This window comes from Salvelinus alpinus, chromosome 17, assembly GCF_045679555.1.
Source record: "Salvelinus alpinus chromosome 17, SLU_Salpinus.1, whole genome shotgun sequence".
NCBI classification, from domain to species: domain Eukaryota; kingdom Metazoa; phylum Chordata; class Actinopteri; order Salmoniformes; family Salmonidae; genus Salvelinus; species Salvelinus alpinus.
Window position 1 is genome coordinate 42240909 of NC_092102.1, and position 64568 is coordinate 42305476.

The 64568-nt window shown below is 44.3% G+C and overlaps 3 protein-coding genes across 4 annotated transcripts in view; all 3 read right to left on the minus strand.

The window, feature by feature from the left end:
• LOC139542959 (V-type proton ATPase subunit S1-like protein) overlaps positions 1–1250 on the minus strand; it is a 26660-nt gene extending 25410 nt beyond the window's left edge. For both annotated transcript variants that reach the window (XR_011668572.1, XM_071348982.1), the window contains exon 1: positions 1065–1250. Coding sequence is in view for 1 of the 2 variants with exons in the window: in XM_071348982.1 (XP_071205083.1) it covers positions 1065–1165 (101 nt within the window). In the remaining variant the exon portion in view is untranslated. The remainder of the gene's footprint in view (positions 1–1064) is intronic.
• A 3164-nt stretch (positions 1251–4414) lies between these two features.
• Positions 4415–12160, minus strand: b4galt3 (UDP-Gal:betaGlcNAc beta 1,4- galactosyltransferase, polypeptide 3). Its single transcript, XM_071348983.1, has 8 exons — positions 11692–12160; positions 10953–11050; positions 10110–10664; positions 9744–9979; positions 9470–9660; positions 9260–9382; positions 8660–8764; positions 4415–8541 (listed from the first exon to the last, which is right to left on the minus strand). The coding sequence occupies exons 3-8, from the start codon at positions 10384–10386 to the stop codon at positions 8142–8144; spliced, it is 1332 nt and encodes a 443-aa protein (XP_071205084.1). The 5' UTR covers positions 10387–10664; positions 10953–11050; positions 11692–12160; the 3' UTR covers positions 4415–8141.
• Positions 12161–30625: 18465 nt separating this feature from the next.
• bgnb (biglycan b) lies at positions 30626–58489 on the minus strand. The gene is made up of 8 exons (XM_071348985.1): positions 58256–58489; positions 40766–41037; positions 35512–35624; positions 34521–34734; positions 34283–34393; positions 33321–33414; positions 32842–32980; positions 30626–32482 (listed from the first exon to the last, which is right to left on the minus strand). The coding sequence occupies exons 2-8, from the start codon at positions 41010–41012 to the stop codon at positions 32285–32287; spliced, it is 1116 nt and encodes a 371-aa protein (XP_071205086.1). The 5' UTR covers positions 41013–41037; positions 58256–58489; the 3' UTR covers positions 30626–32284.
• Between the last annotated feature and the right edge of the window lie 6079 nt (positions 58490–64568).

The window sequence follows — 64568 nt, forward strand, 5'->3', positions numbered from 1 at the left end:
CCTCACAACAAGCAGTAGTTCTGACTGTAGTATTGATTGTAATAGTTATATAGTGAATACAACTGTAATGTTATCAAGTATATCTCCAAGAGAGTAAGCATAAAGCCTCAACATTGCCCCCCTTTGTGGTGCTGAGAAAGAAAAATCATTCTATGCCATCAATGATAAAAATTCCATGCAGAGGTAAACATTGATTCCTGCACCTTTCCCAACGTCAATGCCCCTAGCAGCAGTGTTGACAAAGGCCCTCTCTCCCTCTCTCGCTCTCTCACTTTCTCTCTTGCTCTCTCTCCCAGAGACAGGTCTGTACTGCCTGGGTTTGGCCTCTGAATATTTAATCTTGCTACATCTGACCTGCAGGACCGTGTGTACGCAGACAAGACCGAGTAGCATCCACCTTCTCACCCTTCTTTTTCTCTCTCTCTCTTTCTCCCCCTCTCTCTCCCTCTTTCTCTTCATCTGTAAACAGAGCCCAACAGACCAGCCCTTCTTCTCCTCTGTCCCATCCCTTTGTTTTGTTCCTATTCTCCCCTCCTTTCCATTGTCCTGGCCTTATTTACCTGGCCTTCCATTGTCCTGGCCTTATTTACCTGCTCCCTGCCAGACAGACACCAGCCGTGTGATCAATGACAAATGCCTGATGCATGCTAAAATATACACAACCATACAGTATCCGACCACAGATTCAACAACGCTTTTACAGCAACAGCATCGTTTTCAGATCTGATGCCTTGTGTATTTAAGTAGAGATAGGGAGATAGACAGAGAGACAGGAAGGGAGATAGACAGAGAGACAGGAAGGGAGAGAGACGGAGAGACAGGAAGGGAGATAGACAGAGAGACAGGAAGGGAGAGAGACGGAGAGACAGGAAGGGAGAGAGTGAGGGAGAGAGACAGAGAGACAGGAAGGGAGAGAGAAAGAAAGACAGAGAGACAGGAAGGGAGACAGAGGGAGGAAGAAAGAAAGAAAGGGAGAGAGGGAGGAAGAAAGACCCTTGTTGCACATCAGCCTCCCAGCATCCTTTGACCCCCCCCCCCCCCTCCCAATCACAGAGGGTATTTACCTTCTCTCTAGGAGTGCAGGCACTTGATCAAAGGACAGGGTGGGCTGGCTGAAGGCAGACAGCAAGGCAGAGGAGAGCAGGAGGAACGCGTGTGCAGCCATTGAGACAATGAGAGGAGACTGCCGCTGGTGAGCTCCGCTTCATTATCTGCTCCTTCCCTGTATCGCCAGCCACTTAGCTCACTGACAGACAGCCATAGCAGCCAGTCACAGCGCAGGAGAAGAGATCAATGTGCGTCATACTCACACAGTCACACAGCCCCTCCCTTCCACCTCTCCCTCCCTTCTCCCTTCTCTGTCATCCTCCCTATTTTTCTCTCTCTCGTTCTCCCTCTCTCATGCAAGCATAGCTGCAGGCAAACCCTAAGTATAGACAGGCTTATTATTCCCCCCCCCCCCCCTCATCTCCTTATACCTTCTCCAGACCAATAATGTACATGAAACATACACAAACACACAAACACACGCACACACACAGAATGAGAAGAAAAAAAACAATCACCTGGGAATGTCAAGGTCAGATTGTGTAGGAGGACAGGATGTTAACATTATTTTACTGGGAGGCAAAAAAAAGCCATGAGTGCATGATCTAGATCCCCAGTGGGTGTACTGCCACAATAGCTGAAATAATTCACTTGATCTCTGCGTTGTTGTGAGCACAGGAGGCCTGGGGCAGAGGAAATGGTCCACTGAGGCTGAATATGTGTATGATAGAAACAGCTGAACAACTAAGGGACTAAATGTGGATCACACAACCCGGGTGGCCTGATAACTCAATGTCCTAATTTTTGATGTTTCTATGTTATTCTATTTCCTGTCAATAAGATATGGTTGGATGATTTGTCTGACACATTTTTGTTATTTGTATTTCTCTGCTGCTTTCTCACATTTATGTTATGTTACGTGTTATTCACGTATATGTACGGGTAGGTGCTATTCACATAGCTATTTGGAAATTAAATAGGAATTCCAGGAACATTCTATAGAAATTAGATAACAGAATGTAACAGTTAGATAAGGGATGTTTTGTTCAAGGTTTTTGTAGATTGTCTTTGCCATTGAAGAATACATTAATTAATTATATGTTTACTTACTCATAACCTTCCTAAATCTAGGTTGCCCCTCTGAGATTAAAAAGAGAAATCTCTTTAATGAATAGAGCAGAGTCCTTGGCAGAAAGAGGGTCGAGACTCTTGATCTTCTTGAGAGTGACGTGCCTGGGTTTCTCTGAGCGGGCCATGCCAGACCGGGGAAGTAAGAGAGAGAGAGAGAGAGAGAGAGAGAGAGAGAGAGAGAGTGTGTGTGTGTGTGTGTGTGTGTGTGTGTGTGTGTGTGTGTGTGTGTGTGTGTGTGTGTGTGTGTGTGTGTGTGTGTGTGTGTGTGTGTGTGTGTGTGTGTGTGTGTGTGTGTGTGTGTGCGTGCGTGCGTGCGTGCGTGCGTGCGTGCGTGCGTGCGTGCGTGCGTGCGTGCGTGCGTGCGTGCGTGCGTGCGTGCGTGCGTGCGTGCGTGCGTGCGTGCGTGGGTGCGTGCGTGCGCGCGTGCGCGCGCGTAAAGGCTGGGACAGGTCAGTCAGTCTCATAGGCACTAACAGGAGTTGACTAAAGCCTGTCTCAGCCTTCTCTCTGTTCTTACTTATCTATCACACCAACATACCTTATTGTCTCTCTAATGCCAAAGATGAGGTACAGTAGACTTTTAGTCCAACCAAAGTGAAACTCCAGCCACAAAGCAAAGTGGATCCACTGGATCTATATAATATGTTTGATGACAAAGAGACACCTTTTTTATTCCTCATGTGAAATAGAGGATCATTTGAAATGTTGCCATTGAAATGGGTTTTATTCCTCATGTGAAACAGAGGATCACTACAAAATGTAGTCACAGGATCACATTGTAAATGTTGCTTGTTTTCCTGAGAGGAATCTCTCCTACTATTTCCTGAGTACTTTATTATTTTGCACTTTGGGTTTCATCCCACTTTTATTCATATAGTGCTTTTATAAACTCAGTAGTTCTAAACCTGCGACTGCCTACTCCTCTCTACACTTGTGACAATCATTTGAAATGTAGCCATTGAAATGGTTTTTATTCCTGGTGAAATAGAGAATCATTTGACATGTTGTTATTGAAATGGTTTTTATTCCTGGTGAAATAGAGGATCATTTGACATGTTGTCATTGAAATGGTTTTTATTCCTGGTGAAATAGAGAATCATTTGACATGTTGTCATTGAAATGTTTTTTATTCCTGATGAAATAGAGGATCATTTGACATGTTGTCATTGAAATGGTTTTTATTCCTGGTGAAATAGAGGATCATTTGACATGTTGTCATTGAAATGGTTTTTATCTGTTGTCTCCTTCCTGGTGGCCTCTGGGACATCACCTCAGTGTAATCTTGATCTAAATCCCAGGCTCCACTGTTCCTAGAGGATATTTATTTGGAAGGAGTTTTTTATGAATGCTACAGAAATGGGCAAACATTGGTAAGAAGAAGGTTAGTCTCTTCCAACTGCCACCGTGTACAGCCTACGGCACACAAGAGGAGAGTTCTTGCCTTTCAGAAATGTTCTGTGAACCAACTATATTTAGCTGGGAAAACACTGCCAGTAAATGGTCCCTGCCCATTTTTTTTTCATGGTTTCCACCAAGATTTTGTATTGACTCTACGCCAGATTGTGAGACTAAGTTGTTCAATGGGAGTTACATCAATGCAATGGCTGGTCCCAATAAATTCAGTGTGTATGGAACCTTCTGCATACCGTGTGACGTCTGTGTACAGACCTTGTACATTATGGATTTATAGCCTACCACAGAACATTACTATGACTGTCTGAAATCACACTCTATTCCCCATCCAGTACACTGCTTCTGACCAAAGGCATGTGTTTCCTCTGAGATACTGTATGTATTTATTTCATGGCTGTTCAGTTCTACTACAGCCCCCCCCGTATTTATTTCATGGCTGTTCAGTTCTACTACAGCCCCCCCCGTATTTATTTCATGGCTGTTCAGTTCTACTACAGCCCCCCCCAACACCCACTCCGATGCCTCTGAATCAGAGATTAGAAAACAGATCGAACATTAACAGGAGTCATGATCTATTTATAATTATGATCTCATAGCTCACTCTATAATCCCCCACTTATGTTGTGTGATAGAACATGCAGGATTGCCATAGCATTAAGAGTGATGTAATGGTTTGATGTGTATATGATATGCATCTACTGTATGTTTCTCTGATGGGGTGACAAAACATTCCCTATGTCCTAAGTGTCCATTAGCCATTACTCTAACAACCTATTCAAATCCTCCTCCATTAAATACATACAGAAAAGACAGCAGGCAAGTCTGCTTTTGAATGTGTTTTATTGGTATGTTTTCTCTGTGTAGTCATGAAACACAACACTCCACAACATGGCCCAAAGAATAACAAAGAATAACCCCCAATCTCTCTAGGGTGCCATCTCTGCTGGCCTCTCCTTATCTCCCCCCCTCTCACTCCCAAACACAACCCAGCAGACACGGCAACCCCAGAGGACTAGAGCTGTCCAGTGTCCATTTCCTCTAAATATGATAGTTCATTTTAATCTGAAGGTGGAAATCAGGTTAGAAACTCAATACAGTGACGAAAGCACATGTTATAACCTTCCATTCAACTCCCAGTCCAAGTGATATAATTCATATCCCCTTAAAACTACAATAATATTCTAACACTTTTCAATACAGTATGTTACCACACAGCTATCAGTATGGAAATCAACACACCGAACTGATCATGATTGAAAAAGTAAAAAGCATGTTTTAGAAATAAAAGTCAAAACCATGTGACTAAATTAAAGTTACAATAGATTGCCTATAGTAGTCTATACTATTTCCCCTGCATTTACACCAAACATCTGATAGAAAACTAGCTATTTTATTAAATATAGAATGATTTCCAGGTACACACTGTCTCCTATGATACGCACTAGTCGGTTATGTCCCTATGAAGAGCTGTGTTAATATGACTGCAGATATATCCTATGGATGATCACTTACAATTGATTAATAGTGGATGGCATCATCACCACCACCATCAAGTAGTGTATGGTTATAGTGGGTATACAGTAGTTTCACTGGTATGCCACCTGTGTAGTGAATCTAAAGTCAAAATACTATTCTCTTTCTCTAATTCTCTAAAATATCTCACACACGTGAGTTGAAAAGGTGACCTCAAAGATGGGGGTGGCATTTCATCATCCTCATTGTAACGATTTAATTGGGTACAAGGTGCAGATATAGATTGACAGTATTGAATTAATATTCCTATTGTACAGTCAGAGGCCTTGATTCCCATACCCTCCCTCCCTCCTCTATTAGAAAGCACCCAGGTAATTATTATTTATATATATATATATATTCTTTCAATTTAACTAGGCAAGTCAGTTAAGAACAAATTCGTATTTACAATGACGGCCTACCCCGGCCAAACCCTAATCCGGACGACGCTGGGCCAATTGTGCGCCGCCCTATGGGACTCCCAATCACGGCCGTAAAAAAGTAAAGCTCTCTCCCAGACAGCAAGAGGGCATATATGTATGATATGCTGTACACTGAATCAGAGACATACAGTACATAGCCTACAGCAGGGGTCCTGGAGTGCTGCATGGCTCAGTTGGTCATGTGTGGTGACTAGTTGGAACAAAACCCTGCAGGACCTGCGACACTCCAGGAACAGGGTTGCCTACAGCATTCCATTCTTTAAAACATGGTGCTTATTGAGGCATAATGTTTAGAATGTAGAAGACAGAAATATAAATATAGAATATATCAAATTAGCTGTTCTACCTGATAAAGAATTCAATTGTTTCCATTCTAAATCTAATTTCTACAGTATCTGCAAGGTTTGGAACTTTAAGTCTGTCATATAAGTTCAGCACAGTGCTAGTAACCATGACAACTACATGGATAATATGAACCACCCTTTCTTTCACGTTAAAAGGCTGGTCTACATTCTGATATGAGGCATTGTTGATGCTATGGAATGCTTCTCTTGAGTAAATACTCACTGCTGTAAGTAAGCTTAACGGGTAAAACCCAAATCCTAACAGTAGTTTAATAAATAAAATACATTCAAATTAGCATCAGTAACACAGTAGTTAAGTGAAATAAATCATGAAAAAAAACCATTCAAAACACACATTATTCTTGAATGTTTAAGATTAATATTATTAATTTATCTTTCTTCTTTTTAAAATACTCGTATTGTTTGTGTTGCTGTTCTTGTCCATTAGTAACCTGTATTTTGTCATGTTCTATGTTTTGTGTGGACCCCAAGAAGAATAGTTGCTGATTCTTCAACAGCTAAATGTGGATCTGAATATTATTTTATTTTTTATATCAACTCATGAACAGCATATAAGCTTGAAATGAGCATCTCTCTAATGAAACCCTATGTCCTACACACTCCTTTATCCAATCACATCGCAGCAGGAAATACAGTACAGGTAGTTAGTTACCTTATAGCTCCTCCTACAAACTGGCTCCAGAACCTCCCCTCACTAAAACATATCTTATCGTTTTTGGAATATAGTAAACTAGTATGATAAAGTATGTACAGTACATTCCAGATGGCTGATATGAAATCAACATGGATGGCTATGAGGGATTCTGTACTGGATGGACATAAGTTCACTCACTTAAAGACAGTATATTCAAACTAGATAACAAACTATAGAACCAAGTCTATGGTATTTGAGGCATAGAATACTTAACTTCCCTTTACGTAGAGATTTCTTTCTCTATGTGAAGCGATTAGTAACACAGTTTACATTTTTACCCTTAGATTAGATTGTCTCTAAACCCAAATACACAATCAAGAGGCACCCGACTCAAAGTAAACAAACATCTCTATATAAATATAAATCCTACAGTCATCTGATACGTCTGGAGGGTGAAAGCACTGATCGGGCAAACGGATATAAAATGGTGCTCGGAGAAGAAGTTGCCTGTAGATACAGACTTAGCATCAGTTTACCCTGACCGAATATATATACGTAACCATAAAAGGGACAACAGAAAACGGACCCCAGATCAGCGTCTAGGGACAACTTTGTCCCACTCCATAAAAGAGCAATAGAAGAGAGAAGGCACAGAAACACTGACCCACACAATAGGGCGGACCAACAGCAGCAGTTTCTGGGAGCGGATAGGCTGAAGCCAGAAGTCAACTAGGAGATGATTGGCTGAGAGCAGCAGTGGGTTGGCAGCGGATTGGTTGCTCGCAAGATCTGGCATCCCATTGGCTGAAAAAAGGAACTCCGGAGTTTTAATTGGGTTTGATTAAATGCTGATGTCACAATCTCTCTCTTCAGAATTAATGTTCACCACACATGACGTTACCTGTCCATCAGACCAGTGGTTCTAAAACCTCTCCACCCGTCCTCTCTCAGAAGACTACAACACCCTTCACATACCAGTTGTCTGGTTCAGTGGTTCTCAAACCTCTCCTCAGGGACCCCATGTATTTGAACTATTCCAGAGCTAGCACACCTGATTCAGTAGCTCATCAAGCCGTTGACTACTGGAATCAGGTGAGTTAACTCAGGGCTACAACAAAACTGTGAAACGTCTGGGGATCCCCAAAGAGAGGTTTGAGAACCAATGAAACCAACTGGTAATAACGGTGGTGTAGTCTTCTGAGAGAGGAAGGGTGGAGAGTTTGTTTGAATACCGTGACTGTCGCTGGAGGTGAGTCACATTCAGAAGGGTTTTGAGTTGGCTGTAGCCTAAGCCCTATCCTTCACAATATCTAGTTTCACGGACATAGCTAGCTTTACTGGTCCCCTCATAAGGGACCCTATGATAATCAAGGAACAGAAGGTGTGTCATTTTAGTGTGCATCTCAATAGTCTAAAATGGCTTCATCTCATCATGTCCTTTCCTTCATCTGCACTGATGTGGTAGAACTGGACAGGACAGTAACATCCTCCACATTGCTAACACCCATCCTGTGTTTTCAGATGCAGGAGAGAAGAAGAGAGGGGGCAGCTTTAGACCAATGAGATGCACCCCATATCTCCAGCCCAGCCTTCTTCCTACTTTACCACACCCGCCCTCTCATCTACAGTCTGATGCACTGTCTTTGACTGGGCGTGGTCTACCTTGTCAGGTTTAGCCGTAGTCACAGCTGTAACCACACCCACTTTAACGGCTTGCCCCTCCCCCTTTACGTCATGTTTGGCTGCAAGGGGTGTGTCTCCCCTCCTCTTTGATCCATGTTTGCTCCATGGCACAAGGGGAGGTAATTCATCCCCCTTCACCTCACGTTTGGGCATAGGAGGCGTGGCTTTCCTCTGGGGCAGACGAGGGTCATCCCCGATGTCGACCGTCAGGTTGGTGTAGAGAGGCTGCAGCTCTTTGGATAACAGCTCGTAGGTCAGAGAGTTCAGACCATCAGAATGCCAGTTGAGCCTGGTCCGTTTCAGAAGGTCAAACCTGTGGAGGGACAGGGGGAGGAGAGAGATGAGTCAATAAGGTGTGTGTGTGTGTGTGTGTGTGTGTGTGTGTGTGTGTGTGTGTGTGTGTGTGTGTGTGTGTGTGTGTGTGTGTGTACCTGCGTGGATTCTGCTCGTTGCCCCTGTCTCCTTTATGCTTGATCATCTTGTAATGTCCGATGGCCACTGGAGGGCGCACTATCTTCATCCCAGACAGACGCACTCTGAGACAGACAGCAACACAGGAAGAATTAATATGTTGATTTGAGTGAAATAACTGAAAGACAGCACAGGACTAGATAAGGTAGCGTCTCAAGATTTTCCTGACCAATTGACCTCACTAGGAAAAACTCTGGGGCCTACTAATGAGGTGTGTAATCCACTATCATACTGGTCCATTGGCCCTCTATGGGACAGAGTATGGGTTTTCACACATCCACCTGAACTAAACAAACCAACTAATGGGGAGGAAATCTACCAAGCAAACTGCCCAACAAGCTGACATGGATACTTACTGAGCTCCAAACATGAACTGTAGGGAGAGACACAGCAAAGCAATGGCGGTGAGAATGGAGATGAACAGGATATTATGACAGAGGTAGAAATTAAATACGTGAAGACAAATAGCTAATGAAGAGAGATACAGACAAGACATCTTTCAAGGAATTCACTGGTATAGTCACATGTGGTTGTCCCTCCCAGCCCTTCGCCCTACTCACCTGGCAGCGATGTCATCGTCCTCCCCACCCCAGCCCCAATAGGTGTTGGGGAATCCGTTCATTTTCATGTACTGCTCAGGTGTGACCGCAGATACCCCTCCGAAATACTGGGGGTACGGCAACCTGGGTGGGACAAATACCAGAAGATGCCAGAACCTCAGATGACACTTGACATACAGACGCTGATACTCTTCATAAACACACACATACCTGTATCTGAACTTGTCCATGGCAACGGAGAGGTGTGTGGGGAACTGATTGTGACAGGTGTAGGTGTTATGGTCATTTTCAGGCAGCAGATCTACATCGTGTAGGAAGATACACCCCCAGTCCTCATCTCTTAGCGCCTCGCGGACCCCAACATTCAACAGCTTAGCCCGGTTAAATGTAGAGTTACCCCACTGCAAAGGAAAATACAGCGATCAGAGAGAGAAAGAAAGTAAGCGAGAGAGAAAGAGAGTGCGCGAGAGAGAGAGAAAGAGACCTGCTGGACTATGTAGATACTGTAGTGAATCTGTTGTCTCTGTAGGAAGGGGTGGAGGTGGTAGAGTAGGGCTCGGAGGTGAGTCTGGCGGTTACGGTACGGCACCACGATGGCCGTGTGGTGGCGCGGCTGGCAGTCTGGGGGGCTGTACCGGCCTCCCGGTAACACCAACGGGTTCCTCTCCCTGATCTCCTCCAGAGAGAGAGGCGAGGACAGACGCACAGACACAGGACCGACTAGCGAAGACAGAGAGAGGTAGAGGAGGGGAGATGTATCGTATTATGTAGGAAACCTTGATTATTCATACAGTACATAATGCCTTACAGCATGGTGGAGTAGTTCTCCCCCTCACACACGTATATTTACCCAGTAGTGGTGAGGGCACCTTGCAGTCCTTCAGCTGAGCCCCTGTCCCTGGTGGTCCGGTGCCTATGTGGGGGGCTGGTGGCGCCCCCAGGTGGCTGAGGTTGGTGTACACGTCGTGGGGGCGGGAGTAGTCAAACTCAGGCTGCTCAGAGTGAACCAGTACGGACACCAGCCCCCTGAAGCCCCCCAGGGAGAAGTAGACCACAAAGGCAAACTGGAAGCCCACCAATAGGGCCAGGGTACAGGGGGAGTCAAGAGAGCGACCACAACACGCCATGATGGAGGGCGGGAGAGAGAGAGAGGGGGTGATGGAGAGAAAAAGAGAGATGCAGAGAAAAGGAGAGAGAAGAAGACAGTGAGAGAATTAGATCAGAAAGAGGCTGGGATCAGAGGGGGTAGAGGGATGACAGAGGAAGGAGAGATGGAGGAGAGACAGCGGGAGGGTGGGGAGGCTATAGGGGGCTCAGGGGGTTAGGAGGGGGGCATCTATGTGTATGAATGTTGCAGCGCTATAGCTCAGTCCACACGGCCATCGCTTCAACATCTGACGAGTCACTGTAAAAGACAGGGAACAACACTCAACATTGTATACTGTTACGCAAAAACAATGACATAGCTACTACAGTGTGTGTGTGTGTGTGTGTGTGTGTGTGTGTGTGTGTGTGTGTGTGTGTGTGTGTGTGTGTGTGTGTGTGTGTGTGTGTGTGTGTATGATAATAATAATTTTGTGGGTGCTTACATTTGTCCAATTTCCCACGTGTACTAATGTGTGAATTAGAAATGTGTTTTTTGTATATCCCATCTCTCCCTGAGAAACCGTCAGCGAGTGGTGTGTGAGTGTACCTGTGTTCTGCTGTAGTCCCAACTGGATGATATCAGAATCTGGCCTCCAGCAGAGAGTCTGTTCTCCCTCTCTCCTTCTCCTCCTCCCCTCATAGTTCCTTATGAAGAAGAGAAAGCACCAGGTAGTAGCCTACCATGACTGCAGGACTGACTTACTGATTTCATATCTGAATAGGAAGCCTGTAGACTCAAATGTTCTTCTTAAATTAGGCTACAGTATGACTCCAACGGTTCAGTTGCTACATGAAAAATGTATGAACTATAACAGCATTCCTAGCAACAGTAGGCTACAACAAGTCGCAACGAGTTTTTAGGCTATTACGTTCTGGTCCTCTGCCTATTTCAGTTAGATTTTCTATATGAGACAAATGTAAGATCCAATGATACCATAAACAATTACTTTCAAAACAGACTGAAATGTGTAAATTGATGCGTCCATATTAGGTGAAACATAATGTCCGTATCAAATCCATGTCAATTCTATCTCCAGAATAGGGTGTACAAGCTGTCAACATGACTAATAATAATTGTTGTATTAATAATAATAATAATAATAATAATAATTCATGTAGTCTAGGCCTAATATTTTTCGTGATAATCTGTTCACCTAGCTAAACATCATTCTATATCTCTAGATCATTGCATTCATTCTTAATTATAGGCCATTCTCGCGTTAGATCGGTATGTCTGCAACATTAATTTCTAGGGCAAAACTCCCTTGTCACACCCGTCGTCTCACCTCCATGTTCCTGCGACGTTCCAAATCTAGCCCCCGGCTTCGAATTAGGACAACTGGGCCGCACTGTGATCAACACATTCGATGGTATGGGTGGATGGAGCTGTTTCTGGGTGAGTCCGCTTCCTAATCTATTTTATCCAGGTCGAAATCCTCTACTAGCCGTTTAGAAAGCACTCTTCCGCATGGACTAAACACGGAAGGCCGTCGCTGCAGCAGCATCCAACATATATCAACATATAAACTGCGGTTCATCTCTCATCCCCGTTCTCAGTAGGCTACAGCGCTGCCGCTACGACAGGCAGGCATGTAGAGGGGCAAAGCGAACATGACGTATTTTGCCGGGCAAATTGAACATGTTCAGTGCAGAAACCCTCTCGGTGTTCTCTCTCTCTCTCTCTCTCTCCCACACACACACACACACACACACACACACACACACACACACACACACACACACACACACACACACACACTAGTTGAGATTGTATTGTGAAACACACACACACACTAGTTGAGATTGTATTGTGAAACACACATAAGTGATTATATAGCAGTGGAGGAAGGGAAGGACCAAATTAAAATAGTGAAACATGATAGAAGTTATATATTTTTGATAACTATATTAAATATATTCACGTCACTAAATAACTGAAACACTGTTTTGCAATGTTCTTCAGTAGCTTCAACAGCACCCTCTAGGGTATCATTATGGTGTAGCCAGAGCACAGCTATTTTCAGTCCTTTAATACAATAAAAAACTGTCATAGGCTGACCACACGCTCGTGTCGCGTGCGCGAGCGCGAGCGTTGCAAAATAAATTTAGAAATCTATGTTATTCAATTATTGCGCCAACGAGCGTCTGCGTTGCCAAGGGCTAAAATAGAAATCAGTTCTATTTCTGACACAGATCGCGCTGCAAGTCCTGCCTCACTCATCTCCTCATTGGTTTATAGAAGCAGGTACCCATGTGCCATCTTTGAATGAGGTCAGTGGCCGTAATGCACCTAATTTATGAAAGTTGCCAATCGCAATATAAAGTCAAGAGAAGAAAAGCCGGGAAGGAAGACAGATGACTAGAAACGATTCGGTTGACCGTTTTATGTGTGGATTCATTGGCGGAGTAGAGGACCTTGTGCATTTCAGGGAAAATAACAACTCAATGTTTATATCCCAGGACAAATTAGCTAGCAACAGTAAGCTAGCTAAATAGGACAAATTAGCTAGCAAGTGCAAGCTAACTAGCTAAATTGCCATAAAGGCTTAATGCTTTTCGACCTGTCCCAAAATTAATATAATTGGTTCAGAGTATAAAAAAATATTTTAACCTGCGTGTCGTGATCGTGTTTAGTGTGGGGGGACAAAATACATGTATGCACGATGGCACACGCGTGCAGCCGGATTGGGTTCCGTGTTAGGCTCATCCCACTGGGCAAAAACTGGTTGAATTAATGTTGTTTCACGTCATTTCAACAACAAAATTCTATGTGATGACGTCGAATCAACATGTAAAGCTGATTGGATTTGCAAAAGCCATCAAAATAAGGGAATTTCATCTATTATCCACCCATCTTTTCACGTTAGTTGACAACGCAACCAAATGTAAATCAAATTAGACGTTGAACTGACGTATATTCCCATTGGGATGGTTCTCACCCCATTCCATAGAATAACACAGTAATTATGACGACTTCTGGAGGACGTCCTCCAACCTATCAGAGCTCTTGCAGCATAAACTGACATGTTGTCCACCCAAAGGATCACATAATGAATCTAATACTGAAAGCATAGCTACAGCTAGCTCGCAGTGCAGGGCATAAAGTGTGTTGAGTAGTTGACTCAAAGAGAGAGAAAGACAATAGTTGAACAGTTTTGAACAAATACATTTCTTAAAAAATAAAGGAGAAGCAGCAGAGAGAGAGAGAAAGAGACATATTTCGTTGTATTTTTAGTTTACCTTTCACATACTTAGATAATGCAGCTATAATTTAGCCTACTCAACAAATCTGACTCAAACAGAGATGAATGCTATTTATGTTAGCTAGATGGCTAAGGCTATCCATCACTGCAACTCTTCCAAGTCAGTTCTAGTTTGTTGACTATGATGTTAAAATCAAATCAAATTTTATTGGTCATGTACACATGGTTAGCAGATGTTAATTTGAGTGTAGCGAAATGCTTGTGCTTCTAGTTCCGACAGTGCAGTAATATCTAACAAGTAATCTAACAATTTCCCAACAACTACCTAATACACACAAATCTAAAGGGGTGAATGAGAATATGTACATATAAATATATGGATGAGTGATGGCCAAGCGGCATAGGCAAGGTACAATAGATGGTATAAAATACAGTATATACATATTATATGAGCAATGTAAGATATGTAAACATTATTAAAGTGCCATTATTTAAAGTGGCATTGTTTAAAGTGACTAGTGATCCATTTATTAAAGTGGCCAGTGATTGGGTCTCAATGTAGGCAGCCGCCTCTCTGAGTTAGTGATTGCTGTTTAGCGTTCTGATGACCTTGAGATAGAAGCTGTTTTTCAGTCTCTCGGTCCCAGCTTTGATGCACCTGTACTGACCTCACCTGGATGGTAGCAGTGTGAACATGCAGTGGCTCGGGTGGTTGTTGTCCTTGATTATCTTTTTGGCCTTCCTGTGACATCGGGTGCTGTAGGTGTCATGGAGGGCAGGTAGTTTGTCGCCGGTGATGCGTTGTGCAGATCGCACCACCCCCTGGAGAGCCTTGGGATTGAGGGCGGTGCAGTTGCCATACCAGGCTGTGATACAGCCCGACAGGATGCTCTCAATTGTGCATCTGTAAAAGTTTGTCAGGGTTTTGGGAGACAAGCCAAATTTCTTCAGCCTCCTGAGGTTGAAGAGGCGCTGTTGCGCCTTCTTCACTGTCTGTGTGGGTGGACCATTTCAGTTTGTCTGTGATGTGTACGCCGAGGAACTTAAAACTTTCCACCTTCTCCACTGCTGTCCCTTCGATGTGGATAGGGGGCTGCTCCCTCTGCTGTTTCCTGAAGTTCACGATCATCTCCTTTGTTTTGTTGACGTTGAGTGAGAGGTTGTTTTCCTGACATCACACTCCGAGTGCCCTCACCTCCTCCCTGTAGGCTGTCTTGTCATTGTTGGTAATCAAGCCCACTACTGTTGTGTCGTCTAAAAACCTGATGATTGAGCTAGAGACGTGCATGGCCACTCATTCATGGGTGAACAGGGAGTACAGGAGGGGGCTGAGCACGCACCCTTGTGGGGCCCAAGTATTGAGGATCAGCGAAGTGGAGATGTTGTTACCTACCTTCACCACCTGGGGGCGGCCTGTCAGGAAGTCCAGGACCCAATTGCACAGGGCAGCGTTGAGACCCATGACCTCCAGCTTGATGATGAGCTTGGAGGGTACTATGGTGTTGAATGCTGAGCTGTAGCCAATGAACAGCATTCTTACATAGGTATTCCTCTTGTCCAGATGGGATAGGGCAGTGTGCAGTGTGATGGCGATTGCATCGTCTGTGGACCTGTTGGGGCGGTATGCAAACTGAAGTGAGTCTAGGGTGGCCGGTAAGGTGGAGGTGATATGATCCTTGACTAGTCTCTCAAAGCACTTCATGATGATAGAAGTGAGTGCTACGGGACGGTAGTCATTTAGTTCAGTTATCTTTGCCTTCTTGGGTACAGGAACAATGGTGGCCATCTTAAAGCATGTGGGGACAGCAGACTGGGATAGGGAGCAATTGAATATGTCTGTAAACACACCAGCCAGCTGGTCTGCGCATGCTCTGAGGACACGGTTAGGGATGCCGTCTGGGCCAGCAGCCTTGCGAGGGTTAACACGTTTAAATGTTTTACTCACGTCGGCCATGGAGAAGGAGAGGGGGGGGGCACAGACCTTGTTAGCTGGCAGCGACGGTGGCACTGTATTATCCTCAAAGCGGGCAAAGAAGGTGTTTAGTTTGTCCGGAAGCGTGACGTTGGTGTCCGTGACGTGGCTGGTTTTATTTTTGTAGTCCGTGATTTCCTGTAGACTCTGCCACATACATCTCGTGTCTGAGCCGTTGAATTGCGACTCCACTTTGTCCCTTGCATTCCGCTTTGCTCCACAGGTAGTATTACAGGTAGTATTACATTTCATTTCATTACAGTACAACAGTTTGATTTGTTTGATCTTAGCTGGCTACATAGCCGTCTTTGTATCCAAGATAATTGTGTAGTCTAGAGTAATTGTCGAGGTTACCTAGCCAGTTAGAGGTTACCTAGCCAGCTACACTTTCAAACAAAGTCAACAACGCAGCCACTGCTAGCTAGCCTATTTCACCAGCCAGCAGTACTATATCATTTTAGTCAATAAGATTTTTTGCAACGTAAGCTTAACTTTCTGAACATTCGAGACGTGTAGTCCACTTGTCATTCCAATCTCCTTTGCATTAGCGTAGCCTCTTCTGTAGCCTGTCAACTATGTGTCTGTCTATCCCTGTTCTCTCCTCTCTGCACAGACCATACAAACGCTTCACACCGCGTGGCCGCTGCTACTCTAACCTGGTGGTCCCAGCGCGCACGACCCACGTGGAGTTCCAGGTCTCAGGCAGCCTCTGGAACTGCCGATCTGCGGCCAACAAGGCAGAGTTCATCTCAGCCTATGCTTCCCTCCAGTCCCTCGACTTCTTGGCACTGACGGAAACATGGATTACCACTGATAACACTGCTACTCCTACTGCTCTCTCCTCGTCTGCCCACGTGTTCTCGCACACCCCGAGAGCTTCTGGTCAGCGGGGTGGTGGCACTGGGATCCTCATCTCTCCCAAGTGGACATTCTCTCTTTCTCCCCTGACCCATCTGTCTATCGCCTCCTTTGAATTCCATGCTGTCACAGTTACCAGCCCTTTCAAGCTTAACATCCTTATCATTTATCGCCCTCCAGGTTCCCTTGGAGAGTTCATCAATGAGCTTGACGCCCTGATAAGTTCCTTTCCTGAGGATGGCTCACCTCTCACAGTTCTGGGTGACTTTAACCTCCCCACGTCTACCTTTGACTCATTCCTCTCTGCCTCCTTCTTTCCACTCCTCTCCTCTTTTGACCTCACCCTCTCACCTTCCCCCCCTACTCACAAGGCAGGCAATACGCTTGACCTCATCTTTACTAGATGCTGTTCTTCCACTAATCTCATTGCAACTCCCCTCCAAGTCTCCGACCACTACCTTGTATCCTTTTCCCTCTCGCTCTCATCCAACACTTCCCACACTGCCCCTACTCGGATGGTATCGCGCCGTCCCAACCTTCGCTCTCTCTCCCCCGCTACTCTCTCCTCTTCCATCCTATCATCTCTTCCCTCTGCTCAAACCTTCTCCAACCTATCTCCTGATTCTGCCTCCTCAACCCTCCTCTCCTCCCTTTCTGCATCCTTTGACTCTCTATGTCCCCTATCCTCCAGGCCGGCTCGGTCCTCCCCTCCTGCTCCGTGGCTCGACGACTCATTGCGAGCTCACAGAACAGGGCTCCGGGCAGCCGAGCGGAAATGGAGGAAAACTCGCCTCCCTGCGGACCTGGCATCCTTTCACTCCCTCCTCTCTACATTCTCCTCTTCTGTCTCTGCTGCTAAAGCCAATTTCTACCACTCTAAATTCCAAGCATCTGCCTCTAACCCTAGGAAGCTCTTTGCCACCTTCTCCTCCCTCCTGAATCCTCCTCCCCCTCCTCCCCCCTCCTCCCTCTCTGCTGATGACTTCGTCAACCATTTTGAAAAGAAGGTCGACGACATCCGATCCTCGTTTGCTAAGTCAAACGACACCGCTGGTTCTGCTCACACTGCCCTACCCTGTGCTTTGACCTCTTTCTCCCCTCTCTCTCCAGATGAAATCTCGCGTCTTGTGACGGCCGGCCGCCCAACAACCTGCCCGCTTGACCCTATCCCCTCCTCTCTTCTCCAGACCATTTCCGGAGACCTTCTCCCTTACCTCACCTCGCTCATCAACTCATCCTTGACCGCTGGCTACGTCCCTTCCGTCTTCAAGAGAGCGAGAGTTGCACCCCTTCTGAAAAAACCTACACTCGATCCCTCCGATGTCAACAACTACAGACCAGTATCCCTTCTTTCTTTTCTCTCCAAAACTCTTGAACGTGCCGTCCTTGGCCAGCTCTCCTGCTATCTCTCTCAGAATGACCTTCTTGATCCAAATCAGTCAGGTTTCAAGACTAGTCATTCAACTGAGACTGCTCTTCTCTGTGTCACGGAGGCGCTCCGCACTGCTAAAGCTAACTCTCTCTCCTCTGCTCTCATCCTTCTAGACCTATCGGCTGCCTTTGATACTGTGAACCATCATATCCTCCTCTCCACCCTCTCCGAGCTGGGCATCTCCGGCGCGGCCCACGCTTGGATTGCGTCCTACCTGACAGGTCGCTCCTACCAGGTGGCGTGGCGAGAATCTGTCTCCGCACCACGTGCTCTCACCACTGGTGTCCCCCAGGGCTCTGTTCTAGGCCCTCTCCTATTCTCGCTATACACCAAGTCACTTGGCTCTGTCATATCCTCACATGGTCTCTCCTATCATTGCTATGCAGACGACACACAATTAATCTTCTCCTTTCCCCCCTCTGATAACCAGGTGGTGAATCGCATCTCTGCATGTCTGGCAGACATATCAGTGTGGATGACGGATCACCACCTCAAGCTGAACCTCGGCAAGACGGAGCTGCTCTTCCTCCCGGGGAAGGACTGCCCGTTCCATGATCTCGCCATCACGGTTGACAACTCCATTGTGTCCTCCTCCCAGAGTGCTAAGAACCTTGGCGTGATCCTGGACAACACCCTGTCGTTCTCAACTAACATCAAGGCGGTGACCCGTTCCTGTAGGTTCATGCTCTACAACATTCGCAGAGTACGACCCTGCCTCACGCAGGAAGCGGCGCAGGTCCTAATCCAGGCACTTGTCATCTCCCGTCTGGATTACTGCAACTCGCTGTTGGCTGGGCTCCCTGCCTGTGCCATTAAACCCCTACAACTCATCCAGAACGCCGCAGCCCGTCTGGTGTTCAACTTTCCCAAGTTCTCTCACGTCACCCCGCTCCTCCGCTCTCTCCACTGGCTTCCAGTTGAAGCTCGCATCCGCTACAAGACCATGGTGCTTGCCTACGGAGCTGTGAGGGGAACGGCACCTCCGTACCTTCAGGCTCTGATCAGGCCCTACACCCAAACAAGGGCACTGCGTTCATCCACCTCTGGCCTGCTCGCCTCCCTACCTCTGAGGAAGTACAGTTCCCGCTCAGCCCAGTCAAAACTGTTCGCTGCTCTGGCACCCCAATGGTGGAACAAACTCCCTCACGACGCCAGGTCAGCGGAGTCAATCACCACCTTCCGGAGACACCTGAAACCCCACCTCTTTAAGGAATACCTAGGATAGGATAAAGTAATCCTTCTAACCCCCCCCCCCCTTAAAAGAGTTAGATGCACTATTGTAAAGTGGTTGTTCCACTGGATATCATAAGGTGAATGCACCAATTTGTAAGTCGCTCTGGATAAGAGCGTCTGCTAAATGACTTAAATGTAAATGTAAATGTAAATGTCCCTGTACCGGCATTTCGCATGTTTGATTGCCTTGCGGAGGGAATAACAACATTGTTTATATTCAGCCATATTCCCAGACCTCTTTCCATGGTTAAATGCGGTGGATCGCGCTTTCAATTTGCGCAGATGCTGCCATCCATCCAGGGTTTTTGGTTAGGGTAGGTTTTAATAGTCACAGTGGGTACAACATCTCCAATGCACTTCTTAATAAACTCACTCACCGAGTCAGCGTATAGATCGATATTGTTATCTGAGGCTGACCGGAACACATCCCAGTCCGCGTGATCAAAACAATCTTGAAGCGTGGATTCCGATTGGTCAGACCAGTGTTGAATGGTTCTAGTCACTGGTACATCCTGTTTGAGTTTCTGCCTATAAGACGGTAGGAGCAAGATGGTGTCATGGTCGGATTTGCCGAAGGGAGGGCGGGGGAGGTCTTTGTATACATCGCAGAAGTTAAGTTGAGTAGCAGTGATCGAGTGTATTAGCCCTACGTGTCATGCAATCAATATGCTGATAAAATTTACGTAGCATTGTTCTCAAATTTGCTTTGTTAAAATCCCCAGCTACAATAAATGCAGCTTATGGATATATGGTTTCCAGTTTACATAGAGTCCATTGAAGTTCATTGAGGGCCGTCGTGGTGTCTGCTTGTAAACAGCTGTGACGATAACTGACGAGAATTCTCGTGGGAAGTAATATGGCCGGTATTTGATTGTAAGGAATTCTAGGTCGGGTGAGCAGGAGGACTTGAGTTCCTGTATGTTGTTATGATTACACCATGAGTCGTTAATCATGAAGCATACACCCTGCCCTTCCTCTTCCCAGAGAGGTGTTTATCTCTGTCAGCGCAATGCATGGAGAAGCCCGGTGGCTGAACCGATTCTGACAACATATCCCGAGAGAGCCATGTTTCTGTGAAACAGAGAATGTTACAATCTCTGATGTCTCCCTGGAAGGCAACCCTTGCTCGAATTTAATCATCCCGTTAACTGGATTGCAGCCATAAGAAGTTTTAATATACTTAACTATTATTATTAAACACCACTTCTTTCCCTCACTTTTGGAATAGTTCAATGAAGTCCATTTCCATTTCTACCTTGATGTCAAGAGACTGGACATTGACAAGTAGTATACTCTGGAGCGGTGGGCGATGTGCCCGTCTATGGAGCCTGACCAGGAGGCCGCTCTGTCTGCCCCTTCTGTGGCGCCGTTGTTTTGGGTCCGCTTCTGAGATTACATCCATTGTCCTGGGTGGTGGTCCAAACAGAGGATCCACTTCTGGAAAGTCGTATTCCTGGTCATAATGTTGGTAAGTTAACGTCGCTCTTATATCCAATAGTTCTTCCTGGCTGTATGTAATAAGACTTAAGATTTCCTGGGGTAACAATGTAAGAAATAATACATTAAAAAACGAAATACTGTATAGTTTCCTAAGGACTCGAAGCGAGGTGACCATCTCTGTCGGCTCCATCTTAAATAGCAATTATGGTGACAACAGTGTAGGCTACGTAGCGACACGGTTGGCTAGGTTACTTTCTAAATGTAATCCGTTACAGTTAAATTACCTGTCCAAAATTGTAATCAGTTACGTATTTTTTGGGATTACCCAAACTCTGTAACGTAATCTGATTACATTCAGTTACTTTTAGATTACTTTCCCCTTAAGAGGCATTAGAAGAAGACAAAAATGTATGTTACTAATTGAACAACATCTATTGCAGGATAAATCAATGTTAAAGCTGGCCATATATGGATGTTACATTTTACTTTATGGGCTGGTTATGTAGGCTTCTAACCCATTGCTTTCTACTACATATAATAATACGATTAAATTAGATCTTTACATTAAAAACCATCTATCAGTCTATCAGAATTCCAGTCATTCCAAATAATGTTATACCCCTTGATCTTCAAGAATAGGACTTGGAAATATGGAAGTATAGATTAGCAATATTGTTTTACCTGAGTATAACCCCCAAACTAAGGGCTTATTAGCCAGCCCTACTCTGTTTATGATTTTGTGTCATGGAGGACTGGTTGGGCTCATTGATTCGAGTTGAAAAATAAATGCTACACTCATGGAATGGCGTGCTTTGAGCACTACTGAAAAGTCCTATATACATGTGAAAAATGAATGCCACATGCTGCATTTGCTATAGGTCTATTGTTGACCTTTTAGTTGGTGACACTTTGATATCTTGATAATATGCATCTGTTTAAAGAGCAAATCCACAGATGAAACAATAACAAAATGGACACCCCGTCTCTGTTTTGGGAAATAGCTGAGGGATAGGCCTGGAGAAATGTAAGCACTCTCAGATTTAATAGACAGAGCTATGGATGCAAGGACTGACCATCCATGATATCAAAATTGTTTTAACCATGTTATGAAACTATAAAGTGTTTGTTTACATTTACAATGTTAACAAACATTGGAGAAAAACAAGCTTATATTTTGGGTTATTATATTTTGGGCTGAGGAGATCGCCAGGGCGTCGGAGCCCAGAGGCCACTTGAGGGAGGACGTTAGAGTGATGGCGGCTGAGGCGGGCATGAGTAATTCGTCTACTGTGCTTCGCGCGGATTCTGGTGGGCGGACCGAAGGGGTGACGTCGACGCGGCGGTACGAGGAATCTGGGGCTCAGGATGTAAAGAAACATGGCGGCACCCGATTACCGGTTGCGTCCGTATCAGTTAAGACCCCGAAGTATTCCGGTAAGGCGGATTGGGATGTTTTTCATGCTCAGTTTGAACTGTTAGCTCATTTTAGGGGGTGGTCGAATGAAGATAGGGCACTGCAGTTGGCTTTATGCCTCACGGATGAAGCTCTGGCCTGTTTGATATTGATTAGCCCCGAGGACAGACGTGATTATGGTGCTTTAGTGGGAGCACTGAGGAGGCGCTATGGACAGTGTGTACAGCCCGGGCTGCTGCGTTCCGAACTGAGTAATAGACGCAGGCAGCCTGGAGAGCCTCTACGGGTGCTAGCTAATGACATTGAGAGCCTCTCTCGGCGGGCATATGCTCACATGCCCCCCTCCGTGCAGAGCGAGCTAGCACGGGACCAGTTCATACAGGCGCTCTCTCCTACGGAGCTGTGCATACAGACCCAGCTGGCTCACCCTGAGCCATTGCAGACAGCCTTGGAGATGGCTTTGGAGAAGGAGCTGGTGTGGGCTGGGGCTTCAGCTGGGGCTTTGGTGGGGGTGCAGGGAGACAGAACCTCTGTGCGGGCTGGGGGGCAGAGCAGCCCAGAGCCGGAAAAGCCTGCATGGGATGCTGAAATGACAGAACTCATTTGTGCTGTGTCGCTACAGGCGGCACGAAACACACGCCCTGGTCCCAGGGTCTGCTGGGGTTGTGGCCAGCCAGGCCATCTGCGCCGGGATTGCCCCATGTCCCCCAGAGTTAAGGGAAACGGCTCGGGGTCCGCATAGACCGGGTAGTGCGGACCCCTGGCTTTCTTTCCCAACCACCATCATCTTCAGGAGGAGCCCACCGGCACAGATGGGGAAGCAAGGCTCCACTTCCCCAGAAGCAGACGAGGGCAAGCTGATGGAGCCTGTTGTTGTGGTGGGCCGAACCTGTGTTGGGGACTTTTGTCATGTCCCTGTCACTGTGGAGGGTGTGCCCTGCTCTGCCCTGGTGGACACTGGGTTCACAGTAACCCTGGTGAGGCCGGATATTGTGCCAGGTTGGACTCAGTGTGAACCCACAACTGTGCAGCTCCGCACAGTCACAGGTGAGCTGGCACCCATGAAAGGGAAGGGAATAATGACTCTGACAGTAGGGGGCAGGTCTGTGCGTTATCCTGTGTGGGTGGCGGCTGTGCAGGACCCTTGTATACTGGGGTTGGACTTTCTTAGGAGCACAGGCTGCCAGTTAGACCTAAATGGGGGCACACTGAGCTTCCAGGGAGGGCCGGCAGTCACCATGGCCCCCCCTAATGTCACATTCACTCAACCCAACAAACCCTTTACTCCAACAGTTAAAGCAGCAGAGACTCATGGCTGCCTCCCCTCCCCCACATCTGTGTGTGACTTTTCCCAAGCCCCTCTGTCACCTACAGCTGTGTGTTACATTCCCCCAGCTACCTCCATGACACATCCCTCCATGAGCCCGGGCCGCGCCTCCCCAGCCCAGCTACCCCAGATGGGAGAGGAGAGGACACTGTCTGCAGTGAGGGAGATAAGGGGGAGGAACTGTGTTGGTCTTGACCCCGAGCAGCAGGAACGGTTGTGGCAGTTGCTGTTTGAATTCAGAGACAGCTTTGCGCTGAGTGAGGAAGAGGTGGGTCAGACTCATCTGGTGCAGCATGAGATCGACACAGGTGATGCTCGACCCATCAAGATGCGTCCACGCCGTATCCCGCTGGCACGCCAGGAGGCGGCAGACAAGGCTGTGTTGGAGATGCAGCGGGCAGACTTCATCAAGCTCTCAGACAGCCCCTGGGCGGCGCCAGTCGTCATGGTTCCTAAGAAGGGGGGCAAGCTGAGGTTCTGTGTGGACTACAGGCGGCTGAATGAGGTAACCAGGAAGAACTCGTACCCCATACCACGTATCGATGAGTCACTAGACCTGGTTAGGGGGTCCTCCTGGTTCTCCTCACTAGACCTCTGCAGTGGCTACTGGCAGGTGCCTCTCCCCAGAGGCCAGAGCCAAAATTACGTTCTCCACTAACAGAGGACACTGGCAGTTCAAGGTCCTGTGCTTCAGCCTGTGCAACGCTCCAGCTACTTTTGAGTTTGAGTTTATTTTATTTTTTACAGGTGTAACAGTTTAACTTTACGTCCGTCCCCTCGGGCGCGAACCAGGGACCCTCTGCACACATGAACAACAGTCACCCACGAAGCATCGTTACCCATCGCTCCACAAAGGCCGCGGCCCTTGCAGAGCAAGGGGAACCACTACTTCAAGGTCTCAAAGCGAGTGACGTCACCGATTGAAACGCTATTAGCGCGCACCACCGCTAACTAGCTCGCCATTTCACATCGGTTACACAGGGACAGTGCACATTAATCAACGTTTCAGTAAAAGTGCCGGTTTTAGCCAGCCGGCTAATTTTCAACCGCAGTCCCTGGGCAGGTTATTAATAACAATTACAATATAGACAATCATTGAGCAGTGAGCACACGCAGAGCAACATAGGACAAGCAAGACATAGCATACAGACAGAGCAACATAGGACAAGCAAGACGTAGCATACAGACAGAGCAACATAGAACAAAAAGCAGCAAGACAAAATTCATAAAAGCAACAAAATCTTTCCACACCTCACAAGCTACAGACAACAGACAACATGGAAAGCGGCAATACACAGCTAGGGATTATGTTCACAGATCTGATTGACCTTTAGCCATGTCTTCATGCATTTTGTGAAAGTGTGATATGTGGTGCAGTTATGTGTGTCTGATGGCAGTGTATTCCAGACATCATGGGAAGCTCTCACAGAGAAAGTGGATTTACTAAAGGTGCTTTCATGGCAGACCTTGTCTCATGGCAGACCTTGTGGATCTGCTGCCATATGTTTGGGTTTTCTGTTTAACAAAAATACTGAGTGGAGGGGGAGCCAGGCCATTTAGGATCTTGAATACAAGACATGCGTCGGTGTATTGCACAAGATTTTCCCAACTCAGGAGTTCATGCTTTCTGAGGATGTGACAGTGATGATGGCTATTGGGCTTCCTATCAAGCACTTTGAGAGCCTGTTTGTAGACAGACTGAATAGGTTTTAATGTTGTACAGCAAGCTTGGGCCCAACTAGTCAAGCAGTATGTTAAGTGGGGGAATATCATAGATTTGAAGTACAGTTTTCCTACCTCTGTAGTCAAACAATTTCGTATAAATCGGAAATTAGCTAAGTTGAATTTGGTTATTACTTTTTCACATGCTTTTTAAAAGAGAGGTTGGAATCAAGTATGATGCCAAGGTACTTAAAATCAGATACCACCTGGAGCTTCTCCCCTGACACATAGACATCTGGCTCAGTAGCATCTGTTGCCCTCTTTGTGAAGAACATGCAAACAGTTCTTTTCACATTGAGATGCAAACACGAGTCACTGAGCCACTTTGTAACCTGGACCATTACAGTAGTGAGTTCTTGTGCAGCTTGTTGTTTGCTCTTTGCATGCACATATATCACTGTATCATCTGCATACATTTCAACGTCAGACCCAGTACAGACAGAAGGCAGATCATTAATGTACAGGCTGAACAGGAGGGGCCCCAGTATTGACCCTTGGGGCATACCCACATCATAGCTGAGAGTGGGCGACAGCTCATTGCGCACTCTGACACACTGAGTTCTGCCTTCAAGGTATGATTTCATACATCTCAAGGCATCGGGGGAAAAGTTGAACTTGGACAATTTTGTGATGAGAATCTCATGGTTAACAGTATCAAAAGCCTTCCTTAGGTCCAGAAACATAGCCCCAACAACGCACCATTTGTCCATCTTGGACTTCACATTTTCCAGAAGAAAGCAGTTGGCCGTTTCTGTGGAGTGTTTCGCTCTGAAGCCAAACTGCATGGAGTGTAATGTGAAGGGTCTGTTGTTGAGGTGGGCAATCAGTTGTTCTGCTACACACTTTTCAACAACCTTTGACACCACAGGTAGTATACTAATGGGCCTGTAGTTACTCACGTCAGCAGGGTCGCCTGATTTAAAGATGGCCATTATTATGGCCGACTTCCATACCCTTGGAAACACCCCGAGACCAATAGATGTGTTGGTGACCTTAGTAATGGGGCCAATGAGTGACTCTTTGTAGTTTTTAAGAAAGGTAGAGTCCAGCCCAAACACATCTTTGGCTTTATAGTTCTTTAGGGAGCTAATCACCTTGTTCACCTTTGACTCAGAAACCTCCCTTATGATGAAGACAGGTTGAGCATCATTCACTAGCACTGAGCCCAAGAAACCAGTGGAGGGGTTCTGTGTCAGTACCCTGACAGGGTCAATAAAGTAGGAATTGAAGGCTATTGCTATTTCGACTGCATCCCGTGTTAGATTGTTATTCACCATGATTTCTAGTCTTTTTGCAGTGTTACTATGGTCTTTCCCTGTTAACTTTTTTAGATTCTCCCAGATCAATTTAGAATTTCCCTTTGCTTCACCAATTAGGTTAATAAAAAAGTTTGCCTTGGCCTGTCTGATTTCTTTCATCACCTTATTTCTCAACATGGTAAACCTATGTCTGTCATGCTCTAATTTGGATCTTAGAGCTATTTTTAGAGCATAATCTTGTTTTTTCATCAATTTCCAGATTTCTCCATTTAGCCAAGGAAGAGTGCTCTTTTGGACAGGTTTGGATTTGATTTTCTTTAGGAAACCATTTATTGTAGTCTGGATTGTGGATAGAAAAACCTGACTATCAGCTTCCACGTCTGTATAGGACAAGAGATCATTCCAGTTAATTCCCTTAATTGCGTTTTCAAAATAGTTTAATTCACTCTTAGGTATTCTTAGTTGATCCGGCTTTCTAACAGTAGAGAGGTTAAACCTGCTCTTAGACAGCTTTCTGGCTATAAGTGTCAGATTATGATCAGATAGCCCAGTAACCATATTGAATGATTTAGTCACTCTGGTTTATTACTGAACACCAAATCAATCTGTGTTTTAGAGCAACAAGTCACCCTGGTTGGCCCTTTAACTAGCTGTGTAAGATCAAAGGTATTAGTGATCCGTTTGAGGGTTTTCCTACAAGACTTCATAATTAATGTTAAAATCTCCCACTAAAATGACCTCTTTCCCAAAATCACATTCCCTAAGCATCTTATTAAACTGATCAAAAAACACACTTTTTGAGCATTTGATGGACAGGGTGCTGGATGGCATCCCCCGACAGCAGTGTCTGGTATACCTCGATGACATCCTGGCCCATGGCAGCTCCTTCCAGTCAGCCCTGGTGGCGCTACGGCGTGTGCTGGAGAGGGTGGCTGCCGCAGGTCTGAAGCTCCACCCCGAGAAGTGCCACTTCATGAGGAGAGAGGTGTCCTTCTTGGGCCACCAAGTGGGGAAAGAGGGGATCAGCACCATGGAGGACAAGGTGGGGGCTGTCCGAGATTGGCCCACCCCCACCGACCAGCGTCAGCTGAAGAGCTTCCTGGGCCTGGCCTCGTACTACAGGTTTGTACGGGGCTTCTCAAGCGTCGCTGCTCCCCTGAACCGCCTGCTGCCGAAGGACAAGGCCTTCACGTGGACAGTGGAGTGTGAGGAGGCCTTCAACACCCTCAAACGTGCACTGATCGAGGCCTCCGTGCTCGCCCCCCCTGACCTCACCTTGCCCTTTATCCTGGACACAGACGCGAGCAATGTGGGCATGGGTGAGGTGCTGGCACAGGTGGGGCCAGAGGGGGAGAGAGTGGTGGCGTACTTCAGCAAAACTTTTGACAAACATGAGCGCCGCTACTGTGTCACCCGGCGGGAGCTCCTGGCTGTGGTGGCTTCCGTCAAACACTTCATGTACTACCTGGGTGGCCTGCCCTTTACTGTAAATCAAATCAAATCAAATTTTATTTGTCACATACACATGGTTAGCAGATGTTAATGCGAGTGTAGCGAAATGCTTGTGTAAGGACTGACCACTCTGCTCTCCAGTAGCTCATGTCTTTCAGAGAGCCAGAGCAGGTGGCTCGCTGGTTGGAGGAGCTTCAGCCGTATGACTTCACAGTGGTGCACAGGTCAGGGGCACGCCACTCCAACACTGACGCCATGTCCTGTCGGCCCTGTACTGCAGACGGCTGCCGCCATTGCGAGCGGAGAGAGGGACGGGAGAGAGCGCTGTGTGCCTCCTGCACGCCTGCCCTCCTCATGCTGGGGAGAGAGATCCGCACCCCCTGCGGAGATGGCGTTTGGTTGGCCCCTGGATAGCCCTCATGTTCCCCCGGGGCCGGAGTATGCCCGGAGACTCCAGGATCGCCTGGAGACAGCCCACACCTTCGCCAGAGAGCAGCTGGTGAATGCAGGTGTGAGGCAGAAGAGGAACTATGACGTGCACACCCGGAGAAGGCACTTTGTGGCTGGGGAGCTGGTCTGGGTCTACAGCCCACTAAGGAAAAAAGGCAGATGCCCCATGTTGGACAGTCACTGGGTGGGACCCTGCAGTGTCCTGGAGAGGGTAAGGGAGGATGTTTACCGGGTGCAGCTTCCTCCCAGGGGGAGAAAGGTGGCACTGCACCGGGACAGGTTAGCCCCATACAGAGGGGCCTCTTCTCCCCAAACCCCAGGGACCCCCACAATTCCCCTCTCTGACAATGACATTCTCCAGGTGCCGCAGACAAGGCTCCAGACAGCCCACTCCCCCCTGTCTCCCTCCCTGTGTCACTGCGTGGTTCCCCGGAGCCACGGACTGTATTCCCCGTTCCCGCATCCTTGTCCCCCATATCCCTGGAGGGGGTTTGGGCAGGGGGATGGAGCATTGGAAGTTAAAACCAGGTTTAGCCATTGTTCTTCCTCTTATGTCTGGGCTTCACAAGAGAAGGTCACGGTTGGTTTGTAGGGTATCTTTCATTTATTTGGCGTGGGCTACGGCCAAACAGTAGCCTGTGTAAAGTTGGGTTAATAAACCATCAATTCGTTAACTCAATCCTCTGTCTGGACAATTGTTCCTTTATGATCTAGTCCGGTCATTACAGTATGTTATTGACAGTGATGCAAATGAATACAAATAGTAGAATTATGCCATACTTTTATTTTGAAGGCTTAACGCAAAGTCCACTGTTGTGACTAATCCTTATTGTGGCTAGCTTCACATAGATGGGTCCGACCACCATTAATCAAATAAGAACTGTCTTATGAGTTCTTATTAAAATAGTCTTATGAGGGTTATTTTAGAAGATGACACCTGGCTATATAGTTAGCGAGGTAACTATAACTATTGAAACAGATTATGTCGTTTTCCTATGTTTTTGGGGAAGAACATTGTTTGCATCCATGAGCTAGCTAGCTTTTTTTATGACCAGCACTGTAGGTGCGCGAGACAACTTTACCAGCATCATAGCATACGTATCGATGAATCGTTGTGACATATGAAATACGAGTGATACTGTAATCAATGTGTAATAACTACGTAAAAAATGTATGAACGCGTAAAATTATTATGTGACGTGCAGTCATATTCAGGTCCTGATTGGTCAACAAGCTTAATTGACACATCAAAGTGTTAAATAGTGTATTTTTTTGACACGCAAAGACCCAAACGGCGTTCCATAGAAATCCTAGTTGAGAATGAAACGACTGAACAAATGAACAACGAAACAGCACAGCACAGCAAGTGAAAGAAATAGGTTTTGATTATGTTTTTACTGGGAATGGGGACATACGTAAATGCCAACAAAATAACTTTTTGGTCAGTGTGATGTGTGTGTGTAACCTTTATTTAACTAAGCAAGTAAGTTAAGAATACATTATTTTTTACTATGACGGCCTACCCCGGCCAAACCCGTACGACGCTGGGCCAATTGTGCGCCGCCCTATGGGACTCCCAATCACGGCCGGATATGATACAGCCTGGATTCGAACCAGGGACTATAGTGACGCCTCTTGCACTGAGATGCAGTACCTTAGACCGCTGTGTCCATGTGTGTATGTGTGTTAACTATTTAACTGTACTAGAATGTTTAAGGCCTACAAAAGCCTATTCCTGCTCTTTTCCTGCAATCCATCAAACACATTTTGTGTGTCATCATAGTGGTCTCTGACCTGTGGTCAGACTCGCTCAGGAGGAACAAACTTAAACTTGCACTTTTTTTCAATGCTGATTTGAATGTCATTGGGAAAACAGAGAAGTGTCAATGCTTTTTTTCCTCACAAACATCCTTTCTGAATTTAAAAGTAATCCTCGAAGTAATCATCTAGTTTTTCAGAAGTATGTGTAATCTGATTACAATATTTTTGCTGGTAAACGTACCAGATTACAGTTACAATTTTTTGTAATCCCTTACATGTAATCTGTCACTCCCCAACCCTGTCTAGCGGGTGAAGTCCACAACCGAAGAGAAAAGGTGAGAGGAGAGTGCATAGAGACAAGAATGAATGTGTTCATGGGGTGTATTCATTCCGCCGATTCTGTTGCAAAACTTTTCTTAAAATGGAAGCAAACGGAATGAAACGGGGATGGACCTACTTGAATTTGTCTAAAAGTTTTAGTTGCAAAAATGTTTTAGTTTATGTTTATGTTCTTGTTTTAGTTGCAAAAATGGGAACGTTAGGCTCATAAAAAAATCGTCCTCTCTAATCTTAAATGGCACTGACTTCCACTGGTGTATCTGTGCCATCATGTGAACCATGGTTTCTTGCTTAGTGAATCATTTAAAGAGAAACTGTGTGATTTTACTTCCCTTCATGTCCACTCATCAAATCTGGCCAATGTTGTAGTTGTCCTTTATTTCTCACACAGCTTCTTTCCACCACCATACCATCACACGTTCTCTCTGCTATAGTCAGACTGAAAAAATCTTTATTCTTACATGCAGCAGTAGCTTGGCAGAGTATAGAAAAGGCATTAAGAACTAAGGCAACTACATCTATCATTTACACAGACTAAATACCCAGAGGAAACCCAGCAGAGAAAGCATTACAGAGACACTGTGCAAAACAATCCATCAAACACTGCTGTTGTAACCTCCCTGGCTGCAGCCTCTGCCAACGGTTCTGGACCTGCAGGGTTGCTGGTTCAAGTCCCACTCTGGCGGTTCACCCCTTATTGTACTGTCACTGTATACACTCAGGAGACTGGATGCTGAAGTGGGGATGGACACAAAATGGCGCCCAGGAAGAATCGGACTCAGGGCAGTTTCCCCTGGGGAGTAGCCTACCTAATTGACACTGACATCTCCAGGTTGAGGTCAGTTCCACTTGTGATGGTAATTCAGCCGTATCAAATCAAAAGAATAAGAAATATATGTTTTTGTTTGGATTTGTGATGTATTGGAACTGACAACTTCCATTTTGGAATCTGATTTGAAATAGTGGAATTGACTCCAACCTTAATCTTTTTCTTTCCATAGGTTGGGTTTGCTTATGACATACAGGACGAATTGATTATGGCATCCAAGTTAGCACCTGATAAGTCTGATGTTAGCAATAGAAGGAAGGTTCAAATGTGACTCCCAAATAGACACACAACAAACATATGTAAAAAGAGCACCTCTTATATGATAATCTATATACAGGCATTGCTTTTCTATGTTTTACCTGTAATGTATCTTCACCAAAATTATAATAACACAAAAATTGTAATAATAACAAATAAAGCTCTTGTAATAAAAACAATATTGAAGGAAATGCTTCGAAATATTTCTTATCATATATCTCATCTTTGCAATTTGGTTGGGGAAGAAAACATCCTCAAAAAAATATATTTCTGAGTACTGATTAATTTGACACAAACACAATAGTATTGATTTATTTCTATTGCCCCTGTTTTCAGGCTTTAATACCTGATTAGCATGGTTTAAAAAAAGTCAGATATTGAAATGTGGATTGGGCAAGCACATCCTTCCCTTTCTTTTCCCCTCACACTGTATGTTTCTCTCCTACAATCAGGAATTAGAATACAGGATCTATATGGTTAGAATCAGGAATTAGAATACAGGATCTCTATGGTTAATCAGGAATTAGAATACAGGATCTCTACGGTTAGAACTGTAATTAGAATACAGGATCTCTATGGTTAGAATCAGGAATTAGAATACAGGATCTCTGGTTGGAACCGAAATTAGAATACAGGATCTCTATGATTGGAACCGAAATTAGAATACAGGATCTCTATAGTTGGAATTAGAATACAAAACACATCTCTATTGTTTCTCTTCTCTCATCTGTCCTCACCATCTCTCGTTCTCTCTATCGAATACAGATTTAAATTTGGTCAGGGCAATTTTACTCATCTCCTTTCCCCAATTCTGGTCTCTGCCTCCTTCTCTCCTCAACCTCCTCCTCTCCCCAGTCCTCCTCTCACTCCTCTTTGCTCCACTCCTCCTCTCTCTCTCCTTCCATCCTCTCTATCACTTTCTCCCTGTGCTTATTTCTTATAGTTGCCAAACTGGATGCCCAGACGGTCACTGACACAGCGGAAGGCAGCAGGTTGGACCTCCCAGTAGTTGACAGGGTTAGAGTAGAGGCTGATGCCATTATAGAACGACCTCTTCATCCCAAAGCCTCTTGGGCAGAAGTCATCCACTCCCACCTTGCTGATGCTGTTGGAATGGAGGTAGACCACCTACATGGTGGGAGGGGGACAGCATGGTGTTGTAATAGAGGTGCTTCAAGGCCCTTAACCTGTCTGATGAATACAACTCTACCAGTACCACAGACACAGACACCCGGACAGACAGACAGACAGACACACACCGACACCCGTACAGACACACACACACACACAGGCACAGACACACGTATATACACACACACAGACACAGACACCCGTACAGACACACACACACACACACACACACACACACACACACACAGACAGACACACACACACAGACAGACACCGACACCCGTACAGACACACACACACACAGGCACAGACACCCGTATATACACACACGCAGACACAGACACACAGTCACTCACCTGTAGGTACTTCATGTCAGGCAGACCCTTGGGGATTGCTGTGAGTCTGTTGTTCTCCAGGTGTAACTCTCTCAGGCGGGGGACGAAAGCTAGACTGCCATTCTCTATCATACGAATGTGGTTAAAGCCCAGACCCAACCTGGCAACCAGAGAGACAGAGAGAGACAGAGCGTCATCATCCTTATCTGTCTAACGCCTACCAGTATTTCTTGAAGTCACCACTGGGTGGCATGGTTGCCTAAGAAAGATCCAGAATGGAGGGTAGACAACGTGTCCACACAGAAATCTTTTATCAATGCTTGCCTCTTTTTTCAATCAAGCAGACTTTATTTCAAAGAGCTATTACATACATTGCAGTGGGGTACTTAACATTAACAACTGGAGGCTCTCAGTACTCAATTATGGCAGTTAACTCAGCCTACGCAAACATAGCTGCACACTGCCATGTGAATCCCATTGTATTTCTCTCTTATCCGCACCTGTACAAGTGTTTGTAGCGGCTCAGGTCCTCCAGCTCGATGGCCTGTATCTGGTTGTGGTCCAGATGGAGCTCATGGAGACTGTCTGGCAGGTCTGAAGGAGACAGAACACACGCCTCTTAACTAACCTTCTGGAGGAGACAGAACACACTCCTCTTAACTAACCTTCTGGAGGAGACAGAACACACTCCTCTTAACTAACCTTCTGGAGGAGACAGAACACACTCCTCTTAACTAACCTTCTGGAGGAGACAGAACACACGCCTCTTAACTAACCTTCTGGAGGAGACAGAACACACTCCTCTTAACTAACCTTCTGGAGGAGACAGAACACACTCCTCTTAACTAACCTTCTGGAGGAGACAGAACACACGCCTCTTAACTAACCTTCTGGAGGAGACAGAACACACTCCTCTTAACTAACCTTCTGGAGGAGACAGAACACACTCCTCTTAACTAACCTTCTGAAGGAGACAGAACACACTCCTCTTAACTAACCTTCTGGAGGAGACAGAACACACTCCTCTTAACTAACCTTCTGGAGGAGACAGAACACACTCCTCTTAACTAACCTTCTGGAGGAGACAGAACACACTCCTCTTAACTAACCTTCTGGAGGAGACAGAACACACGCCTCTTAACTAACCTACTGGAGGAGACAGAACACACTCCTCTTAACTAACCTTCTGGAGGAGACAGAACACACGCCTCTTAACTAACCTTCTGGAGGAGACAGAACACATGCTTCTTAACTAACCTTCTGGAGGAGACAGAACACACTCCTCTTAACTAACCTTCTGATACAACATCAAAACACCAACTTCTGCTTACAATACGGTCCATCAGAATAATGTACACTGTACATAACTGGTCTCCAACTCTGGTCTTTAAGAGCTACAGGGTCTGCATTCAATAAGTTATGATCACTTCTGAGTAAACCACTTGCTCTGTGTACTGCGTACCCTTGGGTACTCCAGTGAGTTGGGCCTCAGAGATACGCAGGTAGTTCAGTTTCAGTCCCTTGAAGGCTCCTGGCTCAAACCCACTGTTCTGGATGGGGTTCCCTCCCATTTCTACAAGAACATACATAAGACACATTAGAACACGGCTGTGGCAAATTTGATTCAATTCCAGCATATTGAATATGCTGAGGTAATAGTGAAGCATTGAATGGCTCTGTAATCTTTAATGAACTCTGACCTATGCAGTTCATGCTGCCCAGTTCAGAGAAGGCCCCCTCATGGACCTTCTTGATGCGGTTCTCATGGATCCTCAGCTCCACCAGAGAGGAGGGCAGGTTCTTGGGGACTCCAGTCAGGAGGTTTCTGGAGAAGTAGAGCTTCTGCATGTGTTTCAGAGGAACAAAGGCCTTGGGGTGGACCTTGCTGATCTTATTATTCACCAGGGACAGGGCCTGAGAGATGGAAAGAGACAGAGAATGAGAGAGCGAGGGAGGGAGAGAGGGGAGTGAGTAAATAAGCAAGTAAGCTACCTTTGCCCCACCCCCACTCTCTCTCCTAAGTGCCCTAGTTATGTCCAGTCAGTGTCTTTCTCTCTCCTAAGTGCCCTAGTTATGTCCAGTCAGTGTCTTCCTCTCTCCAACCACCCCTCTCTCTTTTCCTCTTCTCTACTCCAGAGTGTGGCCAGCCTCTGCCTGGAGCTAAAGGGAATATTCTAGCTCACATCCTCTCCTCCCTGCTCCCGGAAAGCCTTCATTTATGCCTGTCGCACATTCAGAACAGATGACCAAGCCCAATATTGAACATGGCCAGAGAGGAAACTCACAACATGAATTAAAACAGTTACCTCTCTGTGGATGAAGACATTTTCACCATGACTGCCTGCACGACTGCCTGCCTGCACGACTGACTGCAGGGCACGACTGACTGCCTGCACGACTGCCTGCCTGCACAACTGCCTGCCTGCTGGGTTTTCCATCTGAAACGTATTTCTGTTCAGTTACCTAAGGTGACTGACTGGGAATGTTGTCCTTCCCTGGTGGTTTGTTTAAGTGGTCAACATAGCTGTCTCAGACAAAGAACTTCTGTAGGAGATGAGGGACGGAACTCTGTCCTCTTGAATTGGGCCAATAAAGGCCAGTTAAAATGTAATTGCTCTTTCCCTCTCCGTCTTCAATCTCTACACCCCCCCCCCTTTCTCTCTCTCCTCTCTATCTCTCCCTCTCTCTTACGTAGAGGTTGCTGAGGCCTTTGAAGTCGTTCTCCTTCAGCTCAGTGATGCGGTTGTTCTGCAGGTCCAAGAGTTTGGTGTCAGCGGGAATGCTCTTAGGCACCTCAGTCAAACCTGCAAACACACACACACAGACACACACAGTGTCAGTGGGGATTCATACACATACGGAACAAAAACATACATACACGCCCTCACACCCAGATGGGGACACCAGATGTCATCCAGCTGTTTTAGATTTCACTAAGTCCCAAAGGACGTTGCAACACCATCAGCAAGATCACATCAAGTAAATTAGGACGACGCAGTAGGGCACAACCCTGACACACACACCACACACACATATGATAAAGAGACTATTCCTATGGCAATATGAGAGTACAGTTAATTTACTGCAGAGAAACACATGCTTACAACCAGAGACCTGATTGGCTCCTCGTGTTAAGAAAACAGGTCTATCTGTTCAACTCCAAACTTTAAACCAGAACATGATGTCATCGTTTATCATATGCAAGAACTCCGGCAGTGACAATATCAATGTAATAGAAGAGTTTCTCAAATTGTGGGTTGGACAAACTGTTGTGTTGCAGCCAGTGACTAAACAGTTGTCAGAAACCCTAGTGTTTTTATAACGGAGGATTGTATTACTTTGATCTTTCATCCTACTTGGTACATTCTGGTCCCCAAAAGGATTCTGATTAAACTTCTTATAAACATGATTCAACTCAGTGAACCATTTTAATGAGACAACATCATTGTTAAGTTGTTTCAGTTCTCAGACGGTCGATTGGCCAGGTCAACAGAACCAAGCCGCTGCCATGGTTACATCTCATCATGACTAGGACTGTGGCGGTCATAACAATTTGTCAGCTGGTTATTGTCATGCAAAAGACTGCTGGTCTCACGGTAATGTAACGTTAATTAACTTAAACACGTTTAGCATCTCCACAAATAAAAAACTGCTAATATATGCCTTTGGAACATCTCCATTTTAACAAGTCAAATAAATCAGTTGATTAAACACCATAACAATAAATCCATGATTTATTTTAGGCAGGTCCAAAGAAACATGATATGTTAACAGTTAACAGAATATGAGTTGGCCTACAACTGACTGTATGTTATCTGGCTATGCTCCATGCTGTAGGCTCGTTCATTTAGCCGACAAGATATGCTTATGAGTCCCATGTCATTATTTTATATTATGATTTTATAGGAAGAAGAACATAATCGAACATAGATAAATAAAAAAGAAAGGATATTTTTCCCATTCTGGAGCGAGTGCGCATATTAAAGCTATAGGTTGAGCGTAAAAGTGATATAGGCTACGCTACGCTAGATTTAGTTATTTGGCAACTTTAGTTGTTAATTATACGAACCTTAGAATGTCTTAGAAATCAAAACATATATGGGCTGCATGATGCTACATTAGGCTTTTGATGATTTGAGAAAGTCCTAGAAAAAGGCTTGCGCTCTGTTCCTTGCCTCAGGCTGCACACACTGTTCTCTCGTCAAGTGATCATCATATTGTCACCCATCAGACTATTCTCAATGTAATATTGTCTATACTATGTTAAATTAGTTTAGATTTAGAATGGCCCTTTATCAAATGGGCATGAACAGGAGTAGCGGGGGGGAAAGTATGCCATTCGCCTATGCACTTGAATAGCGAATGGAAGCTTTCCCGCCTGTTCGTTTGGGTAGGCTACTCCGGTTATTTAACTCCACACATCAACCACTGTTTGAGGACAATGCAGCCTCTAGCTGCGGACGGGTGTTATTCCGCCCAAACTCTATACCATGGCCCCCCAACCCTGTTCCTGCAGCTACCAAGTTCCTAATGTGGGAAACCAAATGAAATCTCTTCGGGAACATGGAAAGTAACATGTTTTCACAACGAAACATATTTCAGCCAGCAGCATACCACCCTGCATCCCACTGCTGGCTTGCCTCTGAAGCTAAGCAGGGTTGGTCCTGGTTGGTCCCTAGACAGGAGACCAGATGCTGCTAGAAGTGGTGTTGGAGGGTCAGTAGGAGGCACTCTTTCATCAGGTCTAAAATGTATATACGTATATATATTCCTTGTGTAGTGTGCCGTCTTTCGGATGGGATGTTGAACGGGTGTCCCGCCTCTCTGTGGTCGCTAAAGATCCCATGGCATTTATCGTAAGAGTAGGGGTGTTAACCACGGTGTCCTGGCTAAATTCTCCAAGGTGTCCCTCATACGGTCACCTAATTATCCCCAGCTTACAATTGGCTCATTCCTCTCCCCTGTAACTATTCCCCAGGTCGTTGCTGTAAATGAGAATGTGTTCTCAGTCAACTTACCTGGTAAAATAACGGTAAAAGAAAAAAAAAATTAATTAAACTCCCAGACTCATGAATAAAAACTTTGGAGTGTATTATAAGGTAACCAGTCCACCCAGTATGCATAATAATACAGCCTACACTCAAAGGCGAATGTTTGGAATATAGGCTAGCTAGACCAATTAAAGACATCTGAAATCATTTTTTTTTTATTATTTTTTTTTGCGGTGCATAATATGCGGTAGGATACTGTATGTATGTATTGTAAAACGAACGGGACAATCATTATTTTAATTCCGTTTTTTAAAGTCTTGGACTCATATATGTGTATGGGTGTTTTTATTCATCATCACCTTAGAAAGCGCTGTCCATTTTCGTCCAAACAACCTCCACAATTACCATGTTTTCCACTCTGTTTCAACCTGTTTCTTTCTTCAAATTGATCAATCACGGTGAGGTGAGTTTTAAAAGCACAATATGGTTGATGATAGGTGTTTGATGTGATTGTCTATTGCATTGATGTCAGAGTGGTTGGAAGGACAATAGAGCCCTGAGTACCAGACCATGAGCAGGTTGGATACTACGAACACATGTCCTGAGTGCATAAAAGGAGATTACCTTGACTCAACAGTCGTGTTCAATTTTACTGCGTTCATGACTCATGACTGCCAGTGTGGCAGTAATACATCACTGCAATGACCACAACACGAATCACGACCTGCAACCCAGTCCAGCAATCATCACACTGTTGCAACAACCCTCTTACTGCTGGTGACCTAGCAACACCTACTGTTCCCCTGTCACACCCTGACCACATCTGACACAGAGCACACTACTACACCCTCCTGACCACAACCAGGACACAACACAACCCAACACACTGCAACACTTTGAACACTACCAATGTCTCTACTCAACATACAGGATGTTCTGTGTGTCTGAAGAAACCTATTCTGGGCAATATGGGTCATTTTAACACAACTCAAACCCCTCCCTTGACAGAACACGTACCCCCAAAACGCTTAACCAAGCACCGCCCCAAAACAAAGTCTTTACCACTGTACCACACAACTCTCCAGTATGTAGTCACAACCATTTTGCCCAAAACAAAAGCCCATAAAAGCCCATACCAACACCCCACACCCACTCAACAACCCAACCCCAATGTAAACCCCAAACCCCAGCAAAACTCCAATCTGTACCCCCAAATCCTTCCTCTCTAACCACTACACCTAAACCCCACTACTGTTTTACACAGAAAATTGGTATACACTCAGAGACAGAGACAGACGCCATAGCCAAAATACATCTGTTCTAAATAAGCACTGACAACTCGCAAATTATACGCTTCCACATTTACTCACTTCAGTAGTCTGGGACAGGAAATATAGTGTTAGGAGGTGGGATGAAAATGACATGATTCAACAAAAGCGAATAAGAAAGTACAGACTATTATTTGCAATATAATAGTTAACTGGAAGAGTACTACTGTAGCTACACACCAAAAAAAAAACACACTTGCCCATGCAGATATATAAAGAAATACTACACAAACATACACGACGCTCAGACCTACTGCACAGTGCGTGCACACACAAAAATACACACACACACACACATAGTGCATACAACTACAATGTTCATATTTTGAGATAATAAGCATTTATTTCCAGGCTTGTCATTGGCCTTTGTTGGCACATAGACTGTAAAGTCTTTGAGAGGACTATAATTTAGGAGAATGAAGGATTATGGTCTGTGAATCTGTGTATTTATATACATTTATATGTGTATGTGCGTGCTTGCGTGTGTTAAGATGTAGGATCTTAATTTGAGCCAGTTTGCTACAGCAGGAAAATAATCATGCAGCAACAGGATATGTGAATCATTATGTGGATTATAATTAATGGACATTTTTGTAGGGGTTGATACCTTTTTCATAAGGGGAAATCAAGTCTAACATGTCAAAGAAATGCCAAACTTCAGAAGCCTTTTTAAACCTCAAACACACTACAAGTTTTACATTTCCTGCATTGCATGAACGTTTTCCATGAACAGGGTAATCAAATTAAAATCCTACATCTGTATGTGTTCCTTGTTCCCCCTCACTTCTATCCATTTGAAGGATTAAATCATTTTACACATAATCAATTGAAAATGATGCCTCTGATCCACTATAGGATCATCGTTTTCATGTGTTTGAGCACCTGTCTATTTCAGTGTTAATGAAATTGGACATACAACACTGATCTTTCCCAATCCTCTCCACCGAAGCTACGGATAAACACAAACACATGGCTTCCATCCATTCTTTAGTAACACTCTTCCCTTCTATCTCTCTCATCCTTCCCTCGATTTCCGTTGAACATCCTGTTGTGTGTGTCAAGAAGACCATGAAACAGCTCATTAAAGACCTCAAGGAAATTACACACTGAGCTTTCATCCTCTCTCTCTCTCTCTCATGTCGGGAACAGAAAATCCCTCTAAGACATGCCTTTCTTTATCAAAATACAAAAGTTATCCGTGAGATAAATTCCTCTCTATGATAATACACCATCAGATCTCTCTCTCTCTCTCTCTCTCTCTCTCTCTCTCTCTCTCTCTCTCTCTCTCTCTCTCTCTCTCTCTCTCTCTCTCTCTCTCTCTCTCTCTCTCTCTCTCTCTCTCTCTCTCTCTCTCTCTCTCTCTCTCTCTCTCTCTCTCTCTCTCTCTCTCTGAAGTCACGCAATGCACAAAGTCATTCACAGAATAACCTCAACCAGCTGAACCCTCTCTGCATCCCATTCATATTCTACTGGGCTCTCTTGCCTCTTGCCTCCAAAACAAATGACTGCACCCTGCTTCAGGTAACCACACAGATAAACTTGCACAATGGCACACACACACACACATACATACATACACACATAAACACAGAAGTGCTTCAGGCTTACGGTGAGACACACACTCACCCAGATCGGAGCATTGCACCACTCTGCGTTGGCACTGGCACCCGAAGGGGCATGAGGGCAGATCAGGAGGGGGCAGCTCCTCTATTGCCGAGCCTTCCTCTTCATCTCTCATCATTGACATCATCCCTCCCACATCACTGTCCATCGCAAAGTCCCAGAATCCCCTCTGCTCAAAGGGCAGGGCCGACAAGAGGGTGGGCAGCCGCGCGAGACAGAGCAGCAACAGGAGAGAAGAGTGGGCCAACATCACGGGACTATACACAAACACACACCTGTGGAAAGAGAGAGAGAATTAAAAACACACCGAGAGAGAGAGAGGGTTAAAAACACACATAGAGAGAGAGAGAGTTAAAAACACACATAGAGAGAGAGAGAGAGAGTTAAAAACACACCTAGAGAGAGAGAGAGTTAAAAACACACCTAGAGAGAGAGAGTTAAAAACACACCTAGAGAGAGAGAGAGTTAAAAACACACCTAGAGAGAGAGAGTTAAAAACACACCTAGAGAGAGAGAGAGTTAAAAACACACCTAGAGAGAGAGAGTTAAAAACACACCTAGAGAGAGAGAGAGTTAAAAACACCTAGAGAGAGAGTTAAAAACACACCTAGAGAGAGAGAGAGTTAAGAACACACCTAGAGAGAGAGAGAGTTAAAAACACACCTAGAGAGAGAGAGAGTTAAAAATACACCTAGAGAGAGAGAGAGAGAGTTAAAAACACACCTAGAGAGAGAGAGAGAGTTAAAAACACACCTATAAATAGAGAGTTAAAAACACACCTAGAGAGAGAGTTAAAAACACACCTAGAGAGAGAGAGAGTTAAAAACACACCTAGAGAGAGAGAGAGTTAAAAACACACCTAGAGAGAGAGAGAGAGAGTTAAAAACACCTAGAGAGAGAGTTAAAAACACACCTAGAGAGAGAGAGAGAGTTAAAAATACACCTAGAGAGAGAGAGAGAGAGAGTTAAAAACACACCTAGAGAGAGAGGGTTAAAAACACACCTAGAGAGAGAGTTAAAAACACACCTAGAGAGAGAGAGAGTTAAAAACACACCTAGAGAGAGAGAGAGAGTTAAAAACACACCTAGAGAGAGAGAGAGTTAAAAACACACCTAGAGAGAGAGAGAGAGTTAAAAACACACCTAGAGAGAGAGAGAGTTAAAAACACACCTAGAGAGAGAGAGAGTTAAAAACACACCTAGAGAGAGAGAGAGTTAAAAACACACCTAGAGAGAGAGAGAGTTAAAAATACACCTAGAGAGAGAGAGAGAGTTAAAAACACACCTAGAGAGAGAGAGAGTTAAAAACACACCTAGAGAGAGAGAGAGTTAAAAACACACCTAGAGAGAGAGAGAGAGTTAAAAACACACCTAGAGAGAGAGAGTTAAAAACACACCTAGAGAGAGAGAGAGTTAAAAACACACCTAGAGAGAGAGATTTAAAAACACACCTAGAGAGAGAGTTAAAAACACACCTAGAGAGAGAGAGAGTTAAAAACACACCTAGAGAGAGAGAGAGTTAAAAACACACCTAGAGAGAGAGAGTTAAAAACACACCTAGAGAGAGAGAGAGATTTAAAAACACACCTACAGAGAGAGATTTAAAAACACACCTACAGAGAGAGATTTAAAAACACACCTAGAGAGAGAGAGAGTTAAAAATACACCTAGAGAGAGAGAGAGTTAAAAACACACCTAGAGAGAGAGAGAGTTAAAAACACACCTAGAGAGAGAGAGAGAGAGAGAGTTAAAAACACACCTAGAGAGAGAGAGAGTTAAAAATACACCTAGAGAGAGAGAGAGTTAAAAACACACCTATAAATAGAGAGTTAAAAACACACCTAGAGAGAGAGAGTTAAAAACACACCTAGAGAGAGAGAGAGAGTTAAAAACACACCTAGAGAGAGAGAGAGTTAAAAACACACCTAGAGAGAGAGAGAGTTAAAAACACACCTAGAGAGAGAGAGTTAAAAACACACCTAGAGAGAGAGAGAGTTAAAAACACACCTATTAAGAGAGTTAAAAACACACCTATAAATAGAGAGTTAAAAACACACCTAGAGAGAGAGAGAGTTAAAAACACACCTAGAGAGAGAGAGAGTTAAAAACACACCTATAAATAGAGAGTTAAAAACACACCTAGAGAGAGAGTTAAAAACACACCTAGAGAGAGAGAGAGTTAAAAACACACCTAGAGAGAGAGAGAGAGTTAAAAACACACCTAGAGAGAGAGAGAGTTAAAAACACACCTAGAGAGAGAGAGAGAGTTAAAAACACACCTAGAGAGAGAGAGAGTTAAAAATACACCTATTAAGAGAGTTAAAAACACACCTATAAATAGAGAGTTAAAAACACACCTAGAGAGAGAGAGAGTTAAAAACACACCTAGAGAGAGAGAGATTTAAAAACACACCTAGAGAGAGAGAGAGTTAAAAATACACCCATAAATAGAGAGTTAAAAACACACCTAGAGAGAGAGAGTTAAAAACACACCTAGAGAGAGAGAGAGATTTAAAAACACACCTACAGAGAGAGATTTAAAAACACACCTAGAGAGAGAGATTTAAAAACACACCTAGAGAGAGAGAGAGAGTTAAAAACACACCTAGAGAGAGAGAGAGAGTTAAAAACACACCTAGAGAGAGAGAGAGAGAGTTAAAAACACACCTAGAGAGAGAGAGAGTTAAAAACACACCTAGAGAGAGAGATTTAAAAACACACCTAGAGAGAGAGAGAGAGTTAAAAACACACCTAGAGAGAGAGAGAGTTAAAAATACACCTAGAGAGAGAGAGAGAGAGTTAAAAATACACCTATAAATAGAGAGTTAAAAACACACCTAGAGAGAGAGTTAAAAACACACCTAGAGAGAGAGAGAGTTAAAAACACACCTAGAGAGAGAGAGTTAAAAACACACCTAGAGAGAGAGAGAGAGTTAAAAACACACCTAGAGAGAAAGAGTTAAAAACACACCTAGAGAGAGAGAGAGATTTAAAAACACACCTACAGAGAGAGATTTAAAAACACACCTACAGAGAGAGATTTAAAAACACACCTAGAGAGAGAGAGAGTTAAAAATACACCTAGAGAGAGAGAGAGTTAAAAACACACCTAGAGAGAGAGAGAGTTAAAAACACACCTAGAGAGAGAGAGAGTTAAAAATACACCTAGAGAGAGAGAGAGTTAAAAACACACCTATAAATAGAGAGTTAAAAACACACCTAGAGAGAGAGAGTTAAAAACACACCTAGAGAGAGAGAGAGAGTTAAAAACACACCTAGAGAGAGAGAGAGTTAAAAACACACCTAGAGAGAGAGAGAGTTAAAAACACACCTAGAGAGAGAGAGTTAAAAACACACCTAGAGAGAGAGAGAGTTAAAAATACACCTATTAAGAGAGTTAAAAACACACCTATAAATAGAGAGTTAAAAACACACCTAGAGAGAGAGAGAGTTAAAAACACACCTAGAGAGAGAGAGAGTTAAAAACACACCTATAAATAGAGAGTTAAAAACACACCTAGAGAGAGAGTTAAAAACACACCTAGAGAGAGAGAGAGTTAAAAACACACCTAGAGAGAGAGAGTGTTAAAAACACACCTAGAGAGAGAGAGAGAGAGTTAACACACCTAGAGAGAGAGAGAGTTAAAAACACACCTAGAGAGAGAGAGAGAGTTAAAAACACACCTAGAGAGAGAGAGAGTTAAAAATACACCTATTAAGAGAGTTAAAAACACACCTATAAATAGAGAGTTAAAAACACACCTAGAGAGAGAGAGAGTTAAAAACACACCTAGAGAGAGAGAGATTTAAAAACACACCTAGAGAGAGAGAGAGTTAAAAATACACCCATAAATAGAGAGTTAAAAACACACCTAGAGAGAGAGAGTTAAAAACACACCTAGAGAGAGAGATTTAAAAACACACCTAGAGAGAGAGATTTAAAAACACACCTAGAGAGAGAGAGAGAGTTAAAAACACACCTAGAGAGAGAGAGAGAGAGTTAAAAACACACCTAGAGAGAGAGAGAGTTAAAAACACACCTAGAGAGAGAGATTTAAAAACACACCTAGAGAGAGAGAGAGAGTTAAAAACACACCTAGAGAGAGAGAGAGTTAAAAATACACCTAGAGAGAGAGAGAGAGAGTTAAAAAAAAACTATAAATAGAGAGTTAAAAACACACCTAGAGAGAGAGTTAAAAACACACCTAGAGAGAGAGAGAGAGTTAAAAACACACCTAGAGAGAGAGAGTTAAAAACACACCTAGAGAGAGAGAGAGTTAAAAACACACCTAGAGAGAGAGAGAGTTAAAAACACACCTAGAGAGAGAGAGAGAGTTAAAAACACACCTAGAGAGAGAGAGAGTTAAAAACACACCTAGAGAGAGAGAGAGAGTTAAAAATACACCTAGAGAGAGAGAGAGTTAAAAACACACCTAGAGAGAGAGAGAGAGAGTTAAAAATACACCTAGAGAGAGAGAGTTAAAAACACACCTAGAGAGAGAGAGAGTTAAAAATACACCTAGAGAGAGAGAGTTAAAAACACACCTAGAGAGAGAGAGAGTTAAAAACACACCTAGAGAGAGAGAGAGAGTTAAAAACACACCTAGAGAGAGAGAGAGTTAAAAACACACCTAGAGAGAGAGAGAGAGTTAAAAATACACCTAGAGAGAGAGAGTTAAAAACACACCTAGAGAGAGAGTTAAAAACACACCTAGAGAGAGAGAGAGAGTTAAAAACACACCTAGAGAGAGAGAGAGTTAAAAAAACACCTAGAGAGAGGGTTAAAAACACACCTAGAGAGAGAGAGAGAGTTAAAAACACACCTAGAGAGAGAGAGAGTTAAAAACACACCTAGAGAGAGAGAGAGAGTTAAAAACACACCTAGAGAGAGAGAGAGAGTTAAAAACACACCTAGAGAGAGAGAGTTAAAAACACACCTAGAGAGAGAGAGTTAAAAACACACCTAGAGAGAGAGAGAGATTGTGATGCTGGCTACTATGAAGAATCTAAAATCTGATATATATTTTGATTTGTTTAACACTTTTTTTGTTACTACATGAATCCATATGTGTTATTTAATAGTTTTGATGTCTTCACTATTATTCCACAATGTAGAAAATAGAAGAAAAAATTTTTGACTGGTGCTGTACATATTACATACACTGTGGTACAGTAACAGACCAGTTTCGCATATGTCACCAAGACATGACGACATAGATATTGAATGGCACTGTAATAACAAAGTAAATGAATGAAATCCAGTTGCTGTCCTGTGAGTGTGGCGTCTCTCTTTATTGTCCCGGTAGTGAGGGCAGATGGCTACTTGGCTGTCAGAAAGCAACACACTGCTCCGCCTACTCTGCACGGTGATTCGGTCAAACCTAAATACACTCCACTGGCTATACTGGCTCTGCAGCCACATGCCCCGGCTGCTATGGGTGGCTGACCCAGACAGGGTGTGCTCCTAACAACCACACCTGCAGAGAAGAGAGTGAGGAGAGGAAAATAAAAATCTAGCCAGCATAAACCCATCAAAAAGTCTGGAAAGAAAGTAGGAGGAGGAAGGGTGCAGAGAGCCTAAGCAGTCGGTTGCACCTGCCAATAAATAAATCCATATTGAGAGGATGGACAGGATGACTTGTGAGAAAGATCATCCTTAGCCTTTGGGACAGAGTGTGTCACAGTATGTTTCCCTCTGACCAACCCCCCCCCCCCTCCCCAAATACAGAAGGGGTGTGTCTGACCAAATAAATGCTCTACAGCCCAAATGGAGGAAAATGTGAAACCATGAACTCCGGAGTCAAACACTTCGTCCATTCATCCAGTCAGGAAAACAGCAGAGTGTGTCTGTGTGTGTCTGTGTGTGTCTGTGTGTGTCTGTGTGTGTGTGTGTGTGTGTGTGTGTGTGTGTGTGTGTGTGTGTGTGTGTGTGTGTGTGTGTGTGTGTGTGTGTGTGTGTGTGTGTGTGTGTGTGTGTGTGTGTGTGTGTGTGTGTGTGTGTGTGTTACTGAATGTGTCTGTGGGTGCAGAGCCAGACTCCATGATGTCATTGCTGAGCACACATACTCCTCCTGCTGCTAGTTGAGCTAACCAGGAATGTTACCCACCCACCCTGCCATCACCCCAGTCTACAGCAGTAGAAGCTACACCCTGCCATCACCCCAGTCTACAGCAGTAGAAGCTACACCCTGCCATCACCCCAGTCTACAGCAGTAGAAGCTACACCCTGCCATCACCCCAGTCTACAGCAGTAGAAGCTACACCCTGCCATCACCCCAGTCTACAGCAGTAGAAGCTACACCCTGCCATCACCCCAGTCTACAGCAGTAGAAACTCCTTCCTGCCATCACCCCAGTCTACAGCAGTAGAAGCTACACCCTGCCATCACCCCAGTCTACAGCAGTAGAAACTCCTTCCTGCCATCACCCCAGTCTACAGCAGTAGAAGCTACACCCTGCCATCACCCCAGTCTACAGCAGTAGAAGCTACACCCTGCCATCACCCCAGTCTACAGCAGTAGAAGCTACACCCTGCCATCACCCCAGTCTACAGCAGTAGAAGCTACTTCCTGCCATCACCCCAGTCTACAGCAGTAGAAGCTACACCCTGCCATCACCCCAGTCTACAGCAGTAGAAGCTCCTTCCTGCCATCACCCCAGTCTACAGCAGTAGAAGCTACTTCCTGCCATCACCCCAGTCTACAGCAGTAGAAGCTACACCCTGCCATCACCCCAGTCTACAGCAGTAGAAGCTACTTCCTGCCATCACCCCAGTCTACAGCAGTAGAAGCTACTTTCTGTCATCACCCCAGTCTACAGCAGTAGAAGCTACTTCCTGCCATCACCCCAGTCTACAGCAGTAGAAGCTACTTTCTGCCATCACCCCAGTCTACAGCAGTAGAAGCTCCTTCCTGCCATCACCCCAGTCTACAGCAGTAGAAGCTCCACCCTGCCATCACCCCAGTCTACAGCAGTAGAAGCTACTTTCTGCCATCACCCCAGTCTACAGCAGTAGAAGCTCCTTCCTGCCATCACCCCAGTCTACAGCAGTAGAAGCTACTTCCTGCCATCACCCCAGTCTACAGCAGTAGAAGCTCCTTCCTGCCATCACCCCAGTAGAAGATCCTTTCTCACTCTAACTCTAACCACAAATCATAAGAAACAATTACCATAACCCTAGGCCCAAATACTATACAACAAAACTATTCCTAACCATAATGTTGTAATAAGTGTCTTGGGATCTTTTGTAAACCTGCACTGACCTTGCCTAACCACTAGGGGTTAGACATCAACTTAGATGGGGAGGGAGGGAGGGAGGGAGGGAGGGAGGGAGGGAGGGAGGGAGGGAGAAATTGTCAGAAAGGGATAAATGGAGAGAAAGCGATACAGAATTGGAGCTGAAGAGAGGAAGAAAATGAGAGATGGAGATAGGGACGGAGAAAGAGAGAAAACGAGAGAGCAGGAGAGTGTGCTAAAAAGAGTGGCACCAGATGTCCTGGTTACCCAGTCAGGTTCATGTGTGTGTGTGTGTGTGTGTGTTTATATACACGCCAGTGCCTCCCCATCCCCGAGCCCAACCCTCGGGACATGCCGTTCAAGCTCTTCCAGTCTCTCTAACCTGTGCTTGCCGTTTCCTTGCCGTTGCCGTTTCCAGCCACGCCGGAAATGCGCTTTCAATAAGAATTCAAAAGACATGATAATGCTTAGAGTGAAGTCGAGGAACTCACAATGCCTCAAACTGAAGACTTAATCCTTGAATAACAGACTGACCACTAAGACACCACAGCTGGACAGACCACGTACTTCATGTGGCTGTTTTCTTTCAGTCATCATACACTTAAATGCCTGTCTTTATGTTTCTTGTGATTCAGAGATATAGAGATTGAATGCAAGGGATGTGATTATGTAGTGGCTGAGAGGAACAGCTGGATAGAGGCTTGAACCAGACCTCTTGGCAGAGGGAGCCCATGGTCTTACATACAGAGAGGTTACGATTCATAAGCAAGTTTGAAACTAGCTCAAGTTAGACGTTTCCCCTATTCACAACCTTACCCTAAATCCTAACTTTTACCAACCTGAACCAGGGAGATGGATCTGACCTCACTGGCTATGTCCAACTTCTACCTCGGCCTACTCCCTCTCCGAGGTCTGTTGAATATCATTAACCAGATGGCTGTATACGGTAGTCCTAGGGGACTGTGTACATCTGTGGTGTATGTATTTATACACACTCAAGAGGAAGTCAAAAACAAACACTGTACGCACACGCATCAACTCAACACTAACATCTGACCACATCTTAGGATCGTACACCAGAACACCATTAGGCTCTGATTTCAAAAAGACAAACTGTAAACAAACACGTGAAAAAGTTGAGAGGATATGCAGTGTCAGGAATACGTCATGCCAAATAGTCGCAGATGTCCGCAGAGAGATAATGATATTGTCTGACAGACGCCCCACTAGGCAAACACTGGTTGAATCAACGTTGTTTCCACGTCATTTCATTTAAGTTAAGTTGATCTAATCTGGAATAGACGTTGTTTAAACAGAGTGTGAAAGTTGTTCCTGTTGTGTCTTAATGTTCATTGAGATAAGAGCTGGTCCTCTGAAGATGAAAGTTAATGGTTTGGTTTGAGTCAGGGACGTTTGTGAGCGCTGATAAAAAAAGCCTCCCCGTGTTATTCAGAAGATCACTCGTACAATTAGGGATCCATCTCTCTCTCTCATCTCTCTCTCCCTCTCTCGTCCTCTCTTTCTCACATACACCCTCCCTCTCTCCCCTCTCTCTTCCATACACCCTCCCTCTCTCTCATCATCGTCATTCCTTCCTCTAGTCTTCCCTTTCTTTCCCTCGCACACCACAGCACCTCTAAGACAAACATAGAGAGTGCAACAGGAATAGCTGTCCCGCTTTCATACATCTCCCCTTTACCCTGATCAAATAAAAAAATAGAATCAAATCAAAGTTTATTGGTTGCGTGCACAGATGTGCAGATAGTATCGCAGATGCAGCAAAATGCTTGTGTTTCTAACAGTAAGGTACCTATCAACAGTTGACAGTACATGTCAGAGCAAAAACCAAGCCATGAGGTCGAGGGAATTGTCCGTAGAGCTCCAGGACAGGAATGTGTCGAGGCACAGATCTGGGGAAGAGTACCAAAAAATGTCTGCAGCATTGAAGGTCCCCAAGAACACAGTGGCCTTCATCATTCTTAAATGGAAAAAGTTTGGAACCACCAAGACTTCTCCTAGAGCTGGCAGCCCGCACAAACTGAGCAAACAGGGGAGAAGGGCCTTGGTCAGGGAGGTACCCAAGAACTCGATGGTCACTCTGACAGAGCTACAGAGTTCCTCCGTAGAGATGGGTGAACCTTACAGAAGAACAACCATATCTGCAGCACTCAACCAATCGGCCCTTATGGTAGAGTGGCCAGACGGAAGCCACTCCTCACTAAAAGGCACGACAGCCCGCTTAGAGTTTGCCAAAAGGCACCTAAAGGACTCTCAGACCATGAGAAACAAGATTCTATGGTCTGATGAAACCAAGATTAAAATGTTTGGCCTGAATGCCAAGTGTCACGTCTGGAGGAAACCTGGCACCATCCCAATGATGAAGCATGGTGGTGGCAGCATCATGTGGGGGGATGTTTTTCAGCAGCAGGGACTGGGAGACTAGTCAGGATCAAGGGAAAGATGAACGAAGCAAAGTACAGAGAGATCCTTGAAGAAAACCTGCTCTAGAGCGCTCAGGACCTCAGACTGGGCGATGGTTCACCTTCCAACAGGACAACCACCATAAGCAAGGACACAGCCAAGACAACGCATGAGTGGCTTCGGGACAAGTCTCTGAATGTCTTTGAGTGGCCCAGCCAACGCCCGGACTTGAACATGATCAAACATCTCTGGAGAGACCTGGAAATAACTGCAGCGATGCTCCACATCCAACCTGACAGAGCTTGAGAGGATATACAGAGAAGAACTTTCAAACTCACCAAATACAGGTGCCAAGCCTGTAGCGTCTTACCCAAGAAGACTTGAGGCTGAGTAAAGGATCTGAATACTTATGTAAATGTGATATTTCAGCTTTTCAATTTTTATTAACGAGTAAAAAATTCAAAAAAAAAACTTTTTTCTTTGTCATGAATAGGTATTGTGTGTAGATTGATGTTTAATCAAATATTTAATCAATTTTAGAATAAGGCTGTAACGTAACAAAATGTGGAAAAACTCAAGGGGTCTGAATACTTTCCGAATGACTTCAAAAATGTTTTGTGTTATAGCCTGAATTTAAAATGGATTCAATTTATATGTTTGGTCACTGCCCTACAAACAATACCCCATAATGTATTCTGTTGTCACGACTTCCACCGAAGTCGGCTCCTCTCCTTGGTCGGGCGGCATTCGGCGATCGACGTCACCGGCCTTCTAGCCATCGCCGCTCCATTTTTCATATATCCATTTGTCTTGTCTGTTTCCCATCATGTTTTGTGTGTAATTGTTTTCATGTCATACGATGTTCTTTAGCGCTTTACTTTATTGTTCCGTGTTTTTGAGCGCGTTTGTTTTGTTGTGCTCCCGTTTTGGAACTTTAATAAAGTACGCTTTATTTATCATACTCTGCTCTCCTGCACCTGACTTCGCCTTTAGACACACCTTGACATATGCTTTTAGACATTTTTACTAATTAATAAAAAATGAAAAGCTGAAATGTCTTGAGTCAATAAGTATTCAATTCCTTAGTTATGGCAAGCTTACATGAGTTCAGGAGTAGAAATGTGCATAACAAGTCACATAATGCGTTGCATGGACTCACTCTGTCTACCATAATAGTGTTTAACATGATTTTAATATAACTGCCTCATCTCTGTAACCCACACATACAATTATCTGTAAGGTCCCTCAGTTGAGCAGTGAATTTCAAGCACAGATTCAACCACAAAGACCAGGAAGCTTTTCCAATGCCTCGCAAAGAAGGGCACCTGTTGGTAGATGAGTAAAAATGTAAAGAGCAGACATTGAATATCCCTTTGAGTATGGTGAAGGTGTTAATTACACTTTGGATGGTGTATCAATACATCCAGTCACAACAAAGATACAGGCGCCCTTCAATACTCAGTTGCCGGAGAGGAAGGAAACCGCTTTACAAGCATAGTGGTGGCTGCATCATGTTATCGGTATACTTGTAATCAGTAAGGACTAGGGAGTTTTCAGGATAAAAAAGAAATGGTGTGGAGCTAAGCACAGGCAAAATCCCAGAGGAAAACCCGGTTCAGACACTGGGAGATGAATTCACCTTTCAGCAGGACAATAATCTAAAGCACAGGGTCAAATCTACACTAGAGTTGCTTACCAAGAAGACAGTGAATGTTCCTGAGTGGCCGAGTTACAGTTTTGACATAAATCTACTTGAAAATCTATGGCAAGACCTGAAAAAGGTTCTCTAGCAATGACCAACAAAAAATTTGACAGAGCTTGAAGAATTTTGAACAGAATAATGGGAAAATGTTGCACAATCCAGGTGTGGAAAGTTCTTAGAGACTTACCCAGAAAGACTCAGTTAACCCCCAACAACAACTGCTCCCCGGGTGCTGAAGATGTCAATTAATCCTAAAGAATCTATTGACGCACCGGTCCGTCAGTTTAAGTAACATTAAAAAAATAAAAGCTAGTTTAAGCTAGAGATATCCGTGTTTTGTATGGTCTGTGTCTCAATCCACAGCATCCGCCTATGTCGGACTTCCCCATCTGCGGTGGAAGATGGCCGAGCCACAGCGATCTTTGTCAGACCATGAGGCATCCCAAAAATCGGTCTTCTCACGAAAACGTCTGTAGAGTCAGAACAGTTTGGCAAACTATTCTGACCACTCTATGCAAAGGAGAGACTCTAACGAACACGATGTCGTTCTCCGTTTTACTCTACGACCCCCACACGTGTCATGGGACTGGTCTGAAGGTAACCCATACAAACACATGGAAGAATGGAGATAATGTGTCCAAAAAAATATATAATTATTTAATGGGCTTTCTTATATCTCCTAGATATAGGACAGACACTTCAAAACCTTATTCCTTATAATTTATTTTTTGACTGTCTTTTTTTTCCTCAAATTTATGAATTTGGTATACAATGCATTTCTATTGGCTATAGTAGTAAAGGCCAAATTAAATATTTGATCAAATATTTTGTCATATTTTTGGGGGATACCTAAAGGGGTCCTAAAATTCTAAATCAATTAGCTAAATTATCCATGGTACACAGACACACACATTTCAGTTGAATGCATTCAGTTGTGTGACTAAGTATCCCCTTTCCCTATCTTCTTTCAGTTCCCACTTTTCCTATAGTAAGATCATCTGAATGGGAGCTGAATGTGTCCTGCTGGGTATCTAAGTTTCTGTTAGTCTACCGTCCCTCTACATTCCATTGTCCAGGCCAGCCATGTTTTTTTCAGCAGTATGGTATAATTTGGCTGCTATTTTTACCAATTTGACCAGACTGCAGAGTTGGGTTTTTTGACATCCAGGATCCTGGCCAGTCTACATCATGGAAAAGCATTAGCTGTTTCCTGGGTGTTTATGTCTCTGGATTGTCAGGGATCCTTTAACCCAGTAACACTTATATATATACATACTCTCTCTCTCTCTCTCTCTCTCTCTCTCTCTCTCTCTCTCTCTCTCTCTCTCTCTCTCTCTCTCTCTCTCTCTCTCTCTCTCTCTCTCTCTCTCTCTCTCTCTCTCTCTCTCTCTCTCTCTCTCTCTCTCTCACACTCTCTCTCTCACACTCTCACACTCTCACACTCTCACACTCTCTCTCTCTCTCTCACACTCTCTCTCTCTCTCTCACACTCTCTCTCTCACACACTCTCTCTCTCTCACACACTCTCTCTCTCTCACACACTCTCTCTCTCTCTCACACTCTCTCTCTCTCTCACACTCTCTCTCTCACACACTCTCTCTCTCACACACTCTCTCTCTCACACACTCTCTCTCTCACACACTCTCTCTCTCACACTCTCTCTCTCACACACTCTCTCTCTCACACACTCTCTCTCTCACACTCTCTCTCTCTCTCTCTCACACACTCTCTCTCTCACACACTCTCTCTCTCACACACTCTCTCTCACACACTCTCTCTCACACACTCTCTCTCACACACTCTCTCTCTCACACACACACACACACACACACACATCTGGAATTCCCCTCCTTGTCTAAGCGTCTATCATCATGGTTATGTCTACATTTTGTGTTCTGTGTCTGAGGTTGTTTGTTTGATTCTAACAGGTATAAACCCATATGCCCTAGACACTAGTGGGGGACTTCCCTCCACCTCACTCTATACTTCTACTCTCTGTCTGTCTGTCTGTCTCTCCTTCTCCCTCATTCTCTCATTTTATTTTTCTCTCCTCTGCTCTCCTGTCATTTGTTTTATTACAACAATCATGGTGAGAAGATAGAAATGAGTGAAAAGGAAGACAGAGAGAGTTTATGTATTTTCCCTTTTGTACTTTAACTATTTGCACAGCATTACAACACTGTATATAGACATAATATGACATTTGAACTGTCTCTATTCTTTTGGAACTTACACTTGCTTTGGCAATGTAAACATGTTTTCCATGCCAATAAAGCCCCTTGAATTGAATTGATAGAGAGGGAAAAGAGGACAGAGACAGAGAGACAGAGAGAGAGAGAGAAGTGGGAAATAGGACAGAGACAGAGAGAGGGGGGGGGGGGGGCAGAGACAGAGAGATCGAGAGGGAAAAGAGGACAGAGAAAGAGAGAGAGGGGGGAAATAGGACAGAGACAGATAGAGAAAGAGAGAGAGAGGGGGGAAATAGGACAGAGACAGAGCGAGAAAGAGAGAGAGCGGGGGGAGAGAGAGATCGAGAGAGGGAAAAGAGGACAGAGAGAGAGAGAACGAGAAAGAGAGAGAGAGGGGGGAAATAGGACAGAGACACAGAGAGAGAGGGGGTGGGGAGAGGACAGAGACAGAGAGAGGGGGGGGGGCAGAGACAGAGCGATAGAGAGGGAAAAGGGCAAGGACTAACATCTGAGACAAAAAAGGAAGCCAGTGATAGCTTTGAGTATCTCATGTCTCCAGCATGGTCATTGGATGTTTAAGTTTCCCACACACCAAACACAACCCAGTCTACACATATCTTTACATTTCCTATATGAACAATCCATCAAGCAAGTGTTGCATGTCAACGCTCCCATCCACCACAATGGCTTCCCAGTCAGTGAGATTCCCACATGACAACCACTCTGACAACCACTCGCGACATAAAACCAACACGCACCCCCACTACAGAGAGGCAAGAAAGAGGGAGTGCCACACATCATCTGCTGACTGAAGCTAAAGAGACCTCGTTAAATTCCCTCCCGAATCAAAGCTTGTCAGACATTCCCCCAACAAGATACAGTGCCTTGCTAATTCACTTGAGATTAGGGCATAGAGTATAGCTGGATCTCCACAACAAATGGCATGTATAGAAAAACACGTATGGACACACAAATGAGATTTAACTAACACCTTAACTGATTGAATCAGGTGTGTAAGTGCTTGGCTGTAACAAAAGCCTGCACACCCTGTAGGTCTCCAATACCAGGATTGCAGATAACTGTGTCAGGAAGTTCAACATGCACATTATGAACCAATCAACCTCTCCTCCATTCATTGTACTGGCAGTCCTGCAAGGCAAGGTGGGGCATGAGGGGTTGCCAACAGCTGACTGCTGGAAGTGGAATAATGGTGTATTGGCTCTGGCCACGTCAACACTCACAGCCTATTAATATCATATGGAGGAGGCAGGGCGTGAGACACAGCATGCTGAGTTGGCATGAAAAGCTTAATCAGGGCTAACTTTGGGCTGTTCGGCAGCACTTTTAAATTGCCCTCGGTTCTCTTTCTCAACACTTCTTTTCTTTCTCTCTCCGGTCCTCACTCCTCTCATTTCCTCACGCTGTGTCCCCCTTCCATGCCACCACCACTGTGTTCCCATAGACCCTTAAAAGACCTTCGCTTGACAAACGAGAAAAAAGCGTCAACAGTACTTCATTTTGACATTTTTGCAGAGAAAATCTTAGCCACGCAATTTTACATCTAACTAGGATGTTTGGTGCAGTATTTCTCAAGTGAAAAAATGTGCATGAAAATGAGTCGTCTATCGTTGAATGACAACAAACACATAATTGAAGAATCCCTACTGTTGACCAATCACCGACGAAGCGGCACAGACTTCGGCTTCCGAACTTCGGCTCGCCTCAAGAAAAAATTTAGTGTTCACGAACAGACGAAAAAACCCTTGCTGAAGGCCGAAACAAAAACAAAACGTCAGAAAATGTCATAATATATGCACAAACTGTTCTGAAATGTTTCGGATGGGAAGCCTTTAACACACACAGACACACACAACCAGCCCTGACTGCTAGCACCCACTAGGCGGGTCTGGGACAGGGAGCTCGGGTGGAGTTAACTAGGCCTGCAGCTGTAATTTGGTGACTGGTGTCCCTAAAAAAGGATTTCTCTGGCAGCTTTTCTGCTGCCGCCAGGCTTGGATGTGGTAACCAGCTAAACACAGCCGAGACCAGGCCTAACTACACTATACGAACACAGAGCTATGTAGAGAAGATCACAGGCCTAACTAGTTCAAATCAGAACGAAACAGAACATAGGCCCCAGGCTCCTGGTAAACATTTATATTGGCTGTACTGTAGGACTACCCTGTGAAAACCCTGAATACACATTTATATCAGAGTGGCACATGAAAAACAGGCTTGATTGACAGAATTCAAAACCCTGGTTGTAACCAAGGCAAGGGTATAGTTATCCTACTGAAAACCCTATAGGCAAGGCTTTCTTTTCAATAAAACCCAATAGGCTAGGCTTCCTTTTCAATAAAACCCTATAGGCTAGGCTTCCTTTTCAATAAAACCCAATAGGCTAGGCTTCCTTTTCAATAAAACCCAATAGGCTAGGCTTCCTTTTCAATAAAACCCAATAGGCTAGGCTTCCTTTTCAATAAAACCCAATAGGCTAGGCTTCCTTTTCAATAAAACCCAATAGGCTAGGCTTCCCTTTCAATAAAACCCAATAGGCTAGGCTTCCTTTTCAATAAAACCCAATAGGCTAGGCTTCCTTTTCAATAAAACCCAATAGGCTAGGCTTCCTTTTCAATAAAACCCAATAGGCTAGGCTTCCTTTTCAATAAAACCCAATAGGCTAGGCTTCCTCTCACTAAAACCCCAGACACCACAAGTCCAATTATGGCTTAGATTAAACAGCATTCACTATCTCTCTTCATATACCACCAACTTATAACCATGTGGCCCACGGGTGAAGGCGAAAGGGGGCACAGACAGACAGACCAGACCAGACAGACTGGCTGACGGCAGATACAGAGGCAGTCAATTAATTTGACATGACATAGTGTCAAACCATTGGTATTAGAGTAGACCTACTCCTCCTTTGAGATGTGTCCCTGTATCCACAGTGACTCAGAGTTAAATGGGTTGGTATAAATGGGGCCCTTATATGTGGTAGGCCATGTGGCATTAAACCATAGAGCTGGACATGATGTCATCAACGTGAGACAGAATGAGGTCAGACAAGGAATCACCACCTGTTGCTAATGCCACATACACAGACTGGCACATGGGCACACACGTGTAAGCCATACACCAGCACACAGAGATAATTCAATGAAACAACAACAAATGGCAACAATTATAATGCCATCCCACAAAATCATCCAAAATCCATCAGAAGACCATCTAAAAACTAAAAACCTATTCAACAGTGGGTTAAAGACGGAGGGCAGTAGTCTTAAAGGTCGTTGACAGAGTTACAGGGTAGCACCATAGCGGGCTCACTTGATTGGCACGTTTGACTGCAATTATTCTCTCAAAATGATGATGCCGGTAGGGCATAAAAATCACAGCTATAAATACCTATAAATACCACAATCAGAGTGCGCCGAAAGGAGAGATAAAAAAGAAAGCTCTGGGGAAAAAATAAACTTCGATCTGAGTCCAATGGTCTTGAGGGTACACGGGGTGAGCGCCCAAGGTCCTTATAATTATCTATAATACTAAAGACACAACGTTCATAAATTCTACACCGCTCCGTGGCGCCATCTATTGAACATAACTGACAGAGCATTCTAGATGATAATACATCATATTCGTTTGAGTGTCTGATGCAGGAGGCACACCACGGAACGAACGGCGCAGCAGGTTGTTATGTAGTGTAAGCTAAAACGTTACACCACAGGAAAATGAACAAAATTGTATGTATCCATAGCATTAGGAATGATCTACCCAATTCGGACTGCAATGTTGAAAATAGATTACTCAACTCAACTTTCCTTTACATAATAGTTTTCTAGCATCAGCAAAACATACCCACATTTATTTGCACCCAAGTAAAATAGCCTATTTTCCTAAACAAATAAAAAATATTGGTTTTACAATCGTCGTGTCATCTTACCTTCAGTTCAAAAATGATGGTCTGAGATTTTCTCCTTATTTAGGATGTCAGTGCGTCGGTTTTTCTTGAGAGAAAAGTCAAACTGATAATTGTCATGACATTTATGAATGTATGTATTTATGTAGCCTATTTTCCTTGCCACTATCAGCCAGCGATTATAGTGACCCAGCCCGTGAGTGCCAACGGTGTCGGAACAGTCAACTCTCTCCAGAAGCAAGGAATTGACTAAAAGATGAGGGGGTAGAAGCTCAAAAGTAACAGAGTGTGTGTGTGCGAGAGAGAGAGAGATGGAGAGAGAGAGAGGGAGGGAGAGGAAGAGGGAGTTTGCTATTTGACAAAATGGAAAGGTGAGCAGCAAATATGTTTTAGAACATGTTTGCATTCCTTAAAATCGCGCGCAAGTGTAATGATGGACTCACACACCTTGATCCCGAGGCAGGCGAGAATAAACTACCTGCGGGCAACCGTCAGATTCCTCAAAACCACTCAGCTTCCATGGATCGGGATGTATTCATGTCAAATGATCACTCTGGAGAAAAAAAGTTAAATTATTTCACGTTCTATTTTAAAATCATGTAGCCCTAAGCTAAATGGGGTGTGCAACGGTTCCCAACCTTTTCCTTTCTGGACCACCAAATAACGTCAAAGTCCCTTGTGGACCACCAAATAACGTCAACTTCCCTTGAGGACCACCAAATAACGTCAAAGTCCCTTGAGGACCACCAAATAACGTATTCCACTGTGGAATATATTGCTTTCTTGTTCTGGACACTTCTCCCAGTCATGGTTAGGGTTGGAACTGCCTCTCTGGGTGTTCTGATGCTTCTAGCTTGGAGTTGTATGCTCATGATAACATAGCTACAGTATTTCACCTTTTCATGTGTATATTATTGCTTACTAGGTGTGTCCAATTTCCACTGTGGAATATATTGCTTTCTTGTTCTGGACACTTCTCCCAGTCATGGTCAGGGTTGGAACTGCCTCTCTGGGTGTTCTGATGCTTCTAGCTTGGAGTTGTATGCTCATGATAAGAACAGTCTCGTAATAATGGCTGTAATGGAGCCAATGGAATGGAAACAATGTGTTGGATGTATTTGATACCATCCCACCTATTCATCTCCAGTCATTACCACGAGCCCATCCTCCCCAATTAAGGTTCCACCAACCTCCTGTGCTGCAGACCACCTGCAGTACCCCGGACCACAGTTTGGTAACCACTGAGATAGAGTTTACGACGTTTGTTTAGTGAATGGTAACCTCTTGCGCAAAGTAGCTAGTAATGAGATGAATTAAATGTTGACCTATTTGATCTGATTTGATTCAATGGGAATAATCAGAAGTCATTGCAGGTTTTTGCCTATCTAGATTGAGTGATGTGTAGGTCACTGTTAAGGTTACTACAAGCCTGCCATATATTACAGATATTAATTGGCTGAAAGGAATTGGCATTAATAGAAAAATATTCCAGTTTCATTTGAGGACAAAAATGTTGACAGCTGGGCCATACAGGTTGTAAATGAATGGGAAGAGATTTTCATTGTACCGATTCCATGGCACATGGTTTATGAACTGGTACAAAAATCAACACTTGATTCAACTCTTTGAGTTTTTCAATTTAAATTATTCTGCAAAATTCTTGCCACCAACAGAATGCTATATATATGGGGCATGCAACAGTCTCAGCTCAAATCAAAATCAAATCAAATCAAATTTTATTTGTCACATACACATGGTTAGCAGATGTTAAATGCGAGTGTAGCGAAATGCTTGTGCTTCTAGTTCCGACAATACAGTAATAACCAACGAGTAATCTATAATAACCTCACACTCAACGTCAACAAAACAAAGGAGATGATCGTGGACTTCAGGAAACAGCAGAGCGAGCACCCCCCTATCCACATCGACGGGACAGTAGTGGAGAGGGTAGAAAGTTTTAAGTTCCTCGGCGTACACATCACGGACAAACTAAATTGGTCCACCCACACAGACAGCGTGTTGAAGAAGGCTGAAGAAATTCGGCTTGTCTCCCAAAAGTACTCACAAACTTTTACCGCCTGGTACGGCAACTGCTCCGCCCACAACCGTAAGCCTCTCCAGAGGGTAGTGAGGTCTGCACAACGCATCACCGGGGGCAAACTACCTGCCCTCCAGCTCTGTAGATTTTGCTGCGAAGAGACAGAATCACTAGATAATTAATTATGTTATTGCCCCTATGTAGCTTGTTTCTGGTCACAGGTTCAGGAATGATTAAAAAAAAATATTTAAAATTAACCTTACAAATAGCTGTGTTGCAAAATGTGTGTGTGAAATGTATATGTAAAATGTATATGTAGCAGAAAATCTGTAAAAAAAAAATATATATATGTTTCCTCCGAAGAGGGTTAATAATAATACAATGACAAAGGTTACTACAAGCTTCAGGCCACTGATCTAGGTGCGTGCACATGGGTGGAGTGGGATCTTTGGAGTAGTGGACACTTTTAGGTAACATGCTGTACTCACCAGTCCCACTCCCATTCACAAGGGGGCAATAGCATTTTGTCTTTTCATTTTGTGAAAGAAAGGAAGCGTCGCCTTGTCTTGCTAGTAGTAGCCAGCTGGTTTTAGCCTGGCTAGCTGGTTTTAGCCTGGCTAGCTGGTTTTAGCCTGGCTAGCTGGTTTTAGCCTGATTAGCTGGTTTTAGCCTGATTAGCTGGTTTTAGCCTGGCTAGCTGGTTTTAGCCTGGCTAGCTGGTTTTAGTCTGGCTAGCTGGTTTTAGTCTGGCTAGCTGGTTTTAGCCTGATTAGCTGGTTTTAGCCTGATTAGCTGGTTTTAGCCTGGCTAGCTGGTTTTAGCCTGGCTAGCTGGTTTTAGTCTGGCTAGCTGGTTTTAGTCTGGCTAGCTGGTTTTAGTCTGGCTAGCTGGTTTTAGCCTGGCTAGCTGGTTTTAGTCTGGCTAGCTGGTTTTAGTCTGGCTAGCTGGTTCTAGCCTGATTAGCTGGTTTTAGCCTGGCTAGCTGGTTTTAGTCTGGCTAGCTGGTTTTAGCCTGATTAGCTGGTTTTAGCCTGGCTAGCTGGTTTTAGCCTGATTAGCTGGTTTTAGTCTGGCTAGCTGGTTTTAGCCTGGCTAGCTGGTTTTAGTCTGGCTAGCTGGTTTTAGCCTGGCTAGCTGGTTTTAGTCTGGCTAGCTGGTTTTAGTCTGGCTAGCTGGTTTTAGCCTGGCTAGCTGGTTTTAGCCTTTTTAGTTTCCCACTGGCAAATATTCTTATACTTTCCATTAGTGACGGGAAACCGAGGCTTTCTGAAGTCTGTGGCTTTCACAAAATGGTGCCGAAAAATGGTTAAATACTCAGAGCTTTTAACACAATGCACATTAGTGAGATCTACTGGTCAGCGTTTGATTTTCATATGGAAGTTTATTCTACAATATATCAACTCTATGTGGCGCAAGTGGTTAGTTGCGAGGCTTAGCCTGTTATCAGTTGCAGGTTCTCACCTTCCATCATGCTTCCCTTTTTTGCTGTGAATCCCTTTTTTTCTGTTAACTGTGAATCAATTGGCATTATTTAGGATAGAAGCTTATACTTTACTAAATCAAAAGTTTTGAACATCAATGTGCAGAATGTGTGGTGTCACAACTATTTTCCAAATAATATGCCTTTGCTGGGATTTGACCATATTCCCTGCTGTCTCTGAGTGTTCTAGTCCCAGAGACCCCAACTCTATGTGCTGAGCTACCATTAAGGTGATGCTGGATGAAAAATCCTAATTATATTCTAAGTACGGTGTCAAGTAGAGGCCGGCGTTTGAAAGCAACTTTGAATCGAAGAAAGCATCGGAACCACGGCAAAATTAGTGAAATCTCGCATTTTGAAACACACGGTTTGAAAAACCACGTGATCAAACGAAGCTTCGGACATCATTGATCACGTGATAATGATACTTTGAAACGAGCATTGATACATTGTGTCGTATCAGTAATGCTTTGAAAACTGCATTGGAGCATTTGAGCTCCGGTATCAATCACTACTTGCCGGTGTAACCTAAAACATGATCCCAGTTTGATAAGCTACTTGTGTATTCATCCCCATATCAGCAGAAAAATTGAACATCATCATTTTTGGGTCACAGAGAAAAAAGCACATGGTTAGCTAGTTGGCTACAGTAAGTTCTACCATTTCACAATAGCCTGTAATCACTAGTTATTACTTTTAAACAAAATACCTTCTTTGGGTGGCTTCTTGTTGTTTGGTGTACTGTTTGAACAGTCACTGAGATTATATTTGGTTATCGATGCAAAATAGGCTACTTTGATGAATAGCCTATAAAACCTATAAATCAGATCAAGGAACCAAGTGACAACACCGCCCCTATGGCTGCAGAAAGAATGATACACGTGTCTCAATTTTCAGGTAGTAAAAAAGTATGTAGAATGCAGAACCATATTACAAGGAGCCGCCTCTCTTGTGAGGAAACACGACATTGCAATACTCTGAATCTTGCGTCTGTGTAGAGTTTGTAGTAAGCTTTAGATGTGGTGTTGGTTCCTAACCTTAACCCTAACTCTAACCTGAACCAATTTTGTTGGGTCTATTTTAAGCTGAACTTTATAGAAACTTCAAATGCAGGGTTGTTCATACTTGTGGTGTCCATAGCCAAACCAGAGCCTCCCAGAGACACAGAGATGCTAGGATCGCTCTCCTCTCTTTTTCTCTCTGTCTCGTTCCCTGTATTTCTGTCTGTTTCTCTCTCTCTCTTTGTTCCTTTCTGTCTCTCTCTCTCTCTCTCTCTCTCTCTCTCTCTCTCTCTCTCTCTCTCTCTCTCTCTCTCTCTCTCTCTCTCTCTCTCTCTCTCTCTCTCTCTCTCTCTCTCTCTTTCAATTCAATTTAAGGGCTTTATTGGCATGGGAAACAGTTTGTTTTCATTCAAAGCAGTTGTTCTGATATCTCATTTTAGGGAGCTGTAGTGGTATGGATCATAGAGATCCTATTAAATTACTAGAGGGGCTATGTCATAAACCCATAAAAGTTCCAGAATGGTTGGATAATTGCAGACATTTTGGTCAGGGAGAAATCCAAACCAGTCTCATTGTAATAAATGGCAGTAGAGGGATAGGTTATTAATTTCCTGTTTTTACTAATGCAGAAGACTAAAGGTAAGGCATGTGATAAATCAGAAATTGTGTAATGGAATTATTGTCAACCAAAAATATTGGCTGGCAACGTTCTAATCCCTTGCTTGCCAACTACGGCTAATTTACAGTCACGTCAAACAGTGCAGACAGAATAACAACAGTAGCTGCATTTGTTTAAGCTGTTTTCTAGTGACATTTATTTGGATACATCCATAACAATGAGCTAATGAGGCACGATTTCGCCTGGCATTGAAAATGTGCTCTCTCGATAGGACACTGTTGTTCAGGGGAGCTAGCCAACAACACAGCTACCACAATAACTTCAAACTGAAGCTGGAAAGACTGCAAACTAGCTTCGTTTTACCTGGGAAATTGACATTTCTTTGTATATATTCATAAAAATGATGCCAGCTGATTCTTGATTTTGACTGGCTGAGAAACGCTGCCTTCCTCTCTCTTGTCCCGACTCCCGACCCCTACACGTTCATTATTATTGGACAGTTGGAGATCGAATTTGAATATTGAAACAGTATTGCAAATGTCGGAGAGACAGACAGACAGCAAGGTTTCTACAAATCTCCGCTGTAGAAAACTAAATGTCAGTCTAAAAGAAATGTGAGATCATGTCTAGATGCTTTTTACAGTGGAGATCAAGTTTATAATTTACCTGCCTGGGCTGATGAGACAGTGGATTGCGCAGTCAGATGGAACAGAGTAAATAGGCATTTTAACATCATAGATTTAGCCGGTGGTAACTTGTGGAATAGACACTGGCTGGAATGCGCTTTTAACCAAAACGCATTCTAGCATTCAGCATTAGACCCACCCGTTGTATAATGGCAGATCATTTGAAAATGAATGTAATCATTACACTAAAATTGTCTGGCTAGTTAGCTAATAAACATATAGTGCAGATACATTTTTCAATTGCATTGTTTTACACTATTTTAGACCACAGCATCAACTCCCTTACCAAAATGGCTGACCTTTTAATCCATCAATAGAAGGTTCATGTCCATTTTAGTATTCTAATTCCTAATTATTGGTATGGATATATCTCTGTTTTACATTAACTATCATGTCTGTGGGGCTCATCTACCTGTCCCTCTCCATCTCCCTGTCCCTCCCTCCCTCCCTCCCTCCCTCCCTCCCTCCCTCCCTCCCTGTCCCTCTCATTTTCTCTCTCCCCGTCCCTCTCCA

What these genes read in the sequence shown, in the direction of transcription:
- b4galt3 (XM_071348983.1), bottom strand. Translation starts at nt 10,386, where the DNA reads ATGGCGTGTTGTGGTCGCTCTCTTGACTCCCCCTGTACCCTGGCCCTA. An exon ending in GGTGCCCTCACCACTACTGG is followed by an intron (nt 9,980 to 10,109) that starts GTAAATATACGT and finishes TGTCTTCGCTAG; the next exon opens with TCGGTCCTGTGTCTGTGCGT. An exon ending in ATGGACAAGTTCAGATACAG is followed by an intron (nt 9,383 to 9,469) that starts GTATGTGTGTGT and finishes TGTCCCACCCAG; the next exon opens with GTTGCCGTACCCCCAGTATT.
- bgnb (XM_071348985.1), bottom strand. Translation starts at nt 41,012, where the DNA reads ATGTTGGCCCACTCTTCTCTCCTGTTGCTGCTCTGTCTCGCGCGGCTG. An exon ending in GGGCAGCATGAACTGCATAG is followed by an intron (nt 34,394 to 34,520) that starts GTCAGAGTTCAT and finishes ATGTTCTTGTAG; the next exon opens with AAATGGGAGGGAACCCCATC. An exon ending in CGCTACAAACACTTGTACAG is followed by an intron (nt 32,981 to 33,320) that starts GTGCGGATAAGA and finishes TCTGGTTGCCAG; the next exon opens with GTTGGGTCTGGGCTTTAACC.